Source organism: Sapajus apella, unplaced genomic scaffold (genome assembly GCF_009761245.1).
Source record: "Sapajus apella isolate SASKATOON/1434 unplaced genomic scaffold, GSC_monkey_1.0 scaffold12, whole genome shotgun sequence".
In the NCBI taxonomy this organism is placed as follows: domain Eukaryota; kingdom Metazoa; phylum Chordata; class Mammalia; order Primates; family Cebidae; genus Sapajus; species Sapajus apella.
This window is the reverse complement of record NW_022436952.1, coordinates 10881205-10953293: the sequence shown is the minus strand read 5'-3', so window position 1 is coordinate 10953293 and position 72089 is coordinate 10881205.

The window sequence follows — 72089 nt, the reverse complement described above, 5'->3', positions numbered from 1 at the left end:
TTAGATATCTATTTTAATTTTTGTATAGTTTTTTGTATGCATCTATAATCACCCAATGGATTCACCTTGCCTGCTGCCTACACAGAGCCTATTTATTTATTTTTGAGATGGAGTCTCATTCTGTTGCCCAGGCTGGAGCACAATGGTGTGATCTCAACTCACTGTAACCTCTGCCTCCTGGGTTCATGCAATTCTTTTGCCTCAGCCTCTGGAGTAGCTGGGATTACAGGCACTCACCACCATGCCCAGCTAATTTTTGTATTTTTAGTAGAGAGAGGGTTTCACCATGTTGGTCAGGCTGGTCTTGAACTCCTGACCTCAGGTAATCCACCCACCTCAGCCTTCCAAAGTGCTTGGATTACAGGCTTGAGCCACTGCTCCGGGCCAATGGAAGCAATTTATAAAGACAGAGGAATTGCAATGCAAAAGAGTAATTCATGCAAAGCTGGATGTGTGGGAGGCTGGAGTTCGATTATTACTCAAATTAGGCACCCCTAGGGGAATTGCAATGCAAAAAGAGTAATTAATGCAAAGCTAGATGTGCGGGAGACCAGAGTTTGATTATTATTCAAATAGTACACCCTAAGCATCTGGGGATCAGACTTTTTAAAGATAATTTGGCATGTAGGGGCTTGGGACATAGGAAGTACTGATCATAGGGTGTAGAAGGGAGTTTTTCTTGCTGTCTTCTGTTCCTACATGGGATGGCAGAACTGGTTAAACCAGGTTAGCAGTCTGAGTGGTGTCAGCTAATTCATCAAGTGCAGAGTCTGCATAATATCTCAAGCACTGATCTTAAGTTTTACAATATTGATGTTATCCCAAGGAGCAATTTGGGAAAGTTTAGACTCTTGGAGCCAGGGGCTGCTTGACCCTCAAACCATAATTTCTAATCTTGTCGGTAATTTGTTAGTCCTTCAAAGGTAGAATAGTCCTCAGGCACAAAGGGGATCTTTTTTGGAAAGGACTATAGCAGTTTTTTTTTTTTTTCAGAGTCAAATCATGAACTAAATTCCTTCCCAGGTAGTTTGGCCTATGCTCAAGATTGAACAAGGACAGCTTAAAGGTTAGACACAAGATGGAGTTAATTAGGTCTGATCTCTTTCACTGTCATAATTTCCTCAGTTATAATTTCTGCAAAGGTGGTTTCATGTCTTTTTGCATAACTTGTTTAGTAGTTGTTCTACATATTATGTTTACAATTTATTACTGTTTGTTAAATATTGTCATTTCACAGGTTCTAATAAATTGTGGAAACAATCCATCCTTTACATTCTTTTATACTCTCCATTTTAAAATGTCAATGTTAAAAATATATATAAAATATGTTAATAACTACCTTAAACCATTTATTATTCAAACAACAATAAAAATTTAGAAAGCTAAAAAGAAAAAGAAAATCCTACCTCACTTAAACATACTTTTGTTTACCATGTTTTTCTTCTACTGTGATATTCTTTTCCTTTTTTTTTTTTAAGCTTGAAAGAACTTTCAGTCATTCTTTTAGAATAGGTCTGATGACAAATAAAATATTCCTGGTTTTTCTTTATCTAAGAATGTTTTCATTTTTCCTTCATTTCTGAAAAATTATCTTGCCAGATTTAGAATTTGGGGTTGAGTATTTTTCTTTTTCAGCATTTTTTTTTAGCTCTGTGCCATTTCCTTTGTCCTGCATGGTTTCTGCTGAGAACTTTGCTTTTATTCAAATGGTTTCTCCAAATTAGGTAGTGTGTTGTATCTCCCTCACTGCCTTCATTTTTGTTTGTTTTAATTTGCAGAAGTTTAAATATAATGTGTTTATTGAATGAGCTAATTTTGGTTTACCTTCTTTAAGGTTTGTTGAGCTTCTTGAATCTGTAAATTTTTATTTTCTCCAAATTTGGAACATTTTAAGGCACTATTTATTTGGATGATTTTTTAAACCCATTTTCTTTCTCTACCCCTTCTCAGACTTTGATGCCATGAGTGTACAATCTTTTGTTATAGTCCCACAGGCCCTTATACTCAGTTCTTTTTTACCTCATCATTCTATTTTTTTCTGTGTTGTACATACATATTGGGTAATTTCTATTATTTTAACATTCATTTCACTTATTCTTTCCTTTGTTTCTTTCCTTCTACTATAGAGTCAATCCACTGTTTCTCTCTCTGTCTCTCTCTATGTGCTTTTAAGCTCCAGTTTTTATATTTTCTATTGATAAATAGTTTTAGTTTTTAAAATCTCTTCCATTTATTTGCTGAGGCTTTTTAATTTTGCATTTGTTTTAAGCATTTTTTGAGGTGTTTATTGAAATATTTTATGGCTTCTTTAAAATCTTTGTCAAATAACTCTAAAATGTCTGTCATTCCAGCGTTGGGATCTGTACAGTGCCTTTTTTCACTCAATATGAGACCTTCCTTGCTCTTTGTATAACAAATGATTTTCATTGATACCTAGACATTTTTCTACCATAATATGAGACTAGATTTTATTTCAATCTTCTGTTTTAGCTGCTTTCTCTGACACTACTGTCATAGGAGAAGGAGGGCACCGTCTTATTATGCCAGGTAGAAGTAGCAGTCTGTGTTCCCTATGGGCCACCACTGATACCCAAGACATTTGGGCTCATCACTACTGCTAGGAAGGGGTAGGGGTTTCAGCTCCTCATGTGGTCTCCACTGACAACATGAAGGGGTAGCCTTGTAACTGCTGGCTATCACAAAACTCCTAACTATTCTCATACCACCCCAGGGAGGAAACAGAGGTAGGAGTCCTTGTTATTTTCAAGCAAGGGTGGAAATCTAGACTTCTCATGTGGTCTTCACTGACACTGCTCACAGATCTCATGGGTTGGGGAGGTCTTATTTATTATCAGCTGGCACAGGGAACATAGAGTAATACATTTACTTAATCTTACAGTAAGTAAAATCCTAATTTTATTAAATTGTGCTTTTTAAATCACCCATCTTTTTATTTCATTATGTTTGTTTTTATGGTTAAGGTGTATGTTAGCATGTAGTACAGTTTTATTTTACTGTAGTTGTATAATGTTTTCATAAGAACAATATAAATGTGCCACTCTGATCTCTTAATATGGGAAAGTATAATTAGAGGCATAATTAACACACAAGCCTACCTATCTCTGCTTGACCTACCACTGAGTTGAAACCCAAGTCACATTTCCAGTGAGCCACTCACAATGACTGAGTGTGCTGAGGTATTAATGTGTGCTTATTTTTGCAAACTGCAGGGTCTTCCAAAATAGTGATGTTGGCTTGGCAACACTTGATTGACCAGGTCAAACCTCTCTTGGAACTATGTTATACTATGGCACTCTTCCTGTTAACTTCTCCTTTCTTCCCCTTTCACAGGTGACAGACCTGCATCACAGTCTGAAGGCTCCCTTGGCTTTCTTTGTTTCTCTCCACTTTAACCTTGAAAAAATTTCCACGCATGTCTTTTGTACAACTAATTATGTTCTGGTGTCTGCTTTTCAAAGGAAGTAAGCTAGCACAAATCCCTATTAAAATAATTGTGTCCATGTAAAACTAAATGTTGACTATAAAACATTAAATAGTAAGAATGCAAGTAGTTAGAAATTTAGAAAACCATTATGAATATTGAGAATGGTGAATTAACTTTGAGGAATATTTCTCTAGAGGGTCCAAAAAATACTGGAATAATGTACCTTGCTATATTTGCTTCAGTTATATTAATATCAATGATAAAATATTCAGATATTTATGTGGACTTAAGTATGCCTCAAATTGTCTTAACACCTCTCATCAAAAGGTAAAGTTTAATTGTTTTATGTCTATTGAATATGGGAGGGTACAGAGACTTTTTTTTTTAATCAAGAGGATGAGACAGAAGTGCTAATGGGTGACTTTTAAAGTTAGGCAATAAAGAGCAATATCATTTCTTCTTGGTTCTCTCTCTCTTGAGATATGGGCCTTGGAAGCCCTGGGACTACATGTAAGAAGTCCAGCAATCCTGAAGCCACCATCCTGGAGAAATCATATGGGAGATAACATAGAGATATATAGAGAAAGATGTCATGACTCTCTTATACCCAGATGTTTCAGTTATTCTAGTCCAGGCATCAGGTATTTGAGTAAGTGACCTTTCAGATGATTCCAACTTCTAGCTTTCAGTGATCCCAGTCAATGCCAAGTATCTGAAACAAGCAGCTTCCACCAAGACTGCCCAGATTCTTAAAGTAAATGTTGTTGCTTTAAGCCTCTAAGATTTAGGGTGGTTTGTTATTCAACAATATATTTCTGGACATATTAGACTTCGGGATCTTATTCTTTGGTACTATGGTGTTAAAATCTGACTCTGTAACTGGTTTGAGTATGGTTTGTTCCATCTAAAACTCATGGTGGCATTTGGTTGCCATTGTAGTGCACTTGGAAAGTGAGGCCTAATGGAATGTGCTGGGTCATGGGGATGGATCCCTCCTGAATAAATAAATGTCTTCTTTTGGAAGTGAGTGAGTTTGTGCTCTTGTGGGAGTGTGTTAGTTCCCAAAAGAGCATGTTGTGATAAAGGATCCCAGCCTGTCCTACATGTCTCTTTGCATACTCTTGACTTTCTGCTGCTTCTTCAAGTCTTGACACAGCACATGGCTATCACCAGAAGTCACACAGATGCCAATGCCATGCTCTTAAACTTTCCAGCCACCAAAACTGCGAGGTAAATGAACTTCTTTTATTTACAAATTAGTCAGTCTCAGGTATTCTGTTATAGCAATATCAAACAGACTAAAAGAAAAGCCCCCCTCTCAGCTTCCAGTAGATACTTTATTTATCTTTGGAACTATTTTAATGTAAAGGTAATGGGATGACTTTATTGAAACTTTGGGAGCAAATGCTTGTGATCAAATTCCCAGATCCTCAGAATAGAATTTTATAAGTGTATTTCTTCATGTCAAATTCAAGCACTATAAATGAAAATAGTAAGAGAGATAATAAATGTAGCATGGAAAATAGACTTAACAAATTTACCAATTTGCAGAAATGTGTAACCCAGTACCCAGTTAAATTTCATATAATATTCAAAAAGCAGGATCCGGAACTATAGTGAGCTCTTTAAATATATGGCAATCAATAATACTTGAAGGACTGCATTATCTCAGCAGGAGACTGTAGATTCTAACATAAAAAAAAATGCCACAATGTATCAACCACACAATTATCAACCCTTTACAAACCTGTCATCAGAACATTTGTTTTTTCCAGCTTTTTGAGCAAAACAATGTTTAAAAGCAAACAAAGGTGAAAAATGTTAATGATGCCACTCTCTAGGCAGTTTCAAATATATTCAATGTTCATTTCTCCTTTTGTGAAACTGACAGCTATGATGTTTAATCAGACCCCAAGAACTTAACAAATGTCAGCTTAACTAATTTAATTTTTATCCAACACATTTGAAACATTCCTTTACCTCCTCAAATAAAAAACTGGTTATACATCTCTTCTAATATAATTATTGATTATTGAAAATAATATAACACTAAAAAAGTACAACTAAAATGTAATTTGCTGACCTGCAATATTCTCATAAAATGAGATGAATATAGGTACAATAAACTTAAATTTTAAAAAGTGCTTCATTTTCTAAGAGGTCTTTAGTGACAGATGCTAAATTAACTAAAAATATTAATGTTCTCAACCCAGAAAAACAGGATCATAAATTTCATTGCATAGCCTATCCATGTATTACAAGTGATGTCCTGAAAGCCAGCCTACTTAAACAAGACAGCAAGAATTAATCTATGGAATGATATGTACATTGGAAACATGCAATAGTGAAAATGCCAAATTAATTTGGAAATTAAAATCCAAATTAATTGGAACATGTCTTAATGCACATTTAACTCAGGCTTTGTCTAGGAATCACTTACCATCATTTTCACTTTTTCTTATATATAAGTTTGAGGTGACATACGAACAATGAGACTCAGATATTATTGATGAAAGGGCTATTTTAATTTCTATAATCTCCAAAAATTATCTTTTATGTTGTACTCCTTTTTCTCTTTTCTTTCTTATTCTTCTTCCTTGTTTAATTGCTTACTATATTTGTGTACCTTCTTTTCTCCTCTTACAGGTTGAAAAGCTATGAGATATAGCCTACTCTCAAGAAAATACCAAGATACAGATATAGTTGATAAGCAAATACACATATTAATCAGAGAAAATAAATCAAGTGAGGGTAGAATCAAGAGAATATTGCGTGGAGGAAGTAGACAGTAGTTCAGCCTCTGTAGCCTAATTAGAGTATACAAAAGAACCAGAGGAGAAAATATATCAGTTGGATTCTGAAACACTGGAGAGGGAGAATTACAGAGAATGCCACCCACCAAAGCAAACTTAATGGAAGACATGAGACTTGAGTGGGGCCTTAAATGACAGATAGGTAATTAATTAGCAAAGAGAAAGTCATATTCAAATGTTACTGAGTGTACATTCAAAATCATAAGTATTGCATTGAAATTGGATTGGATTAGGGAAAAAAGATTTTGTAAGGATGAAAATATGAGCAACATTCCTAAAGACAATGGGGTAAGAGGACTGAGAAACTGAGTCAGTTAGCCTTGGAAAGAATATAAGAAACTTCAGAGTCACACCAAAATATGTGCAGTTGAGGTAGCTGATAATGAGGACATATTATTGACATGCACAGGTATCAATATGATTTCTGTGTGATGGATATTTCTTAATGTCAAAGACAGAAAAATGACAGAAAAAAATGGTGATTCCTTAAATAGAGCTTCTCCCCAGAGCCACCTCACCCATTTGTATCATCACATCGAAACGTGTGTGAGATATCAAGGAGCTGGAGTCATATCCTACAAGACATGGTACAAGTATGCTCATTAGCAATGCTATTTCTCTTATCATAAAGTACAGAGAAAGTGTCAGCTAGAAATTACATAATGTATTCCCAAAGGGAAACGTTTTTTAAGAGCTATGTTGTTCATGGGTTAAATGCTAATGTCCTCTGAGATCTGGCTGGTAATTAAAATGAAAGCTTTGTTACAATATGTCAACCTCTTAGCTATGCAAGAGTAGGAATCTTACAAGGAAGTTACCCAAGCTATTTTATTTGACAGTATCCCAAGTATGCCACACTTTGAAATATCAACTGTCCTGTATTACTCAAAGTAGACATATTTCTTAACTTTCATATAGTAAGTAAATGCTTTCTCAGCACTGTTCTAGTTTGTAGGTGAAACATAAAGCTGTGACATACTATTTTAGCTTTGTCAGAACAGATCAAGTGGCTCTTAGCTGACACCTATTGGAACAGTCATGAAATTACTTATGCCGCTATGGCCTAAAAAGCAATTTGCTAAAGATTTGGCACCAATTTTGTTCCATTTGTTTTCCCTAGCAGTACTTACGTGCGTGTGCGTGTGTGTGTGTGTGTGTGTGTGTGTGTGTATCACAGTCCTGTGTCTCTAAGCATTATGATGGTCCATGGATTTGTACTGGATGGCCTGTAATCAATAGGTTAACCTACGCTGAATTGCACAAAGTGACCAGGTAAGTCTTAGAAAAAAACATGTTTATGTAAGAGATAAGCTTACTCTGGCAGGTAAATTTACTTCCTTTGCACCTGCTGAGATTTTTAGTTACACTTTGAAAGTTCACCCTAAGGTAAGAATAGTTCAAGAGGGTTTGGTCAGCACTTCTGTGGAGATAAGCAATCAAGGCTACCAAAAAAAAAAAAAAAAAAAAAAAAAAATTCATTCATCTATTCATTCAGTCGATCATCTGCTTAATAAGCATGCATATCAGAGTTCAGAAACTAGTGGCCACTGAAATACATTCAGATTCCAAACAGTATTGCTTACCTATGTGAACCCTGACTATCTGAGACAGGCCACAGTCAATTTAGGAAGTTCATTTTTCCAAAGTTAAGGATGTGTGCCCATGACACCACCTCAGCAGATTCTGATATGTGCCCAAGGTGGTCCACGCACAGCCTGGTTTTATACTTTTTTTTTTTTTTTTGAGACAGAGTCTCACACTGTCACCCAGGCTGTAGTGCAGTGGCACAATCTCAACTCACTGCAACCTCTGCCTCCCAGGTTCATGCAATTCTTCTGCCTCAGCCTCCCAAGCAGCTGGGTCTATAGGTGCATGCCACCATGCCCAGCTAATTTTTGTATTTTTAGTAGAGCCAGGGTTTGCCATGTTGGCCAGGCTGGTCTCGAACTCTGACCTCAGGTTTTCCACCTGCCTTGCCCTCCCAAAGTGCTGGGATTACAGGAGTGAGCCACTGCACCTGACCTAGTTTTATATATTTTAGGGAGACAAGATATATCAATCAATATACATATGATAACAATTGGCTTGTTTCAGAAGGCAGCTTCCAGGTCATAGGTAGATAAGAGACAATGGGTTGCATTCTTTTTTTTTCCCCATTTATTTATTTTATTGCATTTTAGGTTTGGGGGTACATGTGAAGAACATGCAAAATTGTTTCATAGGTACACACGTGGCAGTGTGATTTGCTGCCTTCCTCCCCATCACCTACACCTGGCATTTCTCCCCTTGCTATCTCTCCCCAGCTCTCCACCCCCCACCGTCCCTCCCCTATTTCCCCCCAACTGACCCCAGTGTGTAGTGCTCCCCTCCCTGTGTCCATGTGTATTCTTTTGTGTTTCTGATTAACCTTTCCAAAAGAGGGAATCAGGTATGCATTTATCTCAGTGAGCAGAGGGACGACTTTGAATAGAATAGGAGGCAGGTTTGCCCTAAGCAGGTCCCAGCTTGACTTTCCTTTTAGCTTGGTGATTTGGGGGCTCCAATATTTACTTTCCTTTCATATCTAATAACATTTAGTTGAATGATTCCCTAACATTTTTAAATAGAAAAAATTAATGTAAGAATCTGATTCCAGGAATCTCCAGAAAAATTAGAAGATCAGGTGACATAGTTTCCATTCCTGGAGCACAATAATTGACTAGAGCTCAGGACAGGCTGGTCTCCTACCTGCAGGCCCCTTTAAGCTCCCATGCTTACCCCATCCTCCCTCTCCTCTTAATTGCCCATATGATTTATAGTAGGCATTCTTCAACTAGGTCCTTAATTACATTATGTGTCTGACCTTTGGGTGTGTAGGCTTTAGAGCTTTGCTGAAAAAGGATATATCTTTTAATACAGGAAAATCACTCTGTTGTAGAAGGAGTAGCATTTTACTCTATATGCCGAGGATGTGGGTGGTAGTTACTACCCTACGTTTCTGCCAACGGTTCCATTTTATTTTTGATTGGAGGAGGGAAGAGTTTGCTCAATCTCTGTTAAACCCTTTTAAGGGATTTCTAATCCACAGGGCTAGCTCCGGGGAGCCAGAATTATACTTTGTCACTCAGTTTTCATTGAATATCCAAGGAAACAGATACAGACTCAAGATAAGCCAATAAGATTCTCTCTTCCAGATATTTGTACATGGATTTTATAGCTTCTCAGTGGAGAAATACAGTGTAGAAAAGGGTGGTTCCTTGGAAAAGGCACCACCCTGAAGCCTGAAAACCCATGGCCCAAAGTGGGAAGAGGTATTCCTGTTTTTGTGTCCAAAAGTTGTCTTTTGGCCCTTATGTCCCCCTATCATGTACACATATAAACCCCAGACCCCAGGCTTTAGAAGCAGATGAGGAAATGATGATCAGAAAAGCAGAAGAATAGCAGAATGGCATGGCAAAGAAGGAGAGAAGAGAAGGAGTGGTTGAACACCAAGAGGAGTTTGGCTGTGCAATCAGAGAGGAGATTGGCGGCTCAATGGCCAAGCTCCAGGTGAAGATCATCTTTCCACTCCATCCCGCTTCCAGCTCCCCATCCATCCCAGTGAGAGCCACCTCCACTACTGAATAAAACTCCCACATTCATCCTTTTAGTTCATGTGTAAACCAATTCTTCTCACACACCAGACAAGGACCTGTGTATCAAGAAGGCACTGAGCTGTTTAACACTTTAGCTGTCCGCAGAAAGCAAGGCTAAAAGAGCACCCTATAACACAGCCCATTTGGGCTTTGGGAGTCACAGGCTCCCACCTCTGGATACTGCCACAGGGCTGGAGCACAGGGACACTTGCCTCTGCTCCAGCACCTTGCCCATCTCTGTGCACCCCCTCTTGTAAAGAATTTGAGTGGTGTGCCACTCAACCCCAAGGGCTGCAGGTGTGCATGGGGTGTACTGGCAAATAGAGGCCAAACAAGCAACCATGTTCTGCAAGAGAGGTGGTCAGAAAAACGTCTCATCTCAATATGACAAGAAGTATATGAGAGAGCCATATTTTTACAAAATAAATCAAATAGCAAGAGAGTCAGTCTTCAGAAAACAGTGACGACAATGACAGTGACAAATGAAACAAATTTCCAGAGAAATATATAATTGAAGAATGAAATTCTGAAGACTTTTCAGTTGCTGTTTTCTTGTCTTCCTTATCGTTGGGGTTAATAGGATATTATATTCATGTATATTTAATATAAATGCTCTCCTTTACCTTACTTAGTTTAATCTCCATTACTTAAAATGAATGTGATCTAAACCAGCAGCTCCCAGACTTTTTAGCATCAGGGACCAGTTTCGTGGAAGACAATTTTTCCACAGACTGGGCACAGTGGGGGAATGTTTTGAGATAATTAAAGTGCATTACATTTATTGTGCACTTTATTTCTACCACCTTACATAGCAATATATAATGAAATAATCATACAACTCACCATACTGTAGAATCAGTGGGATCCCTGAGCTTGTTTTCCTGCAACTGCACAGTTCCATCTGGGGATGATGGGAGACAGTGACAGATAATTAGGCATTACATTCTCAAAAGAAGCATACAACCTAGATCCCTTGCAAGTGCAGTTGACAACAGGGTTCACATTCCTATGAGAATCTGATGCAGCTGATGTGACAGAAGATGGAGCTCAGGCGGTTATGAGAGCAATGGGTAGTGGCTGTAAATACAGATGAAGCTTCCCTCTCTTGCCTGCCACTCACCTCCCGCTGTGCAGCCCAGTTTCTAACAGGCCACAAATCAGTACTGATCCATGGCTCAGGGTTGTGGGGCCCTGATCTAAGCTGTTATAATGGGAAAAGGAAAAAAATCCCTTAAGCTGAGACTCTAACAGATAACAGACAATAATGATATTCTTCACCACCCATCATACTTAAGGAGTAAGAAGAATAATACAAATTCATCATCTCAGTTAAATTCTGTTGTCTAAAATCTCCTTGGTTTTCTAAAATCATGCCACATCCTGTACTAAGCATTATTTCCAATTTTAAGCATGCAGAATTGTAAATCGTTATATTTTTTATCACTATGTTATTCTGTTTTATTGTTTGTTTTTCCTAGTTTGAATGCTATCTCTTCTAAATTTAAATGCAGCAAGTTGGATCCATAAATTAATATTTATTTTATTAGAATTCTAGTAGTAAATACAATGACATTGAATATTTCCAAGTTGTTTTTTAAAACCTCCTTCTGAGCAAGTAGCTTGAGATGGTCTCTTTTCATAGTAAAGAAGAAAAATAAAACATCTCATTAATGAATTACTTTGCATATGAAATCCATGCAGTCCTGGTATGGGAACCATAAAGATTACTGAGATAGGAATAAGGCAGTAAGCTGAAGTGATATTCAGCTCCAGTGACTATTTAAACCAACCTTCAAATGCTTTAGTATAATGTAACAAGTGGGGCCGTGCCTTAAACTTCATGCTGTCATTTTTTTCTTTTTAAATCTCAGACATATATTACCTTTAAGCAACTCATTGTATAAATGGAAAGAGAAGAGGATCAACTTAATTACTAGAACAGCAAATTAACATGTGTTTAGAAAATGCAATATATATACATTGCAAAAGTATTTTATTTCACAGTGTTTTACTGAAAGATGTTTTTATATCAGGCCAGTACTAACTGCCTAGAGATAGGTAAACTACCTACTTTGACTACAGGCTGCTATGTCATACTAAAATGAGAATAACATTTGAGTCATTGTTCTTTTTACATAGGAACCACTAATGTTTTCAAGCTGCTTTTTTTCATAGTGGGGAAAGGCATTATCTTTATCTCTGTTCAATCACTATCCCTAAGGATCGTAATAATTGCAACTAATAATTAGTAAGTCCTTTTATGGCACTATATACTTCACATTTGTTGTTCCCTATTCCTTGCAAGAACCTTATTAGCTATATTTCACAGAAAGGGAAAGTATATCCTAGGGAAGTTAGGTAATTTGTTTAAAGTCACACAGCTAAGAAGTGATAGAGCAAAAATTCAGACTACTCTCTAGAATGCGGAGGTAGATGAATCTACCTCTGTTGTGTCTGTAGATGAATCACTACACTACACTTTATACATGTTATGGTTTAAAATGGTAAACTCCTTTGACCATCAGAAAAACAAGATGATAAAAGACAGATGCTATTAGTAGCACAACTTCATAGGTGAGGCTCTCAAGGAAGTTTACCTTAAAGAAGCAATCATTGTCCCAGTCATAACCTGAATCAGATATTCCAGTTCTGTGCTCATTGGACTGGCAATATCTAAGTGAGAATTCTTGGCAGAAGAAATCCATTTCAAACTAGCTTAAGCATATAAAGGACATTTATTTAAATTATTCATGTGTTTTCATTGAACATAAGGGCAGATGTGTTTTCAGACTAATGAGCAAATGGAACCATGTTCTCAGTACTTGAGTAGCTTTTTCTTCATACTGTATGCACATCAGTTTCATTCTTCTTGCTCTCTCCATAGCCAAGTTGTCTGATTTTCCTCGCCTCTTTTTTAAACTGTATCTTTCTGCCTTCTTCTCTCAGTCTAGTCCAGAGATTGGCAAAATGTTTCTGAGAGACAGATGGTGATTATTCAGGGGTTTTCCTAGCCAAGGGGTCTCTGTAGCAGCTACTCAACTCTGCCCTGCAATGTGAAAAAAGTCACAGACAATATCTAAATAAATAAATTCAAAAATGTTCCAATTAAGCTTGATTTATAAAAACAGGCAGTGAGTTAAATTTTGCCCATGAGGAGAGCTATAGTGTGCAGACCCCTAATCTAGTCCATAAAAATTGATGACAAATTCTAAAATCAGGCCAGGCACAGTGGCTCAAGCCTGTAATCCCAGAACTTTGGGAGGCTGAGGTGGGTGGATCACTTGAGTTGAGTCGAAACAAGCCAGACCAACCTGGTGAAACCTGTCTCTACTAAAAATAGACGGTGGGCGCCTGTAATCCCAGCTACTTGGGAGGCCAAGGCAGTAGAACCACTCGAACATGAAAGTGGAGGTTACAGTGAGCCAAAATTGTGCCGTTGCCTTCCAGCCTGGGTGACAGAGACTCCATCTCAAAAAAAAAAAAAAAAAAAGAAAAGAAAAGAAAGCAATTCTAAAATCATGACAGTCTACCACTGTGACTCTGAATGTTCTATAGCTGGTACCTATATAGCTGAAACACCCAGAGTAAATAGTAGTTTAACCAATCTCACTATTAGCAACCCTCACTGCTCAGCATTGGGATCAAAGATCAAGCAGGTTTGCTTTTCCATACTGGCGCCCAGAGGTGGGGCTTGAAGGGTGGGTAACATGCAAACCAAAAAATCTTTTTTTTTTCCTTATGCTTCTAAGCCTTTTCCTTTTTGGATTTCTTCGGAGAGTAGAGGAAACTGTGCACCATCCCACCGCAAGGGCTGCAGGTGTGCGTGGGATGTACCCGCAAATGGCAGCTCCCTGGATCCTGGCTCCTGGCCAGGGCTGGGGTTGTCTGAGGGTGCCCAAGGGCAGGCTGACGAGGCTCCCTGCCATGCATCCCTGGAGGATTCCCCTCTAAGGCCAGTGGATCCCAATCTTGGGACAGCAATTAAGTTTTTCTCCTGGTGGAGGAACCTATTAGCATAAGAATAAGATGTTCTTCTCAAGGCATCTTTTCTTTTCTCTACCTTGTCAGCAGTTGACTTTTAAGCAAGATTTTCTTTTCTTTTTTTTGTTTTTTTTCCTATTGGAAGACATTTTGCTGGGCTGGGAATGATGCGGACCACTGTTTGTATTCTCTGTAATGTTTTAATTATGAAAAAGGATTTGTGATGTTTATTTTAAGCTATAGCCAAACTAGTGTGCTTTGCATGACTTTCTGTATGGTCAGTTGCAAATTTTGCTTCGGCCTCCATCTTGTTTCATGTCCTTGGGAGCAAGACCTGTAACCATGAGGCAAAGTTTTGTTCTAGCCTCTGCTATTTTACAATGGCAGCCCAGCGCTCAATCCTGGCTTAGGGAATGAGTCCTTTCTGGTTTGTATCTGCAAGACCTTTTTTTGTCTATTAACTCTCTTCCCCTCCAAAAACTGCCTTGGATTTTTGTTTCTCTTAGTGTTTACTAAAGTTTGAAAGCCAGAAACATCGGCCACTTGGTAATAAGTTGGGAAATAAGGGAGTTAAAAGGGCTTTTTTAAGGAGTGCCAAACTTAATTAAAAATAGATATCCAAGTAATAGGTATATTTAAAAGGCTTTCATGTTTTTCTTTTCTTGGATCTTGTTTTGCCAGAGAAAGGGATTTTGTTTTAGGTTGACTGAATTTTCATTTTTACCTTGCCAATCTCAATGCACGCATGAGAGGGGAGACACCTGTTTTCCTCATGGAACTCCAGGAATTTAATGCAAATAGATCCCTTTCAAGATCTGTTTTTGCCCTATCTATGCCTGTATATCAGGCCTTAGAAGCTGCATGTTTTCCTTGCCCTGTCTGCTAAAGGGCTCCACGCAGAGGCAGATAATCAAAATAGGAGATTGGCAAACTAAAGATCTTATGGTGACTGGGTTTTCTTCTTCCTGTCTGTGTATATGTATATATGTATTGTGTGTGATGTCTATCAAAAGAACTCTAATTAATTGGCCTAAAGGAAGATAAGTGCTTGGATCAAATATCTTTTAAAGGGAAGATAAATGCTATGGTACCTTTCAGTTCATGTGACTTTAATCTTTAAGAAATAAAAGCAGCCTTAAAAATTATTGGTAAAAAGCAGATGTTGTCAAGAAATAAATAAGTGGACTAAATTATGCAGGTCAAGTCCTAGGTTTGCTAAATGTTTTAAGGTTATATATTGCTTTCTGCATTTTAAGAACTGTTTGGCTTGCCTGCTCCACAACTGGTAAGGCCTGGGGACATATAGAACTAACCATGACCCAATTTTGCTGAAAGGGGTCAAATCTTGGCTGCACCTAGCACATAATTAAAACAACTTACCAGGTTTTACATTAAAGTTAAAAATTGCTAGGTATGCCAGGCGCTGTGGCTCACGCCTGTAATCCCAGCAGTTTAGGAGGCTGAGGTAGGCAGATCGCCTGAGGTCAGGAGTTCGAGACCAGCATGACCAATATGGTGAAACCCCATCTTAAAAAAAAATTGCTAGATATTAACATTATAACATGTAATTGAAACTTGAAACTACTAGAAATAGATTTACATGCAAGTTGCAGATGAACAATAAAATGTGTTTTTAGTAAAATATTACAAAAAAGCATAAAAATGTAAATTCTCACCTAGGTTAAATGATTGTTTTATATTATATAAGATAAAGCTAAAACATCAAACAAGATGTGGAAGGATTGTAAAATAAGTCTTGCAAAAATTCTGTGTAAACATATTGACTACATTCAAAAGGGTATTATATGTTTTTTTTGTAAAGTGATTAATAAATAAAAGCACGAGTTACTCTTAAGGCACTAATATGCTCAGGGTTATAAAGGTTTTGTTGCATTTTAAATATCTGAGTCATCATTTTGGAAAAATAAATAACTTATGGTAATCTGGAATTCAAGCGTTTTAAACCTCTAACATATTTAATGGGCTTCCAAAAATCAAGCTGCCATTTCAAAATTGTCTTTCCTGATATTGGCTTTTGGATGCTTCACAGGGTCCCCGGAGTATCCAAAAGAAAAGTAAATGGGATTAATAGACGTGTTTAATTACATGAGATTGCCAAAATCGTGTTCAATATTCTTTAGGTGATATTTTAGTCAATAATATTTTGGTCAACTAATATATGTTTCAAAATTGTATGGAATTTCTAAAATTCGAAAGTCTGAGTATATGCTATCAGTCATAATTAAGGATGTTATGTTATATTATTGTAAACTATGGAGATAACGAAACTTCTTTATCAATTGTGTTTCTAACTGTAATTATCCTGGACATTTTGTTATTCACAGAAAAGTGGTGTTATTTTAATCATTTTCAAAAGATGGTTTACGATAAACTATAAAACTTTGATATAAGATATACTTTTCTTTCCCTTGCTGGAGGAGGACTCAATTCTATAGCTTCATCATAGCATTTGGCTTATGTTAAGGAGTCCATGCAACCCTGCTAACATTCTTTTTCCCAAACTCAACTCCAAGCTTTGGGTCAGAGCCCTAGGAAAGAAAACTGTATCCAAGGGATCCATAGGTAGATAATAATAGAAGTTACAAGGCACAGCAGAGGTGAGCATGTCTTATCCCTGCCAATTAGGCCAGGTTACTCGTTTCATGGATAAAGATCACGCTAGTTTCCATGGTACAAATGAGATCTAGAGAATTCAGTGGTACTGACAGTAGGGGAGACAGGGTATAAGTTGGTAATACTACCACCCTTTAAGCCCCTCTGTTAACGTGGGTGAAAGCCATTTTAACACCCATGGGCAGCGCCCTGTCATGGTTGCTGGAACCCAAGGATATAAGGACAGAGGAAAGAAAGAGAAATGCCTCACTTTCCTTCTGTCGTGTACCCTGAGTATTTGCTAGGAAGAGAAAGGAAACAGGGATGCCTGCTTCCCTCTTTCTAGATGAACATCCATTCATCTTCAGTCTGCACCCCTTCCGAATGCATCCTGAACCCCTAGGATTCCTTTGCAAAAATGCCTTTCTTTTTTCCTTTTTCTTCCCCTGTCCTTTCTTCATGGGCAGGTAATTGTGTCTCTGTAATATGGGACACTCCCGTCACACACATCCTCTAAACTGTGAAGAGTTAATTTTCCAAATCTTAAACTGTTTGGCTTAGGACTGGGCTCAGGGGAAGGGAACCCAGAAACCTAACATGCAAGCAAAAGGGTAAATATTTTTTTTTTACCAGTCGGGCTTTTGGTCTCCCTGTCTCTATATAGACTGGTAAAAGTTTTCAAGATTATTGAGCTGTCCTCCTCCCCACTTGTGTAGTTTTCATTTATGTTTTCTAATAACCTTGTTTGTCTCTTCTCACCTTTGGGCCATCAAACTCCAAACAATCATACAACTGGAGCCTCATAATGGCCCCTTCTGCCGGGAACCCTTAATCCTCTGAAGGAGTTCTGTCATTTTCCCAAAACAACACACCTTGTCAGCAGTAAGCGGCAGTTAACATTAGTCTTTATCCTTAAGCTTATCCTTATTCTAATAGCAGTAGATGTACTTCTTTAGAGGGGTGAATGATAAAGACAGGAGGCAGCCAAGGATGCCCCAGCAAAACCCCACTATCAATCATAAAACAGCCTGGAAGCTGAAAAACCAGAGTGCTAGTCCTGCATGAAGTCCACTCTCTTTCTCAACTGATTCTTTCTAAATAATGCCCACCTCTGCACTGGGAGGATGGGGTGAGGCCTTGGGAAGATTCTGCCATTCGCAGAGGGTAGAAGCCTGGCCTCACTTGATCCTGGGTGGTGACTTGTGATTCAATTTGTGAGACGGGGGCTGTTAATAGGAACCTCTCTTGCTTTACAGAGACTTTTTTTTTTTCCTTTTTTCCCAATAAATATCATTCCCCCTCACCCTTCAAAGTGTCTGTGTGCCTAACTTTTCCAGGTTGTGTGACAAGAACCTGTTTTGTTCTACAACAGTATCATATCTCGAATTGACCGAATTTAGGTTTTTGGTCTGTTATTCATAGCACTCTACTCTTGGTTACAATGTCCATGATAATTATGCTGTTTTGGATCAGAAGAGCCAAAAAGCTTAAACTAAAATTATATAGACACAGGAAGACATTGTAAAAAGAGTAGTATGTTTTCTGAAATCTAAATGTACAGAAGCATTTAGGTGAAAGATACAACTGGAAACTGGCATTCCTATATGTGAGGGCTTCCCCTTTTTCCTTTTTTCATTTGCTTCATAGGCCTCTTTACAAAGACGCATCCCCCAAGTTCCCTTAGCATCAAATTCAGTCTTTAACTGTCTTAGCACTTTACATCCAGTCATACAAAGAGAACTGGGATTTTCTTTCTCCATTCCAACTCTAAAGTACCTTAAAAGAAACTTGACTGGGCTACCTTGGAATTGAGGTTCATGCTCAAGTCACTCAGGTGTACTCAGAGGATTGGGTTGGATTGAAAAATGACTGCTTTGGCTATACGATGTTGATGAGGAAGCAGAGGGTAACTTCTAGAGATCCAAGCTGAGGTAAAAAAAAAATTTAGGGATGTCTACAATGGGTACACTCATGATTTAAAAAATAAAACATAACAAATACCTTATATTTGACATGTCATAAATGCTAGAATGTTCTTACACATTTTTAAATGCCCATACATATTTCTAATTTCATCTAAAAAGGAAGATGAAATTTACTGAGCTCTTAAAAAGCACTGGGTGAACCGTAGAAATGAATCCTAGAAAAATTACACTAGAATATTTTATAATTTAAGGAATAAGGACATATATGAATGCAACTGACCCTTGAACAGCACAGGTTTAAATTGCATGGGCCCGCTTATATGCTGATTTTCTTCTGCCTCTGCTCCCCTTGAAACAGAAAAACAAACACCTTCTCTTTCTTCTCCTTAGCCTACTCAATGTAAAGATGATGAAGATGAAGACCTTTATGATGATTCATTTCTATTTAAATATATTTATATACTTTAAATGTGGTGTCTCATCATTTTCTTAATAGCATTGTCTTTTCTCTGGTTTACTTTATTGCAAAAATATGATGCATATAAAAAATATGTGTTCGTGGACTGTTTTAGGTTATTGGTAAGGTTTCCAGTCAATAGCAGGCTACTCACAATTACATTTTAAGGAAGTCAAAAGTACTGTGCTGTGGGTTTGCACCCCTCACTCTTGTGTTGCTCAAGGGTCAACTATAAAAGTTATACTCCATTGTAAAAAAAAACAAAGATAACCCCTTCCCTCCAAGAACATCCCACAGTATCTTAAAAATAGAAGAGAATAAATTTAATTTAATTTATTTATTTATATAAAAATTACCAAAGGTAAGCTGTTAGGAAATCCAGGACAATTCCACTATATCAAGTGGGACCTAGGGTCCTCCTGTTTTACCTCTCAGTCATTCTTACTTAACATGTGCTTATCACCTCCTGGTCACAAGTGAGATGACTCACATGAAGCACTGAATTGGTACTTCAGGAAGAAACAGAATGAAAAGTTGACACCAGCTGATACTACACTTGATCTTACCTAAAGCCCAAGAAGCAATTTACAAGCTGAAACAATTCACTTCTTAGGGTATATTCTTAAAAGTCCCACCCAAAGCCCAGGCACGGTAGCTCATGCCTGTAATCCCAGCTCATGCCCTTGGGAGACCGAGATGGTGGATCACGAGGTCAGGAGTTCAACAGCAGCCTGGCCAAGATAGTGAAACCCCATCTCTACTAAAAATACAAAAAAATTAGCTGGGCATGGTGGCACGCACTTATAGTCCCAACTACTCGGGAGGCTGAGGCAGAAGAATCACCTGAACCCAGGAGGCGGAGGTTGCAGTGAGCTGAGATAGCACCACTGCACTCCAGCCTGGGCAACAGAGTGAGAGTCCGTCTCAGAAAAAAAAAAAAAGTCCCACCCAATAACTTCTGCATAAATCTTATATGTCAGAAATTAGTCATATGGAAACAATAACATTTTATGGAAGCATATTAAAGGTCTTAATAAGAAAGAAAGAGAAGAATGTAAATTAATCAAGCAATTAGCCATTTCTGCATTCTTAGATATTTATGTAAATAGATATAATTTTAGATAAGCTTACAGATATTTGGAAGGTACAGAGAATATTTCTGTAGTGGATGATTATGGAACATTTCATTATATCAGAATGGGATTTTAAACTGTTAAAGGTATAATAGGAACATATATTAATAAAGTGGGGGTGAAAAGAGAATTGATGTTATTGACTAGAAATAGAAAGAAAACTGCAGGGCAGGTACTGAGAAAACTAGTTGTGTGGATAGGGCAAAAAGACTGTGAAAGGAGGAATGGGATGTAATATTAGACAATCTTGGCTGGGCATGGTGGCTCACACCTCAGATCCCCGCACTTTGGCAGGCCGAGGAGAGTGGTTCACCTGAAGTTGGGAGTTCGAGACCAGCCTCACCAACATGGAGAAATCTTGTCTCTACTAAAAATAAAAAATTAGCCAGGTGTGGTGATGCATGCCTGTAATCCCAGCTACTCAGGAGGCTGAGGCAGGAGAATTGTTTGAAACTTGGGAGGCAGAGGTTGCGGTGAGTCGAGGTTGTGCCGTTGCACTCCAGCCTGGGCAACAAGAGTGAAACTCCATCTCAAAAAAACAAAAACAAAAACAAAAACAAAAAACCTCTTGAATGCTAGTTTGATGAAAGATTTAGAAAGGCCATTTGAAAGCTAAGGATATGCTAAATCATCTCTCTCAAGTTCAAGGTTCTACAAATCTCTAGGGCAGGGGCAAAATGCCACCATTCTCTTAGCTAAAACATAACAAGAGTCACCTTTGCTCCAGTTTCCAACAAGTTCCTCATCTCCATCTGAGACCCTCAGCCTGGATTTCCTTGTCCATATTTTTATCGACATTTTGGTCAAAGCCATTCAACAAGTCTCTAGGGAGTTCAAAACTTTCTCATATTTTTCTTTCTTCTTCTGAGCTCTCCAAACTGTCAAACCTCTGACTGTTACCCATTTCCAAATTCACTTCCACATTTTTAGGTATCTTACTAACAGTGTCCCATTCTATTCGTACCAATTTACAGTATTAGTCCATTTTCATGTTGCTGATAAAGACATACCAGAGACTGGGAACAAAAAAAAAAAAAAAACCAGGTTTAATGGATTTACCCTTACACTTGCCTGGGGTGATCTCACAATCATAGCAGAAAGCAAGGAAGAGCAAGTTGCATCTTACATGGATGGTGGCTGGCAAAGAGAGAGAGCTTATGCAGGAAAACTCCTCCTTTTAAAATCACCAGACCTCATGAGACTTATTTGCCATCATGAAAACAGCATAAGAAAGACTTGCCCCATGACTCAATTACCCCCACTGTGTCTCTCCCACAACATGTGGGAATTCAAGATGAGATTTGGGTGGCAACACAGACAAATCATATCAATATTATACCACAAACTCTACCTCACGTCTTCTTCATATCACTTATTGGCAACTCCATTGTTCATTTTTTTCATTGCTCAAGCAAAAATCTTGGTGTCATCTTTGACTATTCTCTCACACTTATTTGTAGTTATTAAGTAATCCTATTATATCTACATTGAAAACACAGTCAGAAGACGACCACTTTGCTAATATCTTCTCTAGTTTGGATTATGTCACTAACTTGTTAATTATTCTTGTTCCTTTCCGCTTGACCCCTGTAATGTATTCTTAAAACAGCAGAGTGAACATTTTAAAGTAGAAACAAGATCCTGATACTCCTATGCAGAAGATGCTCCAATACCTATCTATCAAAGTCAAAGTAAAATTACTTAGTGTGACAGAAGATTCTGCATGATCAGACCCCTGTCATCCTCTCACTTTATCTCCTACTGTTTTATTTCTCATCATCTCTTATCTAGTCATTCAAGGATCTTCCTTGTTTCTTGAATGTTATCAGCCATACCGCTGCCTCAGAGCCCTTGCACTTGCTATTTCCTTTGCCTAGAGGGCACCTGCTCCTAGATATCTGCATAGCTAACACCCTCATTTTATTCAAAACATTCTCTTCTCTGGGAGTATTTCCATAATCAATCTCCAACCTGCATAAAATTATAACCCTACTTCTTCATATCCTGATTCCTGTTTAAGGTTTATTTTTAGCTCCTAGAGAACAGGAATTGGGTCTTTCTTTTTTATTAATAAAACCCTAGTGGCTGGGGTCTGTTGGGGGAAAATAGGGGAGGGAAGGTGGGGGGTGGGGAGTCGGGGAGAGATAGCAAGAGGAAAGATGCCAGATGTAGGTGATGGGGAGGAAGGCAGCAAATCACACTACCACGTGTGTACCTATGCAACAATCTTGCATGTTCTTCACATGTACCCCAAAACCTAAAATGTAATAAAAAAACAAAAAACAAACAAACAAAAAACCTAGTGGCTAAAACGCAGTGGCCTACCACAAAATAGGTCTAAGTAAATGTTTATTAATTAATATATAAGTGGTTTGCCCATTCACTTTTCCTCTCTTACTGAGAAATTTGATTTACTAATGAACTCTCTGGCATCACTAGATGTGTTTGTTTTTCTATCATATTTTCTCTCAATTATGTCAGGAAACTAAGTCTGATAAAGCAGTTTAACCAAAATCATTTAATATTTGTATTTAATATGACCTTCAAATGTTTTATTTTAATTTAGATTGGGGGACTTTATGAATAATCAATTTGTGAATTTCTGAGATATGGCAGATTCACCTGAAGAAAACAATATGGTAGAGAACACAGGACTTCTCAAAACATAGTGCACTGACAGTTACCTACGTAACTGAAAAAAATGTCTCTGATGCGTTCTTCAATTTATCGAGCATAACAACCAGAAAATAGAATTGCTTCTTTCGAACTGTATATGATATGAGACAACTACAAATATCTGATTTCTCAAGTGTACTAAATTCTAACAACTACCTACTTCTCAGTAGAAATGTATTGAATATGTGACTATTCTAATATTGGATCTGTTGTGTTCGATGGAGCTACATTTTATTTGGAAGACAATATTTCACTCATTTTTAACATAGTGGCAAAATACAAAGACCCTAATAGACATTTAAAACATTATATTGCAGATGAAAAGACCCTTTTCTGGTTTGTTTATTTATTTATTTGAAGGATGCTAAAAGGAGATTTCAATCATGTGTTTTTTTCTATGGAAAGTAACTGTGTAACCACCCAACGTACTGTCTCACATGCTGCCCAGATAGAGCTGATTTATCAAATCAGAGCAATTGTGACAGAGAAAGAGTTTAATTCACACAGAGCTGGCTGAACAGGAGACTGGAGTTTTATTACTCACATAAGTCTCCCAGAAAATTAGACTGGGGGTTTTTAGGGATAATTGGTAGATAGTGGGCAGGGAGTGGGAAGTGCTGACTGGTCGGGTCAGAGATGAAATCATACAGGGTTGAAGTGAGTTCTTCTTGCTGTCTTCTGTTCCTGAGTGGGTTCACAGAACTGGTTGAACCAGATTACCCAGCTGGTTGGTGTCAGCTAGTACATCAGAATACAGAATCTGAACGATGTCTTGAGCACCAATCATGGTTTCAAAATAGTGATGTTATTCCCAGGAGCAATATGGAGGTTAGGGATCTTGTGGTCTCTGGCAGCATGGCTCCTAAATCATACATTTTAATCTTGTGGCTAATTTGTTAGTCTTACAAAGTTAGTTTGATCCCCAGGCAGAGAAGGGGTTTGTAACAGGAAAGGTCTGTCATCATCTTTGTTTCAAATTTAAACTTTAAACTAAGTTTCTCCCAAAGTTAATAGGACCTATCCTCAGGAATTAAGGGCAGCTTGGAGGTTAGAAACAAAATGGAACCAGTAGGTTAGATCTCTGTCATTTTCATAATTATCTCATTGTTATAATTTTTGCAAAGGCAGCTTCAAGTGACTGTGCAAAATGTGTATGCGTGCATGTATATATAGCAGGAGTTCACAGCAAGGTTTCATTTGCCTCAATTTACATACCAAAATAATTAAACAAAATAAGCTCTCAATAGAAGTTGGTTGAATTAAATAAATTGTAATTCTGTATAGGCATTTATGTCTTCACATGTGTACATATATTCACATGAATATACACAATTCTGAAAGTAAGCTATATATAAATAAAGGATAATTGCCTCTATAAACCCAAATTAGGAGTGCATTTGGCCTCATCAGGCTATGGAGTATAGATAAGATGAGAATAACTATTCTTAAAGAAGAATATCTCAATAAATTTAATAATCAAACTCCCAAAGATCCAGGATAAAAAGAGAATACTAAAAGCAGCAAGAGACAAGAAAAAAAGATAAAAAGAAAAAAAAAAAAAACATAAAATATATCTCCAATATATCTGGCAGCAGACATTTCAATGGCAACCTTATAGCCAGGGAGACAGTGGGATGACATATTTAAAGTGCTGAAGGAACAACAACAAAAAAAGCTTTTATCCTAGGACAGTATATCCAAAAAATACGCTTCAAATATAAAGGAGAAATAAATATTTTCCAAGACAAACAAAAGTTGAGAGATTTCATTAATACCAGGGCTGTCCTATAAGAAATGCTGAAGGAAGTACTTCAATCAGAAAGAAAAGAACACTAATGAGCAATAAATAATCATCTGAAGGTATAAAACTTTCTGGTAGTAGTAAGTGCACAGAAAAACACAGAATATTATAACACTGAAACTCCAGTGTGTAAACTACTTTTATCCTAAGTAGAGAGACAACAAAAAATCTTCTGCATTATAGATCACATGGACCTAATTGATATTTACAGAACATTTCATCAAGAACATTTTCCTCAGTATGTGGATCATTCTAAAGGCTAGAACATACGTTACGTCACAAAACAAGTCTTATAACATTCACAAAAAATGAAAAAAAAATCAAGGATCTTCAACAACAATGGAATAAAACTAGAAATCATTAATAAGAGAAATTTTGGAAACTATACAAACTCATGGAAGTAAAACAATATGCTAATTAATGACCAATGAGTCAATGAAGAAATTAAGAAGAACACTGAACAATTTCTTGAAACAAATGAATATTAATACCAAAACCTATGGAATATAGCAAAAGTAGTAGTAAGAAGAATGTTTATACCTATAAATGCCTATGTCAAAAAGAACAAAAACTTCAAATAAATAACATAACAATGCATCTTAAAGTGCTAGAAAAGCAAGAGCAAACTAGTCAAAGTTAGCTGAAGAAAAGAAATTATAAAATCAGAGCAGTAACAATTGAAATGAAAATGAAGAATATAAAATATCAATAAAATGAAAAGTTGCTTGTTTGAGAACACAAAATTGATAAACCTTTTAGCCTGACTAACTTAAAAAAAAAAAATAGAGAAGAGTAAAATAAATGAAATCAGAGATGAAAAAGGAAACATTGGAACTGATAGCACAGAAAGTCAAAGTATCTTTAGTTGCTACTATGAGCAACTGTATGCCAATAAGTTGGTAACTATAGAACAAATAGATTAATTCCCAGACATGTAAAACCTGCCATAATCAAACCATGAAGAAATCCAAAACCTGAACGGACCATTAACAAGTAATAAGATTGAAGTCACAAAAAAACTTTTCTCAGCAAAGGAAAGCCTGGGACTTGACGGCTTCACTGCTGATTTTTGCCAAACATTTAAAGAGAAACTAATACCAATCTACTTAACCTGTTCCTAAAAATAGTGGTGACTCATTCTAAAACAGATGAGATTCATAACTTATTTTTATGAAGCTAGTATTATCCTAATACCAAACCAAAGACACATTAAAAAAAGAAACAAAAAAACCTATAGGCCAATACCTCTGATGAATATTGATGAAAAAAGTTCTCAACGAAATACTAGTAAACCAAATACAATAGCACATTGATAGAAACATTCATCATGACAGAGTGGGGTTTATCTTAGGGATTCATGGATGATTCAACATATGCAAATCAATCAATGTGATACATCATATCAACAGAATGGGGGTAAAATCCATATAATAATTTCAATTTGTGCTGAAAAAGCATTTGATAAAATTCAACACTATTTATGATAAAAATCCTCAAAAACTGCATATAGAAGGAACATACCACAACATAATGAAAACCACATATGACAGATCCACAGCTAGTATCCTACTGAATGACAAAAAACTGAAAGCCTTTTTTTCTAAGATCTGGAACAAGACCAGGATGCCCACTTTTACCACTGCTATTCAACACAGTACTGGAAGTCCTAGATTAAAAAAACAGACAAAATAAATATATAAAGGGCTTACAAACAGGAAAGGAATTCATACTTCTTTGCGGAAAATATAATCTTAAATTTGGAAAAACCTAAAGACACCACCAGAAAAACTATTAGAACTACTAAATAAATTTAATAAAGTAGCAGAATATACAATCAGCATATAAAAGTAAGTGGAATTTTCTATATGCCAACAGTGAGCAATCAGAAAGATAAACCAATAAAGTAATTTCATTTACAATAGCTACAAGTAAAATAAATGTCTAGGAATAAGCTTAATTAAAGGAGTTATAAATCTCTATAATGAAAACTACAAAATATTGATGCAAGAAATTGAAGAGGATACAAAATAATGGAAAGATATTACATGCTCAAGGATGGGAATGGAAGGATATATATGGTTTAAATGTTCATCCTATCCAAAGAAATCTACAGATTCAATGCCACCCCTATCAAATTATCAATATAATTTTTCACAGAAATAGAAAATGCAATTTAAAGAAGTATATTGAACAACAAAAGACCCAAACTAGCTCAAGCTCTCCTGAGAAAAAAAGAACAAACTGGAGAAATCACATTATCTGACTTCAAATTACACTACAGAGTTATAGTAACCAAAATAGAAGTGTACTGAATAAAAACAGATGCGTAGGCCAATGAAACAGAGCACAGAACCCTAAACAGTTCCATATGTCTACAGTTAACTCATTTTGGAAAAAGTTTCCACAAACATGTATTGAAGAAAGGACAGTCTTTTCAACAAATGATGCTCAGATCTATATGTAGAAGAATGAAATTAGACTCCTGTATCTTGCCATACACAAAAAATCAATTAAAAATTGAACAAAGACTTAAATCTAAGAATTCAAACTATGAAACCACTAAAAGAAAACACTAGTGTAACTCTCCAAGACATTGGTCTGGGCAAAGATTTCTTGAGTAATACACTACATGCACAGGCAGCCAAAGAAAAAACAGATAAATAGAATCATATTAAGTTAAAAAGCTTCTGCACAGAAAAGGAAACCATCAATCAAGTGATGAGACAATCTACAAGATGGGATAAAATATTTGATCAGTAATCAAAATAGCTAGAAGCTTAAATTACTTTATAGGAAAAATTTAATAATTTGATGAAAACATAGGTAAACTATGTCAATAGTCATTTCTTGAAAGAAGACATAACAATTTCAAACAGATATATGAAAAGGTAATCAACATCTTTGATTATTAGAGAAATACCAATCAAAAGTATAGTAAAATTTTCCCTTACTCCACTTAAAATTCCTTTTTTTTTTTTTTAAAGACAGGGTTTCACCATGTTGGCCACGCTGGTCTCGAAATCTTGACCTCAGGTGATCCACTTAAAATTCCTTTTATTCAAAGACAGGCAATAACAAATGCTGGTGACAATATGCGAAAAAGGGAATTCTGTTACTCTGATGGTGGGAATGTAAATTAGTGCAACCCATATGGAGAACAAATTGGAGGTTTCTTAAAAAACTAAAAATGGAGCTAACCTACAATCCAGCATTCCCAGTTTGGTGTATATCCCAAGTAAGGAAATCTGTATATTTGAAGTTATATTTGCATTAATATGTTTACTGCAGCACTATTCCCAATAGCCAAGATTTTGAAGCAACCTAAGTGTCCATCAACAGAGGAATGAAAAAACAAAATGTGGAAATATGCTACATATACTGAATGGAGTACTGATTAGCCATTAAAAAGAATGTGACTCTGACATTTGCAACAATATGGATGGAACTGGTGGTCATTATGTTAAGTGAACTATGCCAGGCAAAGAAAAACAAACCTTACATGTTTTCCCTTATTTATGGGCACTAAAAATTAAAACAATTTAAGCCATGGAAATAGAGAATAGAAGGATGGTTACCAAAGGCTTGGAAGGTTAGTGGGCAGGTGGGTGGAAGTGGGTACAGTTAATGGATACTAAAAAAATAGAAAGAATAAATAAGACCTAGTATTTGACACCATAACAGGATGACTACAGTCACTATTAATTTATTATACATATTAAAATAACCAAAAGAGTCTAACTGAATTGTGCGTAAAGCAAAGGATAAATATTTGGGTTGATGGATACCCCATTTACCTTGATATGATTATTATACACTACATTCCTGTTTCAAAATCTCTCATGTACACCATAAATATATGCACCTCTTATGTATCCAAATTACAAAAACTAAAAAGGAAGGTCAATATTTGCTATGACTAAAACACTCACAAACAGAACCCTAACAATTCTTATAAAACAATCACACAAATAAGGAAGAGAAAGGAATCAAATGTCAACACAAAATAATTTCATAAAACCACAAAGAAAATAGAGAAAAGAATATCTAAAACTGGAAAGCAATGACATGACAGTAAAAAAACCACACATGTCAATATTAACACTCAATGTCAATAGATTAAATGTTCCACCTACAAGACTGATTGAAGAATAGATAAAAAGGCATTGTCTAACTTTATGCTACCTACAATAAATTCATCTTTTCTGCAGACACATACAGACTGTAAGAGGTAGAAAAAATATTCCATGTAAATGGAAACAAAAAATGTGCAGGAGTAACTACACTTATATCAGATAAAACAGTATTTAAATCAAATAAAGTAGAAAACACAAAAGGGTCATTATATGATGATAAAAGAATCAAGAAGAGGATTATAGCAATCTTAAATGTGTTTGTACCCAACATCAACACACTCACGTTCACAAAGCAAATTTTACTAGACATAAAGAAGGAGATAAATAGTAACAAAATAATAGTGTGGGACAATCTTAAAATTTCAGAATTAAAAAATAATCTTAAAAACCTTATGGAGACAAAAATAGCCTGAATAGACAAAGCGATCCTGCAAAACGAATGAAGTGGCAGGCCACGTTATCTGACTTCAAATTATACTACATGGCTATAGCCATCAAACAGCATTGCACTGTTACAAAAATAGGCATGTAGATCAATGGAACAGGATAGAGAACCCAGAAGTAAATCCACATACCAAAAAACAATTGATCTTTTGTTGACAAAGTCAACAAAAATATATGCCAGAGAAGAGACACCATTTTCAATACACAGTACTGGGAATATTGGAGAGTCATATGCAGAAGAGTGAGACTGGACCCATACCACTCACAATATACAAAAATTAACTCAAAAAGGATTAAAGATCTATATATGTAAGACATGAACCTATATACATTCAACAAGAAAACCAAGGAATAATTATTCTGGACATTGTCTAGGTAAAGAATTTACAACCAAGTCCTCAAAAGCTAATGCAACAAAACCAAAAATAGACAGATGGACTTAAATAAAACTAAAAAGCTTCTGCACAGCCAAAGGAATAATAAAAAGAGGGAACAGACAACTTACAGACTGGGAGAAAATATTGCACACTACATATCTGACAAAGGGCGTATATCCAGAATCTACAAGAAACTCAACAGGAGGAAAAGCAAACCCATTAAAAAGGGGCAAATGACATAAATAGACATTTTTCAAAAGAAGATATACAAACAGCCAACGAACATATGAAAAACATGCTAAATGTCACTTATCATCAGCAAAGTGTGAATGGAAACCACAGAGAGATACCGCCTTACAGCAGTCAGAATGACTATTATTAAAAAGTCAACAACAGATTTTGGCAAGGAGGCAGAGAAAAGGGAATGCTGTTCCCTTTTTGGGTTGTTTCCCAACCCTGTTATTGGGAATGTGAATTAGTATAACTACTATGCAAAAAAAAATAGAGATTTCTTAAAGAACTAAAAATGGAATACCATGCAATCTGACAATCGTACTACTTCTACCCAAAGGGAAAGAAATAATTTTTATCAAAAAGATGCCAGCACTCGTATGTTTACTGCTGTGCTAGTCATAATAACAAAGACATGGAATCAACTTAAGTGTCCATCATGGAGCACTGGGTAAAAAAAAAAAAAATAGGACACACACACACACACACACACACACACACACACCTACCTTGGAGTACTATTCAGCTATAAAAATTATTTATGTATTTTATAGCAACATGGATGGAACTTGAGGCCATTATGCTAAATGAAATAAGTCAGAAACAGAAAGTAAACTATAGCACACTTGCCATCATAAGAGGGAGCTAAAAAGCTGGTACATAGGGACATACAGAATGAAATAGTAGGCACTGATGACTACAAAAGGCGGGACAGTGGTAAGCACTGGAAAATTACCTATTGGGTACAATGTTCACTGTTCAGATGATGCCCATACTTCATACCTGTGCAGTGTATGCATGTAAGAAACATGCACTTATACCCCCTAAATATATAAAAACTACAAAATAATTAAGAAACTCTTTCTTTCTATATTTTTGTATATTTTATATGCAGTGTAGAGTAACTACGTACAAGATTTTAGTAGGACATTATCTTGTTCACTTTATAAATGTTTATATTATATTTATAAAATATAATTGCCTAATATGTACAAGGTTCTGTGTTAGATTGTGGTGAAAAGGTGATTTAAAAGTTGGAAACTGACACTTCCCTCATTGAGATATAATCTAATGAAGAAGGCAGACATTGAATATGGCATCACAAGTGGAAGGGTAACTAATCCTAATAGGAAGAAGGCAAGCATTGAATAGGTGATCACAAGTGGAACAGCAACTAACCCTAATAGGGAGGCTTAAGGCCTTTCATTATATAGCCTAAATTCTTCATAGATACAAATTTCTTTCTACATGTTATCTAAATTCATATGAGCCATAGTAGATGATTTACATTTTCCTGAAAATGTCTAGTTATTTCTTTGCTTATACTTTTACCATCATCAGAAATGCTGCTCCTCTATTTCACTCATTTCAGATCCCACTTATCTTTCAAGACCGAATTCGAAAGTCTTCATTTATCCACTAAGTCAGAATTGATTGCTCCATCTCTTATACTCCTACAGCATATCGAATTTCAATTTGTATAGTGACTTACTTATCAGTCACTCCCACTACATGCATCCTATAGGAGAGCAGAAGCTGTGCCTGCCATTACCAGCACAGCATCTCATGTGAAGCATAAATTTAAATTACGTTTGTTGAGTAGATGAAAAATATAATTTAAAGTTATTTGTTTTTGCCTTGCAGACAAAGTAGCGGTTGGCAATTTTTGTTTGTTTGTTTTCTTGTTTTTTAACCCATTGCTATCATGGCTTATGAACAAAAGTAAATCTTCCCATATCAAATTAAAATGAAGAAGTAAAGTCTCAAAATATATTTTTCTACTTTACACATTAATCAAAATTAATCAGAGTCAAAAGTGATAGTTACTTCTGATTTTGGGGTAATTGTAGGTATGATACTTCTTTAATGAACTTGAATTAAATTTAAATTTATCTACTAATGGATCATATTTACAACTGAGCTGGGTTTTGCTACTCTGTAACACTTCAGTCACATAGGCTCAGACTTTTAGGATCTTAACTAATGACTCAACATTTTATCATTTTACAAGAAACCCAAAAGCTTTGTCAATCAAACTTCTGTAGTAAAAATCAATGGAAGGGAATTGCAAATTATGAAGAAGAATGCTAACAGAAAAAACCTTATGCGTTTACAATATGACAATTAATTAGCTAAATCAGCAGCTTAATCTGTTTTATTAAAGGAAATAGTGCAATTTGAAAATCTATTAGTGTAAAAAACATGATAATTCTAGTTTCTGCCATGACCACAGTGGTTTCTAGGTAAAATGATCTTCACAGCCCTTCATTAGGAAGCAGTGATGGACATTTATTTTATGTGCCTTTAATCCCATTTAACTGCAGCTGATTGGGACAGAAAACCTATCTATACACTATTGCGAAGCAAAATCCTCTAAACAAATAGGAAATAACATTTATTTATTTATTTATTTATTTATTTATTTATTTATTTATTTTTGAGACGGAGTTTTGCTATTGTTACCCAGGCTGGAGTGCAATGGCGCGATCTCAGCTCACCACAACCTCCGCCTCCTGGGTTCAAGCAATTCTTCTGCCTGAGCCTCCCGAGTAGCTGGGACTACAGGTGCGCACCACCATGCCCAGCTAATTTTTGTATTTTTAGTAGAGATAGGGTTTCACCTTGTTGACCAGGGTGGTCTCGATCTCTTGACCTCGTGATCCACCCGCCTCGGCCTCCCTAAGTGCTGGGATTATAGGCATGAGCCACCGCACCCGGGTGGAAATAACATTTATTAACTGTTAATAAATAACATTTAAATGTTAATAAATAACATTTATTATCAGGAGTCTGAAGTATCAAATGTTAACATGAAACCTACCTTCAAGACATAGAAAATGGTTGACAAAAAGGAAATCCTTGAGGCACATTAATAGTAAAACAGAAGAATAAAAATCAAAAAACTCATGCTGCTGGGTTTTTAAAGCTGTTTTTTTCTTCATTAAAAACTGTCAAGTCTAATATGCATTTAGTTTTCATTTTCTATTTTTAAACTTTTTTTGTCTCGGCATTTTTTTAACTTTTATTTTAGGTTTGGGAGTACACGTGAAAGTTTATTATATAGGTAAACACATGTCACAGGGGTTTGTTGAGCATATTATTTAATCACCCAGATATTAAGTCTAGTATCCAGTAGTACTTTTCTTCTCTTCCTCCTCCCACACTCCCCACTCAAGTAGACACCAGTGTCTGTCATTTCCTTCTTTGTGTTCACAAGTTCTTATCATTTAGCTCCCACTTACAAGTGAGAACATGCAGTATTTGGCTGTTTTTAAAGACAGTCCTGTTGGTATAACTTATATGTGGTAAAATTCATTCTTCTTGTGCATACAGCTCTATGAGTTTTGATACATGTATCCCATAGCATATCCACCATCACAATCAGGGCACAGAATATTTCCATCACCACCAGAAATTTTCTTGTTCAATTCCTAGCTCTATTAATCTTCCTGAGAATCCTTGATTCCTATGAAGTCTGGACAAAATGAGTCAAACTCAGACCCAAAAGAGTACTGATATGGTTTGGCTTTGTGTCCACACCCAAATCTCACCTTGAATCGTAATAATCTCCATGTGTCAAGGGCTGGACCAGGGTGAGATAATTGAATCATAAAGTGGTTTCCTCCATACTTTTCTCGTAATAGTAGAGTGACCACTCAAGAGATCTGATAGTTTTATAAGGGATTTTCCTCTATGCTTGGCTCTCATTCTTTCTTGCCTGCCTCCAGGTAAGACATGCCTTTGCTCCTCTTTGTCTTCCACCATGATTGTGAGGCTGCCCCAGCCATGTGAAACTGTGAGTTCATTAAGCTTGTTTTTCTTTATAAATTACCCAGTCTCAGGTAAGTCTTTATTAACAGCATGAAAATGAACCAATACAAGTACACAGTGTATAATTTAATTTATCAATATTTAATCTACCATTTATTACATTTATCTTTATTCAACAATTCATCTATGGTATTAGAAAACAAGATAGTTTTTACTCCTCGAGGCATGGTATATGGTTAATCAATGGAAGTAAACTTGAGTGGAGCTTATGGGATGTTGATAATATTCTGTTTCTATATGGGTATGAGTTACACAGGAATATTTAGCATATGAGTATTTATTAATGTCTATGATTATGATTTTCTGTATGTGTTATACATTAATGAAAACAATTACCTCTTTCCCAGAAAAAGTTAAAAACGTTACAATGGCCCTGAGTAAAAAACAAAATCCTTTCAACAATTTAAAAGATTGTACATAATTTTTCCTCCTTTTCTTTCTTTACCCATTTTTTCCAGCCATATTGCTGCTCCAAGCACACAATAAATATGCTTCTCCTTCAGGCCTTTGCACTAGCTGTGGTGGTGTCTGTAACACTTTTCTGCAGGTAAGTATAGTGAAGTCCCTCACATTCTTCAAATCTTTGCTCAAATGTAATATCAATAAAATCTATCCTGACCACCTTGTTTTATACATAAAGTGCTCATCACTGCACTACTGAAATGAAGGGAGCCACAGGTTGAGCAGAATCATGGGAACTCAGACTTTGTATTTTTAACATAATTTCATTTTTTGTTAGTCATCAAGTGGAGACCTTGAGTAAGCAGTTGTGTTTGCAAATCTAAAGTTCAAGGAACAACAGTCAGAATGCACAAATTTGGGAGTTGTAGGCCTAGAGAAATATTTAAAATACTGGGGTTCATGAAGTTACTAAAGAGTAGTGTATACATAGGAAAAGAAACACTGAGACAAACCAACTTCAAGAGGCTAAGGAGAAAGGGGAAAACTCAATAAAGGAGAATGAAAAGAACAAATAAGTGAAGTGGGATAATATATGGAGAAGGGAGTTTTAAGCTATGCCAGGTCCAAATTAATGTTAGCAGACTATATAATTTGTTACCTAAACACTTTTGAAAGTTAAAACAGTCCCCATATTAGACAATAGTTTTAAAACAGAACTGTCTTGGGAAACCATGATCTATATAAATTAAGTTAGGTGAGGACTTAAAATTGACCATTAGATTTAGCAATGCGAAAGTTATTGTGCAAATGCAAACAAGTGCAACTAGGACAGTTGGGGAAGTCTAGAGGGTTGGAGAGTGTCCACCTCCAAGTTCATGTCTACTTCATTTAGAAATGGGTCTTTCAAAATATGATCAGCCAAGAATCAAGATAAAATTACACTGGGTTAGAGTGAGATTTAAATTCTAAGAGAGCATCATTATAGGAAGAGGAGAGGACATAGACATAAACAAACAAACAAAAAGCCATGTGTATTAATCTGTTCTCAAGCTGCTAATAAAGACATGCCTAAGACTGGGTAATTTATAAATAAAGGTGGTTTAATTGACTCACAGTTTCACATAGGTAGGGATGTCTCACAGTCACGGTGGAAGGAGGAGGAGGAGGAAAGTAATTTCTTACATGGTGGCAGGCAAGAGAGAGAGCATGTGCAGGGGAACTTCCCTTTATAAAACCATCAGATCTCATTAGACATATTCACTACCATGAGAATAGCATAGGAAAAAAACCTGCTCCCATGATTCAATTACCTCCTACCAGGTCCCTCCTACAACACATGGGTATTATTACAATTCAAGGTTAAATTTGGGTAGAGACTCAGAGCCAAACCATATCATTCTGCCCCTGGCCCCTCCCAAATCTCAGGTCCTCACATTTTAAAATCAATCATGCCTTCCCAACATTCCCACAAAGTCTTAACTCATTTCAGCATTAACTCAAAAGTCCACAGTCCAAGGTCTCATTTGAGACAATGCAAGTCCCTTCCACCTATGAACCAATAAAATCAAAAGCAAGGTGGTTACTTTTTAGATACAATAAAGATAGAGGTGTTGGGCAAATATACCCATTCCAAATGGGAGAAAGTGGCCAAAACAAAGGGGATACAGGCCCCATGCAAGTCCAAAATCCAGTGGGGCAGTTAAATCTTAATGCTCCAAAAGGATTTTGTTTGACTCCATGTCTTACATCCAGGTCACACTGCAAGAGGTGGGCTTCAATGGCTTCAGGCAGCTCTGCCCCTGCGGCTTTGCTGTGCACAGCCCGGCTCCCAGCTGCTTTCATGGGCTAGCATTAAGTTTTTGCAGCTTTTCTAGGTGCATGATGCAAGTTGTCAGTGGATCTACCATTCTGAAGTCTGGAGGATGGTGGCTCTCTTCTCAGCTCTACTAGGTAGTACCCCAGTGGGGACTCTGTGTAGGCGCTCCAACCCCACATTTTCCTTCCACACTGCCCTCCAGAGGTTCTCTATGAGGGTCCCGCCCTTACAGAAAATGTCTGCCTGGACATCCAGGAATTTCTATACATCCTCTGAAATCTAGGTGGAGGTTCCCAAACCTCAATTTTTTACTTCTGTGCACCAACAAGCTCAACACCATGTAGAAGTTGCCCATGTTTGGGACTTGCACCCACTGAAGCCACGGCCCAAGTTGTACCTTGACCGCTTTTAGCCACAACTGGGACGCAGGGCACCAAGACCTGAGACTGCACAAAGCAGTAAGGCCTCAGGTCCAGTCCAGGAAACCTTATTTTCCTCCTGGACTTCTGAGCCTGTGATGGGAAGGGCTGCTCCCAAAACCTCTGACATGCCCTAGAGACATTTTCTCCATTGTCTTTGATGATTAACATTTCCTTACTCATTACTTGTGCAAACTTTTGCAGCTGGCTTGAAAATGAATTTAAATTTTCTACGGCATTGTCAGGCTGCAAATTTTCTGAACTTTAGTGCTCTGCTTCGCTTTTAAACATAAGTTCCAATTCCAAACCATATCTTTGTGAATGAATAAAACTGAATGCATTTAACAGTACCCAAGTTATATCTTGAATGCTTTGCTGCTTAGAAATTTCTTCCACCAGAAATTTCTAAATCATATCTCTCAAGTTCAAAGTCCAACAGATCTCTAGGGCAGGGGCACAATGCCATCAGTCTCTTTGCTAAAACATAGCAGGAGTCAATTTTACTCTAGTTTCCAAGTTCCTTATCTCCATCTGAGATGAGTAGCATTTGGCCAAAGCCATTTAAGTTCTGAGGAAGTTCCAAACTTTTCCACATTTTCCAGTGTTTTCTGAGCCCTCCAAACTGTTTCAAACTCTGCCTGTTACCCAGTTCCAAAGCTGCTTCTACATTTTTGGGTATCTTTACAGCAGTGCCCCACTACCAGTGCCAATTTACTGTATTAGTCCATTCTCACACTGCTCATACAGACATACCAGAGACTGAGTAATTTATAAAGTATAGACGTTCAATTGACTCACAGTTCCACATGGCTGGCAAGGCCTCACAATCATGGTAGAAGGTGAAGAAGAAGCAAAGTCATGTCATACTTAGTGGTGGTAGGCAAGAGAGACAGCATATGCAGGAGAACTGCCCTTTATGAAACCATCAGATTTCATGAGACTTATTCATTATCACAAGAACAGCACAGGAAAAACCCGCCTTCACGATTCCATTACCTCCCACTGGGTCTCTCCCCTGATATATAAGTATTATTACAATTCAAAGTAAGAATTGGGTGGTGACCCAGAGACAAAGCCTATCACCATATAATGATGAAGGCAGAGACTGGAGTTATGCTGCCACAAATCAAGTTAAAGCTGCGGTCACCAAAAACCTGGAAGAAGTAAGGAAGGATTCTTTCCTAGAGCCTTCAAAGGAAGCATGGCCCTGCTGATGCTTTAATTTCAGACTTCCAGACTCAAGAACTGTGAAAGAATACATTTCTATTGTTTTAAGCTACTCAGCATTTTAATACTTTGTTATGGTAGTCCTAGGAAGCTAATACAAAAAGCACACTGGAAAAAGGCTTAATAGAGAATAAGAGGAGACAAATTAAAGTCGGGTAGTATAAAAGAATGCTACTCAAATTGCATTGTAAAAAAAGCTGGAGGACAAGCTTTTTAATTTTCTGATCTGTTGCAGAACAATGTTTCTGTAAACTACAATAAAAAATGAATTACTAGGAAATAAATGAAATTAAAAACAAATGTATAGAAAATAAAAGCCCCATTTTTACTTGATTCAACTGAAGTATAAAATTATCCCACAAATAGTTGTAATAATTATTTTAAATGCTTACTCTCAATTGTTCTCTTCATAGAATGGTGCTCACATTTTAAGAACTGGAACCAGTTTACAGGCCACACATTGAATATATCACTGCTCCAGACAATGCTTTTAAGGGGATCTTAGAGAAAATCAAGTTCAATTCTTCAATTTAATAGCTGGAAATTACATTATTGGAATTTTTCATTTATATATGTTCCTAGAAATTTTGGAGATAATTACATATGACCTTAATATGTATGACTGGGGTGGGAAGAGGTGGTCTTTGACCAAAATAGGGTCACATGCAGCAAATGTGCAGTGGGTAATTTTGGTCTTCTGCTCAGTTGCTCTTAGATATCTCTAGCTATTTCTTAGCTATTTCTTTGAGCCTTGCCTTCAGCTTCAATATAAATTTGTTTCTAAAGACCTTTAATACAACCCTTCTTTATATGATACTGTCCTTTGATTATAGGAACCATTTTTTTTTTTCCAAAAAGGACTTGGAAATTTACTTTGTTTTAATTCACAGGCTCAAAAGTATGAAAGCTTAGCTCAGTTGCTTCCAGTAGGACTATAATCTGTGGCACAATTTATACTCCAGGTCGTTCCCTGGGAAGAGACTGAGACTGGGAGTTAGAAACCTGACACTGATTTGGCATTTTTGCCCTTCTTGCAGTGCTTTATCTATTTACTTTGTGGTTTGTCATGGAAGTGTTTTGACAATAAGCACATGAATCTTTGTGTCTGTGTCTGATTTCGAGGAATCTGATTTAAGGCAAAATATAGCCACTTGTACTAACTAAGAAAATGATTCACAAAGTGGTTTTCTATTACTAATGTATTGTGGTATTTATTTATTAGAATAAAAAAGCTACTATGACCTGATTGCAGGGCTAATAGAGAAAAAGTTTCACCAAACCTTGAATCTTTTCTATAAAATTTGAAATGCATAGTTTTCTTAAATAAATACAGCAAACACTAATCTTAAAGGAAAGATGGATAAGCTGTACTTCATTAAATTTGAAATTCATTACAATTTTTTTAAAAAAAAGAATGCAAGAGAAGTTTTATTTATTAATATACTTCAGGAGTGTTATATAAGGTAAAATTTCTCTCAGGAGTAAAAGTCTTAATTTTAGAAGTATAATATGGTCTATAATGAATATATTTTCATTTTTTTGCTGTGCTGTAGATATTTTAATTGGCATTTCACTGTTTTATAGTCTAGCTAGCAGTGTTATATACAAATACTTGCATTTCATAATAGGCATATATAAATCATTTACATACCATAAATTTAATAATGTGTATGTATTACAGAAATACAATCAAATATAGCTTAAATATGTGTTGGGGTGAGGGAGGAATAATAAAGTACTCTTGCCCTTGGATTTTTACAAAGTAGATTCCAGTAAAGTATTGAGAAAAACTGAGTGAAATTTACTTGATCTGTAACAGTTTACCTTCTATGTAATATGCTCAAGGTGAATTGTCTTATTCTTTTCACTTAATGTAGCCTTAATAACATGAATTATTTCGTCTCCTTCTTAAATATGCTTATTTAGAAGCAAAAAGGTTTTACACTGCTGTACTGATGGCTAATCTATGGCTCTAGACTATTGTAAAAGATTCAGATGAGAACTCAAATTATCAGAACCTGCCATGTTGATGTTGTATTTCATTATAAATTAAAGCTTTGTCCAAATGTACCAGACATTAAAGATGTTCTTAGATGCATCTCTTTAAGAAAAAATTCAGTTATTGAAAGAGATATTTAAGGTTATAATACATTATTAAATCTATCTCCACTACCTCCTCATGAATGTCTGTCAGTCTCCCCTATTTTGGCACCTGTCACATGCCTTTTGAAGAAACCCCTATCACCTAGGCCCTAAGGTCAGATGCAGACTGTTTCTTGCATACTGTGGTAGCTTTTAAGTGAAAATATTTACTGAATATTTTCATCTTTATCTACTTCAAAAGTGAGTTTGAATGACATAAAGTGATGTGTACTGAAAAAAGACAAAAAAAAATTTGATAAAAAATGTTATAACATATGTAAAACCATTTTTCACTGCTTTGTGGAATTTTTATGGGAAATTCTCATGACTGTGCTTAGTTGATGATGTTAGGGCTGGAAGGAACCTCTAAAAAGCAATTTAAACAGATCCCTTTGCTTTAGGTCATACAGATTCTAAGAGAGATCACAGCCATATTCTTTGCAGGCTATGGAAAGACAATTGAACAGGGGGAAAAAAAGCAATTGTGTGATAAGTTAGTACAAAATGCATTGGCATAATGTTAGTAAAGATTACCTTGAAAGAATAAAAATATTTTGTATGAACTGAATTTGATTCTGCCAGTTAGGTTATAAAATGTGCAAGCATTTCATCAATAATATTATAGCCAAGACATGGAAGGAAAAAAAAAAATCCCAATTTTTATGAACTCACCATCATTTGCTTCCCAACCTTTACTTGACACAAGAGAAATGAACAGTTAATGGGAATATCAAAGTTAAAAATCTAGAAATTTGGCATGTAGATATTCTGAAATAATCAGGTTGATTTTCATATGCATAGATTGTGTAGAGAGTTAGAAATACTGTTAAGTAAAACTTAACCCTACAATTTGTGTAAACACCTTGACAAAAAGGTCATAAGTGGATCTGAGCTCTCAAAAATGGCAAAGATTGTCAAATGTCACAGTTACATTGAAGAACATGAGTGACAGTTCTGTTGTTACTGCTGGCATTATTTGCCCCTGCCTTTGTTTTATACTGAAATAATCAAACAAATGAAAAGACTCAAACTGTTAGTATTCATCTCAGCTCCCTCATCTCTGCAGACCCTCATCATTGTAAAGAAAAGGAATGGCATTCTGCCAAGCCTGAGGAGCATTTCTTTGGCCATTTTCATTGAGTTGCCATAGCCTTTTGGTTTACTCTAACTGTTTTTGCAACTCTTGTAACTTGTTTGTTTGACATCAGTTGCAGGTGTACATTCTGAGAAATCACTGCTAAGCTAGATAAGTTGATGCCCAGACATTCCCAGGTATTTTATCAAAATTAGCCTTGAGGCAGCTTTGGGCCTCTGTGTATGCCTTTATCAATGGGACTTTGATAATAAATTTGGTCTAAGGACCAAAATTACAATTTTCTTTTTTCTTTCCCAGAATTGTAAAATCACACCTATTTATTGAGAAACTAACACTAGGTGAGGAAGACATCTTTCTATCTGAACCAGGAAGCGTAGTGTCTGTCTGACATGTCCTAAGGTAAGTGTGGTAATTTTTCCACTTCCTGAAAGAAAGCAAAACTCTTTTAAAGTTGAGAAAATTTATCAAGCAATTTTTTAAAAACCAAGTCTTATGTGTACAAATAACTCAAAAGAAAAATGCCAAAACTAAGCACAACTACCTTGATAATAAGTCTCTTTTTATTTTATTTTATTTTATTTTATTATTATTTTGAGATGGAGTCTTGCTCTGTCACCCAAGCTGGAATGCAGCAGCACTATCCCAGCTCCCTGCAACCTCCGCCTCCCAGGTTCAAGCAATTCTCAGCTTCCCAAAGTGCTAGGATTACAGGCATAAGCCACTGTGCCAAGCCTAAATCTCTTTATAAAAATGGTGGTAGTGATGGAGAGGAATGATTTATGAAGGAATCTTCCACACAGCAACAGGGCAAGTCATATGATGAAAGATATTAATCTACATTACTACAAAGATACTAATCTGCCTCAATGCCACAGAACAGTGAGTCACTCAGAAGTCTGCATGTTCTTGAGAAAAATGAGATTAGCTCTGGCTACTTGTGTTGAGAGACCCTTCCAAAGTTGGTTTAGTTTTCCAAGCAAGTGTATGCCTTTCCCTTCTAGATTTAACCTACTGCCTTTGATGTTTTTATTTTTATGTTAATAGAAAAGAGGTACAGCCCATTAACAGATCCAACGTGTGTTTTAAGGTGTGGGATGAAAACATAAGGTAAAAAGACCCTAATTCAGTGTCTCAGTTGCACTAGTTTTGGATTTGAATGTAGATTTCTATATCAATTATACTGTTAATCTTTGATATGTGCTGCATTCATTTTTCGTAATTTGTTCCTATATGCTCATTGTATTAGTCAGGGTTCTCTAGAGGGAGAGAACTAATGGAATATATATATGTAAAGGGGAGCTTATTAAGTGTTAAGTCACACAATCACAAGGTCCCACCATAGGCCATCTGCAGGCTGACGAGCAAAGAGAGCCAGTACAAGTTCCAAAACTGACGAACTTGGAGTCTGATGTTCAAGGGCAGGAAGCAACCAGCATGGGAGAAGATGTAGGCTGGGAGGCTAGGCCAGTCTCTCATTTCACATTTTTCTGCCTGCTTATATTCTAGATGCTCTGGTTGCTGATTTGATTGTGGCCACCCAGATTAAGGGTGAGTCTGGCTTTCTCAGCCTATTTATTCAAATGTGAATCTCCTTTGGCAACACCCTCACAGACACACCCAGGATCAATACTTTGCATCCTTCAGTCCAATCAAGTTGTCACTAAGTATTAACCATCACACTCATTTTCTCTCTTTTTCTAGGCTTTGTGGTTTCAACTTGGTGAAATATAGAAACTGCAATACTGTAATATTAAAACTATTTTTAACATATGCTTCTTATGGAAGCAAGGTATGGGCCAGTGCTGTGGTTAGTGAGAGCTTACCTTTTTCCCTAAGAATATTTTACTGTGACTTTTACTTAAATCCATGTAATGAAAGATTTTGGTGTATGCAACACTCTGTGGTATTTCAAACAAAGCTATTTTAACATTCATAAGGCTTTAAGATGAACACTTAGAAGGTCATATCAAAATAAACCAAAAGATATGCGATACTTTTAGTGGGACTGACTAGTAAGGAAATGGGAAAGATCCAGAACTGAGACTAAAGAAAATTAGCTATACTGGCCTTGGTGCTGAAGAAAAAACATTCAGTAACACAAATTAAGATGAGATCGTCCACGTTCAGGGTGGTATGGCCACAGACCAAAAACACAAATTAAGATATTCAGAGGGCAAATTTATGTTTCATTTGAAGCAATATTGGTGTTTAATATTATTGGCTGGATGAATTTGTAGTGTCCAGGCAGATGGAATTTGAAGTAAAAACAGTGGCAATGTCTTTGTTCACTTGTTTCCTCCTCTTTCACTCTGGTTAGTAGCCTAGTAAACACGTTACTATTGAGATGAGGCTTGTTACAAGTTACACAGGATTGACAAGACCTAGGCAGCTTTTAATTTTCAAATTTTATTTGAGTTTCGTGCACCAGTAATTGTGTTTTTTGTCATTAAAAGTAATGGCAAAACCGCAATTAGTTTTGCACCAATCTAATAGGTTAAGAATCAAGTCAGAGATTCTTATGTCTCTATTGCACTGTTGTCTGAAAGACAAACAGTGAGAGAGTGGCACTTAAGTTCTTTGGCAGAGACAGCTGTCTCAGGCTCAGGTGGACTATTTACATAAAGCTGTTAGTAGTAATTATAAGATAAGGGATACATTTGAGTAAATTGATAGGCAAAGCTAATAGAAGAAATGGGAGAAAAGTATCACTGGATAAAATCAAGGTACAAACTTATGGTAAAGTGACAGACAGATCAAGTGGTAAGAATATTTTGAGCAGATTGAAAAACCAGGTGTAGAGGGGACTAAAAATAGCTCATGATATATAGCATCACAAAATGGGAAACATAGTTTGAGGTAGACTGGTGTAAAGACTCATTCCTGGACTGAAGATGAACCTGGGTGGTAATGAAGAAAAAATTTGACTGCTATTCTATGAGTAAAATATGAAATCTAGTACTACAGTCTACAAAGTACTACTACTGGTATTCTATGAGTGGAAATGAAATCTAGTACTACAATCTACTGTTAGAAGTCAAGGGAAAATGATTTTTGGTGAACAGGTAGAAGTCAGAATTTACACAAGGAATAATGAATGGAATCTTTTCCAAGGTTATTTCCAGCCCTCTCCAGCTTGGATGTGCATGGAGATCAAAACAGGGCTAAAGTCAGAGGCTTGAGGGGTGTATGTCATCAGCAGATAAGACTGAGAATTACATAAATAACCAAATATTAGCCAGGTACTTTCCCACACAGATCTTGCAGTTTAAAATAATCCACTAAGCTATGTTTTACTGAAACCATCTCCCGCTTCACCCATATCAAATTCACAAGCTGTTCCAATCAATTTCTCTCCTGAAACATGACAGAATGCTGCCCACTGTCTTCAGCTATACTCCTACCATACTACAATATTCTGACCTTGACTTTGATAGTTGTTTCCTAAACAGTTTATTGCTTTCATTCTTGTTAAGAACCTCATCCACACCAAACCATTTTCCTCACAAGAGTCAGAAATATTTACTGTATATCAATCCAGCTATATCACTTCTTATATAAAATTTTCCTATTGGTTTGTTCTGCATGCAGCAAAAAAACCAAGGGTCTTATTCTGGTACATTATATGCTACCTGTCCTAGCATCTGCCTCCCTCCCCAATCCTATTACCACCATTCTCTTTCTGGATTACCATGCTTTAGCCAAATGACACTTCCTATTTCTACAAAAGGCCAAAGGTCCATCCACATGGAGTTTTCTTCCTCCAGCTCTTAGCATGGCTCACCCATTTACCTTTAGGTTTCAGCTCAAATGAAAACTCCCATGGACCCCTCAACCTTCTTCCAGTTTAGTTATTCTCTATCACATCAAGCTAGTATTTCATGCATGTATCACAATCAAATGCATTTATTTATCCGTTTGTTTGTTTTTTATCACTACACTATAATGCCAGTATTATCTCTCATCTTACTACTCTCCATTTTCCAGAGTAAAAAAAGGAATGAATAAAATGAATGAATCAAAAGATTACCAATCTCACTTTGCTTAAATGAGGTGATTTATCTTGACATTTGTTCATTCTTAAGTTTCCACTATTTTATGCAAGCAGCTAATCTAGTTTGACATCTTCATCTTGGATCCAAATGTGGTATGAATTAATGCCTACCAAATGGTAATAATAGATACCACATTTATAGTAAATGCTATATGTCAGGCATTGCCTATTCACTTTATACATACTAATTATTTAATTATCATTGCAACCTTTTAAGGTGGGTGCCACTATTATCTCAATATTGTAGATGAGATATTTGAAACATACCTAGGTTAATGTAGGTGGTGTCACAATTAGTGTTCAAATCTAGGAAATTTTGCTTCATAGTATATATAATTTTTGGATTGAATGTCTCTTTTTAAACAGAAAATTCAAAGAAATTACATTTACTAAACCATTCACATATAAATTATTTAAGAAAATCCAGATTTCATGGAAGGAGTAGCAAATAGATTCTGGGTATGTATATGAGATGCAATGAATTTTTTTTTTTTTTTTTAGTATTTGTGAAAGGTACACTCAGGTTTCACTTTTGTGATACTTAGAGTCACTTGACAGTTTTAATAAAAATATGGTTTTGTGTCAAGCAATGGGATGTAGTTTATTTTCCTCTTCCGAAATTACAGTACTATAGATAGAGTAAAATAAAAAGAGGTGGGAAAAGGCAAGGTTCTGCAGAGGACCATAAATTCAAATATATGTCATGTTTGTAGAAGGCACCAAACCTCTTTTAATGTCCAGTGATATTACAGATTCTCATGGGATCACTAATATCAAGGTTATTTGCAGGAGTTTGAGGTCATCAGTTCAGCAATAATTCACATCATTATAATGAAAAGCTGAGAAGAACAAAAGGATAGATAGGAGCACACAGGCCCATTTTTGGTCTTTACTATGTTTAGACTTTTAAGTCTGTAACATTATAAAAAGCAGTTTGAGATGAAGCCTCAGATTCAACCATGAACTACACAGTTGTTGAAGCCTGAGAAATAAAGGAGCTAAAAAATGACACAGAATCTGTTGATTATTTTTTTAAACCCTGAAAGTGTAATTGACTCACATATACTTCCTTTTCCTCCAAGGAAGGGAAAATGAGGTTGATATGGTAGGGTATCAGTTAAATTGCCAGGATGGGTAGTGGGTTCAGAGTGGCAAGAAATCTAATCTAAGAGCTGAAGGAAGAATCCAAGTTGATCTGTGTAGAAGAAGAATGAGGTCTATATATCAGGGAGATGATGTACACATAAGGTTTGAGTAATATAGTAGGGGTATCTACAATCAATACTACAAGGAGGTTTACCAGCTATCCAGCTTTACAAGCAGGAGTAAAAAGTTACCAAATGTTTCTAACAGGTCTGGTGTACAGTATCCTTTCCCCTCAGCCTTTTTAGGTGCTTAATAATTTCTGTTTTCTTAGCCAGGAATAGAACCATTTAATTACAAAGTACAGTGTGATTTTCTTAGAAGACTTTTAATAATAAATAGATTAGATAGATAGATAGATAGATAGATAATAGATAGTAGGTAGATGATAGATAGATAGATAGATAGATAGATAGATAGATAGACAGACAGATAGATAGATGATAGATTATTCAACTATCTTCTGTTAAGTACAAAGCTGTTCATCTTTGACACTGGTAAGGTACTATGGACCCAAGTAGTATCTGTGATATTAAGCTGCAGGGAATCTCAGAATGGTTTCCAGTGGGTATTGACAAATGTCCTAGACCACTTCAGGTTTCCAAAAGAAGAAAATATATAGAATTATTAAGTTTACCCTCATAACAAAAGAAAAAAATGAAGTGGGAGCAAAGTTCCCATTTCCATTTTCCATTTCTGATAATGCCACTATAAAAGACTTCAGGGTATGAGTTGTTGCAGTAATGGTCAATGGCAATAGAATAAAGAAGACATTGGGGGAATGCTGCAATGAAGAAATTGTATCTCATGTAATTCATCACTGAAACATACTCCTTCACTGCCTCACTATCCTGGCTCCAGCTTCATTACTCTATCCTACTGCTGACCTAGTGAGCTGGTAGCACACACTGTGCTAGGAAGTGGCAGAGGTGAGAACTGCAATTTTGATAATAAAATCATGAGTTTTCAGATTAATACCACTGGGTTTAAAATGAAAGGAGTCAACCACCCAGATGTTGTTTAAATTTTTTAAACACCAAGAAATTTTCAAATATCTGGATAGCAGAGCAGATATTTTTTAATGTCAAGAAATAATTGATTTTTAATAGGGCTAATGGAAGAGAGACATGTAATAAGAAAAAGGATGTCTTGGCCTCTGAAAGTTCTGCCTGGTGAACTGGAATAATGGGAATGCCTGATACTCTATGGATGTGATAAAATAATTTAATTGACTTAATTAACCAGAGCCACTCAAGTTTCTTTATTGACTTTGGTAGGTTCCATTTGCAATGATTTAACAAGAGGACTAGGACCTTCAGGAGGAGGCCCTGACCTATTTTCAAAAACAACATTGGTTCACCCTAACAATATGGTAAATGAAGACGACAGCAGTGTCATGGACAGTGAGGATACTAACAGTGAAAACTCCATTAGGTTGTTAGGTAGACTAAATTTGTTACTGCATATAAAACATTTAGAACAGATCATAATTGTATGTATTAACTATCAGAATTATTTTATTCTCACAACTCAAATATTTGTACAAAATTAGGCCTAAAATCCTTATTAGCAATTTATTACATTTTTGTGAAGACTGTGAGTGTCTGGACAAGGGGAAAGGCAAGTCATTCAAGAAACTTAGTTATTTACATAATGGCAACACATAACACAAATAAAAATAGGTGATTGAAAATATTGCATAGTATACAACTTATGAGACGTATCAAGATTTATTTATTTCCATAAATTTCTGAAAGCAAGACAATGGATAAATATGCAAAGGAAGCATGAAAAACTCAGAACATTTTAATTTATAGCATCTTTCTCAAGGAGATTTCTCAATTTGTCCCCTGTTGCAAACTAGTCTTGATATCTGTTCAGGGAAAAATAAGTTCATAATATTTTGAATTGATTGATCAAAGACATGCAGAAGCTAGCTAGAGACTCTGGAGTTTTATATTCCAAATGTTTTAGAACTGAAGAACAATGTTTTATCCTCCAAATGTCTCTTTCTAAGCCCAGGAGCACTGAGAACATAGTAGTAAGATGCAGGCCAATGCCGCCAACATTCACACGCCAAGTCACTTTACCAATATCTTGAAAATAGTTTTAAGAACAATGAGATTTGGACTAAAAAGTTATGACCTCAAATTTTACCTCTGGAACTTTAATAAAACATGTAAAGATTATGTCCTGTCCATACATTGAATTACAATAAAGAGAGGCACCAGCTCATCCAGTACTTGTCACAATGTGATCCTTGAATTGCCATTGATCGACAAACTGTTATAGAGCTGGGACTGGATAATTACAGAAATTAAGACAGCACAAAGAAACCTGTATAGCTATCTAACACTACCATGACATCTAAGTGTGTGATCATCTTCCTTGTAATCTCCTTTTATTTCATTTTGTCATCGTATTGGCTAATAATTGATTTGAAAATTTAAAAAAAGTTTCAGTAGTGGAAATATAATAAAAGAAGACTGGAAATTATAGGTGAAGAGCATGGAAGGGGCTCAGGTAAGTCTCTGAGTGCTAGCTAGGATCCATAATTCATTTTAGGAGAAGGTATGGGATGACCATGAGAAGGTGGGGTTCCTTAATATCCAGACATGGTGTACTCACAGTTCTTCCTTGCTGTAACATTTATGCTGAATTATGGAAATATTGGCACTATTATGGACCCTTTAAATGCTCCTTCCATCCTAAGCATTAATAGTTTTATATTTGACACTGACTGGTGCTGGAGATTTAAAGAACACTAGCTTCCTTTGCTAATGACAACAGAACCCTTGTTTTCCTGGTTTCCTGTCATCCCTTTGTTGGTTTAGTCTGTGAACTCAAGTGGCTGTCAAAGTAATTCAGCAAAATGACATATAGCATTGACTATGTAGATTGACCACTCAGTCAATGTCTTGCATTTGCTTTTTTTGTTTTTTTGCTTTTCTTCAATTTATTTATTTTTTTGAGAGCTCTAGATCTATTTTCCACATTTTTCTTTTTTTTCAATTATTTTCTTTTTTTTTATTATTGTACTTTAAGTTCTGGGGTACATGGGCAGAACGTGCAAGTTTGTTACATAGGTATACATGTGCCATATTGGTTTGCTGAAATATAACATTGAATGAATATATATGCTTCCTAAATGTATGATTGAATAACACTTCAGCAATGAATAGTAATAGTTGAGACAGAGAAGGTGAAGTTTGTTCATGAAGGCAAAGTTCAGAGATAAATGTTTATTCTTGAGGACACTTAGGAATAACATATTTACAAGACAAAATGGTCCCAAGGAAAGTAAAAGTGACAACAAAGATTTTATTTCTGGTTGATTACCAAGTGCCCTCAAGAAGGACACTGTTAGTAGGATACCTTTCTCAACAATCTATTCCCTTGCTACTATTAACTTTAATTTGTAAACTGCATCATGATTTTACACCAGAATTCATAAAACCCTCTCTAAATCTCCATCATAAAACACTGCACAAAATCCCTTATCTTGTCAACATGATTACTGAGGTAGAATCCTGTGATTTTTACTCTTGGGTCTTTCACAGGGTAAGTTAAGTGAACTGATAAAGTAAAATAGCATTTGTAGTAAAGTCTCCTATTTCCAATGTTCGCTTGTATGAAACAACTAGTTAAAATGTATCACATTATATTTACAAGAAAGATTAGTGGATCTATCCAAACATTTGTATTGAAAACACACTTTTGTGCCAATTGTTTCTTGGTTAAAAATGACTAGGTGGTATAAAATAAGCATATGCACTTTTTGACAGTTCCAACTATAACTTTTTTTGTGAAATGCATGACTACACATTATTAACTGTCCCTATATTTTATTGTCTTGAGCCACAATAGTAGATAATCAGTTTTCCCTGTAATGAGCAAAGGTACTAATCAATAATTAGCTACCTGCATACAAAGTGAGCAATCTTCAAAATTATTTCCATGTACTTGAACACTGAGACCCAGAGGCAAATATTGCATTGTGTCTATTGTTGAAAGATGCTCATAAAAACAGAAAGGTAAGATATATTTTCATTTTATTGTTCTTTAGTTATTATATTTAACATCTGTTTACCAGTTTCGAAGTTCATTGAATTGTTTTAGAGTATGTACAGTGTATAAATTGGGAGATGGAAAATCTATTTTAGTAAAATCTATTTTCTTGTAAATAACTACCCTTGGTGATGACACTCTTCGTTTACGTGTTAGGATAACTCAAACAAAAATAGTTTTCATAAAGTTGATCAAACGTCTTCTCCCTTAGACTAAATGGGAGAACTTTTACAATTCAAGTACATCTGTAAAATTTAAAGAAAGACCAAAGTAGAGTTGTTAATTTAATAAGAGTCACACACAGCTTTTTACAAACTTTGTTTCTACCTTGTCATTTTAAGCATTTTGATGTCAGTAAACAGATGTGTAAATACAGAATTTGAAGAATAAATTTCAGGCCAAAATAAAACAGTTACTTCATATTATGAATATTTTCTTAATTTCCTCACAAATTTTAGCTTACAGATGTTCAAACCTACTGAAAAGTTAAAAGAATTATAAAATGAAGACTTGTAACATGGCATTTCACCTATATTCACTAATAATTAATGTTTTATAATATTCGTGTTCTATCTCTCCCTACACACACACACACACACACACACACACACACACACACCAATTTAGATATAAACAGATATAAATATATGATTTATAAATAGTTTACACAGTTTGCTTTTGCTGAGTCATTTGAAAGTAACTTTTAGATAATATGACAATTTCATCCTTGGATAATTCAGAATCATATTCTAAAGATATAGTCATTCTCCTGTACAACCAGAATACAGTAAGAAAATGAATTTAACATATCACCATGTAACACAGAGTACATATTAAATATCCTAGATTGTCCCAAAAATGTCTTTTAAAAATGGTGTGTGTGTGTGTGTGTGTGTGTGTGTGTGAATTTGTTTGCTTGCTTTGTTATGTTTTATAATTAGGATTCAATCAATATTTCCCTGTGAGCAGGAGAGTCCCTGGTTCAGCATTGCACATAATGCAATATCCTCTATACGTTTGATAACTTGTGTTTTCAAACACAGTATCATATTTATGACCAAAACAAATGACTAAGTAAAGAATAACACAAAGTTAATTCACTTTTCTATTTGGCAAATATTTACTGAGGGCTTATTATGTGCCATATACTGTTCTAGGTTTGAGGATACGGTGATGAACAATATAGAAAATCCCTTGTCCTCATGGACCTTGGGTTTGGGTGAAGATAGATATGTAGAGAAATAGTCACCTAAATACATAAAAATACATTTAGATAATAAGGACTGTAAGTGAATAAAGCTGGATAATATAACAAAACATAGTTTTGCTCTCTGATTCTAGTTAACAGGTTGAGAAAGAGTTACTTTGAGAAAGTATTACTGATGGGAGACAGTCAGCCATTTAAAGTGCTGGGAGAAGAGTCTTTTAAACAGAGAGAACAGTTAGTGCCAAGCCCTAAGGCATAAATGTTCTTAACAAATGTGTTAACAAAGGTATTATGTTTATATGACATAATCTTTTGGACAGTCCTGTTAGAGATGTTTCATTATCCGAAGTTTACATCATGATGTGGCTTCCTCCAGAGTTCCAAAATTTTTTCTCAACAAGTTTATTACTTCAAGGCTTACTAACCAATACCGTTGAGTTTTACTTTTGTCTGTACTGCTTATTAACTTTTTTTTTTTTGCCAAGTTTTGCCAAGTGGCATGACTGCATAGACTTAATTCCTTATACATAATTATGAACCTAGGTAATTATTATAAGAACTGTTAAAATAACAAAAGAGACATGAATAGGTCTCTTAAGAGAATAAAACCTAACAGTGCTTATAAAGTCCTTACCAGTGTGCCTGGTTGGGGTTGTGAAACTCATACTTACCTGTATATTGTATTTCCCCTTCTTAAACAAATGTTCAATTCAATGCAGGCATTTTTTAAATTTTATTTTACTTTAAGTTCTGGGATACATGTGCAGAACGTGCAGGTTTGTTACATAGGTATACATGTGCCCATGGTGATTTGCAGCACCTATCAACCAGTCATCTAGGTTTTAAGCTCTCAATACATTAGGTATTTGTCCTAATGCTCTCATTTTAGAGAGTTGCAATGTTATGACAATATTGAAAGAATAATCCTCATTATTTCACTTGAAACTACCTTTTAAACAGAACAAAACTGATGATTTATTTTGTATGAATACATGGAATTTCTAAATGCATAAAGAAAGATGTTGATATGAAAGTCATAAATTCTTGTAAAATTTTTATGTGGAAATTCTATGCTAAAACAATCAAATCTGGAAAAATTAGTGGTTATTTCTAGAATATTTCTTTACACTAATATTAGAAAGAAACATCTTCCACTTAAAGAGTCTTTGGAGTGATCTGTGATGGAATTACCTAAATGAAATCATTCAAATCCAAAAGTATAATGGTAATAGTGTGTAGGAGTAAAAAGAGGCCTGGCTTCCTGGCTTTTAGTCCTGATTCTACTATATTCCTCACTGTCTGACCCTGGGGTTCAACTGATGTCCATTGTGAAAATGAAAAGTCATCTATCTCTCTTAATGCGTTTTGTCATTGGTCAAACATCAAGGTTAATCTAAGCAAAGATCAGAGGTGAATGGCCCAAGCACCAAATCGGGTTGGGATATGTGTTTGTTATGTCTATGTGTTTTTAAAGTTTTAAAAGCAAGCAACTTAAAATTGGCATATTTCACAAGAATATCTGCCTGGTCTTGAAAAATGGAATTAACTAACAGATTCAGGTCTGCATTTCTATTCACCAACAATCTGCTGGAACTAAGTAGCTGCTCCCTTTTCTAAGATAGGGATTCTGTACTCCAGTTTCCATCACTCACAAAATATATGCAATGCACTTTCTACTCCCACCCCACTTGAGTCAATTATGTTACCTGCCAGACCCTACCAGAATTTGAAACTGTGGACCTTAACCTAAAGTATTTCTCAGTTTTTTTTCAATTATGATACACAGATTTTGGGAATGTGAATGAAAAAAATGCTAACCTTTGTGTAATTGAAAGATCAAACTATCAAGGCATACGAAAGATGATTTTCATTTTGAATCTATGATTTTAATAACATGTATTGAGTATTTATGTATGTATTTAATAGCATGCATTGAGTATATTATCTACAGCTAGAAACTTTGTTAAGCCTTTTACATGCAACATCTTATCTGGTTTACAAATGAACATCCTTTACTTCGGACCTGAAGAATCAGGCTTTAAGAGGTAAATAACTTGTCAAGGTCATACCAGCTAGTAAGAGTACAATTAGCACTAGGATTCTGGTGTCTCTCAGTCTACTATAGAAATTGGGTTCATTTTCACTATGATATAGTGTTGCCCATTTGCTACACATGAAATTTTGAAAAACTTTATTATACTCTCTGTAATTCTGTTTCCTCACTTTTAGTTGGGATTAATATTATTTACCTTACAGGTTCTTTATGATAATTAAATGAAAATACATGGAAATATCTAAATACAGAAATTGGCATATAATAGGAACTCAACAAGTATCTGTACCTATTTCTAGCCTAAGCACTTACATAGTATTCATGTTATATAGAACTGCTTTGGATTGCAAAGCAGCTAATTACTGCATAAAATTTGTTTTACATTTCCACTGCCATTAGACCAAAGAATTATTTACAGACATTAGAAAGATAATATCAGGGGATCTGTCTAGAATAGAATGAATATACACATTGCTATCAAGTGTCCCCTGTGAGGAAGCAGTTGTTTTGAATAGGCACCAGGTGGACAAACAGCATGTTTAAATCTGTCATTGAACCTCAGACTTTATCAAACTGGAAACCAGAGTCTGGAAAGAGGGATTATACTGTATGATTCAGCCAGTGTATGATAAGGCATAAACACTGTGGCACCAGCCAAAGCAAACAAACAAGTCTGTGAATATTGCAAATGAAATGGTTGTCTCATTATACTGAGATTCTCATTATACTGTGTTCAGCTCATGCAAATGGTTAAAGTCAGTTTATTCCCAACTCTTTTGCAAAAAACAATATATACAGAAATATCTGCTGCTTAAGCATGCTCTATAAACCAAATGTGAGATGCAGGTGCTTAAAGGGACATTTTCTAAGCTAATACAAATGTTTTATTAAACCTTTATATTAATGTAAATATATAAACCTTATGTATTAATAAATATATATAATTTTTAAAAGACTTTTTTTCCCTTTACAAATAGTACATAATGATAATTTAATACACTTTGGTTTTGTTTTGTCTTAAGACAAAAAAATCATATTTCTACTTTAAGAATAAGTAATATTGGCCAGGCGTGGTGGCTCACGCCTGTAATCCCAGCACTTTGGGAGGCCGAGGCGGGTGGATCACGAGGTCAAGAGATCAAGACCATCCTGGTCAACATGGTGAAACCCCGTCTCTACTAAAAATACAAAAAATCAGCTGGGCATGGTGGCGCGTGCCTGTAATCCCAGCTACTCGGGAGGCTGAGGCAGGAGAATTGCCTGAACCCAGGAGGCGGAGGTTGCGGTGAGCCGAGATTGCGCCATTGCACTCCAGCCTGGGTAACAAGAGCGAAACTCCGTCACAAAAAAAAAAAAAAAAAGAATAAGTAATATTAATTACTCAATAGGCACAATTAATATAAGATAGACTTTAGTTCAGGGGTTGGCAAATTATGCCCTGCTGGTCAAATCCTTCCTATTGCCTTATTTTGTAAATATATTGGGACACAGACAGCTCATTTTTTTCACATTGTGTACAGCTTCTTTCATGCTGTAATGCAGTTGAGTAGTTGCAACAGAGACCATATGCCTATCAAGCCTAAAATATTTCTTCTCTGACCCTTTACGTGAAATGTTTATATAGCCTTTCATTTGGTTCAATAATACAGTCTTTTCTTTTTAATATCGCTTCTTCACCTTCTTATTAGAAAGACAGAATTCTAGAAGTTACTTGAAGAAAAAACCTTCATGATCAATAGAGAAAGGAGAAACATTCAAGGACTAAGAGGGAGGTAAATAAATGATCTAGACATTAGCTTCTTCCCAGAATTGTATGGCCTTTAAAATCATTTGCAGGAAACCTACTGTTTGCAATCAACCTGGAGATGAATGTAGTCTTAGAAACCTACTGTTTCTAAAAAACCTTAGAAACCAAGGGTTTACAATCTATCTGAAGATAAATTTAGTAGAAACAATGAAAAGAGGACATCTCTGAACAGGATATCAGTTCTGAGGTCATTCTGTTTAACTTAACAAACATGGTTCAATTTGTTCGGCTGACCAAGAAGCAGAGATATAGGCTAAAAAATCACAGTGTTATAATGTTAGCATAGATGGGACAAAATTAAGGCAAAGGTTTATCCAGGTTTCCAAGATCAAACATACCAGCCTCAACTCTAGCATTATTCATGATTTTAACAAGGATAGGTTGTGTGCTTATTTTTAATGCAAGCAATACTGAGAGTTATTTCAAACTTCTCACAAAAAGATGACTTTATTGAACCTCATTAGTTTCTTTCCATGAAGGGAATTGCTAAATCTGAAGACTGAAAATAATCTAGAGAGTAAGCCACACGGCCTTCAGCCAAGAGATGATTATTACATGTTATTGCATTGTGCTATAACATTTTGCTTTGTTCAGAGTATTTGACAACAGTCCTTCTTGTTTTCTTTCTTTTTTCTTTTCATTCTTTTTTTTTTTTTTGACGGAGTTTTGCTCTTGTTGCCCAGGCTGGAGTGCAATGGCGCAATCTCGGCTAACTGTAACCTCCGCCTCTCAGGTTCAAGCGACTCTCCTGCCTCAGCCTTTTCATTAGCTGAGATTACAGATGCCCATCACCACACCCAGGTAATTTTTTGTATTTTTAGTAGAGACAGAGTTTCACATGTTAGCTAGGCTGGTCTCAAACTCCTGACCTCAGGTGATCCACCCACCTTGGCCTCCCAAAGTGCTGGGATTACGGGCATGAGCCACCAAGCCCACCCTCCTTCTTGTTTTCAATATTAAATATCTAAACTGCACCTACACTATTTTTGTTTACAAAAATTTTAAAGTTTTATAACAAGAAACTCAGGTTTTGTCTTAATGCAAGAGTACTTGAAAAAGAAGTAGAAGAAAAGCTTAGATCAAGGGTCAGTAGATGGGAACCCACCGGCCAAATTTTACCCACTTTCTGGTTCTAAAAGTCTTACAAACCATAAACGACTTTTAAATAATTGCAAAAAAATTAAGAAACACACTAATATTTCATGGCACATTAACATTTTATATATTCCAATGTCAGAATCCATAAACAAAATTTTACTGAAACACAGCTATGCCCATTTATTTAGGTATCTATGGCTGTTTTTGAGCTACCATACCAGAGTTGAGTAGATGTGGCAGAACTGTATGGACCACAAATCTGAAAACATTTACTATCTGGTCTTTTATAGAAAACTTTTGCTAGCCTTTGGCATACTGTTTTATCTTATTTATGGTAAATCTTTCAGGTCTAGCATCTAAAACAACTTCACCAGTTATTTTACGTTTTTATTTTTGATCAATAAGTGTCATTTACTTCTAAGGGAGTATGCACTAGAGGGAGGGAAATAAATGATCTAGACATCAGACACATAATTTTTTCAGGAACTAGATTTAAAAATCTATTTTCAATTATTTAGCAAACATGCATCCATTTACTCAGAAAATTTTTGTGGAATACTTAAACTAAACTACTTATACTAGTAATAAAATACAGTGACCCTGAGTGACCCTGAAATATGCACACAATTAGGTACGTTTGTATATATTTTTCTTTACCTCTGTTGCCAAACATAGTGTCGGGCAAGTGTTAAGTGCTTAATAAATGTTTATGTGACTAAACAACCGTGTAGTTTCCTTCCCAGAAAAAAACATAGTCCAGTAAAAGAAACAAGTGAAAAACAGATTTGCCCTATGGACTATGAAAAAGATGTAAATAACTCCTCTGTGATAATAGAGGAGGGAGGTTTCACAAATATGGCATTTAAGAGGAATCTTACAGAGCAATTTATATATGTATAGACCCTCTACTCAATTCTTAACACTGTATGGAAGATGATACAATAACTGGTTTGCCATTAGTCAAAGTGCTGGGATGTAGAAACTAGAAAGACACATCAGGAAAGAGGACTGGCAACCAGCCAAGAAATTAGCTATCAGTAATTGGTTATTTATGTTGATGAGAATATTGTGGCAAGCAGAGAATCATGAGGCGTAACTGGACTTAAGACATTCCAAGTAACCAAGAAATCTAGCAGCAGCAAAGCGAGGGACAGAGTCTCAGCAAAGGAGCCTGAATTCCTGAGACGGGTCTCTCCGATCCAGCCAATGAACCAGAATTTGACATCTGGTGATGCTGATGATAAGTGAGAGATGGCAGTGTAAGCAGGCAGGAGATATCTGGGAAGGTAAGGGAGCATAAACTGCAAGTGCAGGGAGCATGGTAATGAGGAGTTCTGGGATAGGTAAGTCTGGAATCAGGGAGACAGGCAGCTGGAAGATAGAAAGGGTCAGAAAAGTTAATCCATAGGAAATGAAGTTCTTGTCATGGGGTTATGACTCAGGCAGTATTTTAGCCTCCAAAAGACACAGGAGAGTAAGACATCATATCCAGCTAAGAGGAACATGTCATTTATTGTAAGTAGATTAATACTCACTCTCTCTCTCTCTCTCTCTCTCTCTCTCTCTCTCTCACACACACACACACACACACACACACACAGCTTAGCTATTAAAACTAAAGTGGTTGGCAGGTGTTTGTCCAAAGAATTAAGGCAAGTGCATGATTAGAGGCATATTATAAACCATTATTATATATCTGAGGGGCAAAAAAAGTCAGAGTGCCACAAGGGGAAAAATCTGATGTGACACTAACTCATAAGTTATTGCCCAGTCTTTGAATGTGCTTGATCATGAATAGTGTATATTCCTATCATTGGACTTAGATCACATTTAAAACGCAAGCGCTTTGATTGAGAAGACTGGCAGAAAATTGGCACAAAAAGTCAAGGCAGATTTCAGAACATACAAACCAAAAGAAGAAAACAACATTCAGTAAATATTGACACTGAAGCACAGCAAAAGCCCATATAAGATTGCAGTGTGATGCAGTTATCAACCAACACCACCATGAGCTGATATACCCAATGAAGCTTCGCCATATTTACTTATTTCTCTTTCAATTTATTTAGTAAATTGACAAATACTAGTAAAAGAGACATAATATCTTTGAAATTTGAAATGAAATTTTTGTAATAAATAATGAAAGGGTGGTTAATGGTTCAGTCAGGTGCCTTTTTGCCCAGTGGAAAATAATTTACTGAAAGTTAAAAGGCAAAAGGAAATGGATATTCAAAACTGTTTCAGACGTTTTCCCTTGATCCTCTCAAATTCCAACAAGTTTACCAATAACCTGGATAAAGAATTAGAACATGTATATATTTAAGATTTTAATATACTCAAAAGCTGATTGAGAAAGTTGTCACGAATAAGGAAAGGGTTAAAATAAAAATAATAATATATGGTATTGAATAATGGGCTATAATGACACTTAACATTAGTGTATGTGAAAAAGATTTGGGACTTTTAGGCAACCATAAGTTGAATACAAGTTGACAATATGATGTGGCAGCTCAAATATTTAAGGCAATTTTAGCCTGTAGAAATAAGAATGTGGGGTCCTTATTATTGGAGACTATAAGCTCACTATAGTGTTAGGCACCTTAGTCCAAGAAGAAAACAGTCAAAACTAGAGCTCTGTATAACAGAGCTATAAGAGGACTGAACAGTTTTAAAACATGCATATGAAATATAAGTTGTTTATATACCTGGTGTTCTGCTCTTCCTGGAAGATCTCATTTCTGATTCCATGCGTTAATGGGGCTATCAAGCATACAGTCTCATACCCATGCTCACAAGGTCTTCCTTATTTATTAATTTATTCATTTCTATTCTTGGATGCTAAAAGAGATAAGACTATTTGTTTCTCCATTGAATTTCACTAAAGGTATTGTTGGCTGAGTGTTTGACGCAGGCTTCTCCTCTTTGGTAGTAAATTTGCTTCAGAATGTAGACAGAAGTGTTTAAGCAACACACTGATATTTGTTTCATTAAGTCAGATCTACTTTGGACTTCCTAACCCAATTATTTGGCTAAATTATGTGAGTCAGTGTGTTTTAAATTGTTTTGCAGTCACCTGTTTTGAAAGCTTTGCCAAAATACACTATCCTTTTATGATGAATTTTTAGAAAAGAAAGTAGGAATAAGAAGAGGTATAGAAAAGAAGCTTACTTGTCTTGAACTAGTGTGAGCTGGCACAAGTTCGGCATTATCTTTTTTTTTTTTTCCTTAATTGAAAGGATTTACTTAGTATTGATGGTTCTATCACAGGAGAGGTATTTATCTTTGCATAGTAGACACAAATCTTGATTTTTTTTTTTTTTTGAGATGAAGTCTCGTTCTGTCATCAGGCTGGAGGGCAGTGGTGTGATCTCAGCTCACTGCAACCTCCACCTCCTGGGTTCAAGCGATTTTCCTGCCTGAGCCTCCTGAGCATCTTGGACCACAGGTGCCAACATGCCCAGCTAATTTTTGTATTTTTAGAACAGATAGGGTTTCATCATGTTGGTCAGGCTAGTCTCAATCTCTTGACCTCATGATCCGCCCACTTTGGCCTCCCAAAATGCTAGGATTACAGGCATGAGCCACCGTACCTGGCCTCCAATTTCTCTTAAAGAGGATTTCAACAAAACATATAAAACTCCCAACAAGTAAACCTAAACTTGAGTTATTCATAATAATTATAATTATAGAAGTTTGGATACATGCTATAAAATAAATTGTTTATCTGCTAAATGGTTCTAAGCTTCTAAAGTCTTTAAGAAAATAGAAAGTTGAAACAGGCAGGTGAAATGTCATTAGAAATTAGGAAGCATATACTTAAGCACTTAAACCAAAACAGTTGTATCATTGTGCTCTAAGAAACTTACACAAAAGGGAACTTTGGTTCTGGGTGTGTGTGTGTGTGTGTGTGTGTGTCTCAGACTAGTCTCCACTCACTGCAACCTGTGTGTGTATGTGTGTGTGTGTGTCTCAGACTAGTCTCCACTCACTGCAACCTGTGTGTGTGTGTGTGTGTGTGTGTGCGCGCGCGCGTGCGTGCATGTGTGTCTCAGACTAGTCTCCACTCACTGCAACCTCTGCCTCTCGAGTTAAAGCCATTCTCCTGCCTCAGTCTCCCGCGTAGCTGGGACTACAGGTGCGTGACACATGCCCAGCTAATTTTTGTATTTTTAGTAGAGACGGGATTTCACCACTTTGGCCAGGCTGCTCTGCAACTCCTGACCCCATGATCTGCCCACCTAGGCCACCCAAAGTGCTGGGATTACAGGTACGAGCCATCACATCTGGACAGTTCTGGTTTTATTTCTTCCATTCCTTCAATGTGTGACTTTGAACAAGACGCTGAACACATATAAGGCTTATATGTCTCATATTTAATGTCTATCTAAATTTTAATTTTAACTTTGTAACTATTCCTCTATGCTTATTAACAATGAACAGAATTTGAACAACATGAATGAACAACAGGAAAGATGATCCAGAGTTAGGAGTGGCTGTGCAGTATGAGGAAGCAAACTACAACTAGATTTCTGGCTGGAGAGAAAATATTGCAGGAAGTTGAACAATATCATGTGGCTAGAATTCTGAAGATACATCAAGTCAAGCAGATAAATTGAGATTCTCAAGGTGGCTGGTAATAGGAATCTAGTAACTATTTCTGAAAAAATGAGCGACAATATGAAAGTTAAGTTTAAACAAAAGGCAGGTTCAGAGAGCCCAAATAGGAGACTGTGCCAGCAGGTTCACTAAGGTAATAAGACATTTTCCCACAGTAGTGAAAATATAAAAGATGAGTGGGATTTTTTTTTAAGTTAATAGAATGTGGTGGCTAGATATCTAGATAATAATAATCAATTACCATGTTACCTGGGAAAAACTGTAACATTAACAGAGATAGAAAAGTTGGAAGGGGTGGCTACTTTCACTCTGTAAATTTTAAGCACGGATATTAAAATGTAGAATATGATATAATTAAAAAACATCCAAATAGAAATGTCCAGGAGTGAGTTAGAGGTGAAATACTAGATGCAGCACACACTTAACAGAGAAAGGGGAGTCTCGAGAATAAAAATAGAAGAAATGTTTGCACTCTGAGGAAGTGAAGAGTAGAATAGAGGGAAAGAAGCAATCCAGGCATCTCTGTTAGATTCTTGAAATTAACTTTTCTCAAAATAGGGGAGAAGAAGCAAGAAAAAATGTAGGAGGGAGAGGAGTGTTTGCTCAGCCATTTTTCCTGTCTATTTCCTAACAATATGCTAGTCAAATAGCTTAATCAAAAACCATTACCGTGAAAGCTGTAAGATCCTAAAACAACTTGAGAATCTCTAAACTGCCCGAGGAAGGCAAGCTATGATTCTCATAAGAGAAAGTATAGTTTCAGAGGCAGAAATAGAGAAAGCTGTCAAACTTAAAGAACATAAAGCAAAATTGAGAATGGGTTTCTTCCATTACTTTCTGATTTAAGAAAATAATTTAGTAAAAGTTAGAATGATCCAGCCCTGCTGTCTTTTAAATGTGCCGAATGTAGAGCACTGGTGCTGGCTGTAACTGAGAACCTCCTCTAAGATGCAAAGATTTCCCTTTCATTCAGCTCCTTAAAAAGATAATGTAGCCCCACTACTACCAGCCTGAATAATGCTCACAACATTGCTATCAAAATTCACCTACATTAGAGACATGCAAATGAGACGACAGGCAAGTGAAAATTTTATCTGAGCCTGGAAAACATTTATGGAAGACACAATAACCAACATTTATCTTCCATCTTTTGGATAATAGCCAATCTAACAAGTGTAAGGTGATATCTCATTGTGATTTTAATTTGCATTTATCTAATTATTAGAGATGTTAAGCATTTTCTTCATATATCTATTGTTCATTTGTCTGTGTTTTCCTGAGAAATGTCTGTTCAAGTCCTTTGTTCATTTTTAAATAGGATTACTTGGGGGTTTTTTTTGTTTTGTTTTTGGGTAGTTTTTGCCTTTTGTATAATTTACATATTAGTCCCTTTTCTGATGTATGAATTGTGAATATTCTCTCCAATCTATATGTTACCTCTTCACGCTATTGTTTCCCTTACCGTACAAAAGCTTTCTAGTTTGATATAATCCCTTGTCTAATTTTGCTTTTGTTGACTGTGCTTTTGGAGTCATAACACAACCAGTTTCTGATATATAGCAAGCCCTTTTCTTGTTGGCAATTATTCTAAGCCCATTTGCTTCCAAATGACAAAGTGCTGAATCCATAAGGGAAAAGAAACCACGGCTATTATTTCAAAAAAGTGAAACATTTTTAGAAAGTATAAAAAAATCCTAAATATTCCAAGTGTTATAAGCACTTGTGTTTAAACAAGTCATATAAACTAACCTACATAATATTGAGTGGGAACTAACAGAAGGGTGATATAAACTCATGACTGGAAAAAAGTGGTGTTTCTAAATTGTAGGGAGTAACTCAACTATTAGTCAATAGTCTATATTTTATAGTTTTATTGTTAGGAGTATTGAGGTAAATTCATTTTTAAACCTTAAACCAAAACACCTCCTTATAGTTCTGATGAAAATTAGTGACATTCTACTAAAATGTAAGATGCATAAAGTCAGACATTTCTATTTTTTTTACTAGCTTCACAAATAGATAATACAATTTACTATTTTTTTTTTAAATTTTTTGTTTACTTTGTGTTCCTTAGAACAGTACCTGACACCTGGTAAAAATAAAATATCTATAGAATAAATGAATGCATGAATTAAAAAGTGAATAATAAGAAGTAGGAAATTCTGTGGTAGGTATAACTGGCCTCCAATTTAAGAATGTCATATACTACATTTGCTAATTAATTAGCTAGCTAAGGTAGGCTATAAAGGTTCTGATTACCAACTTTACACTTTATTTCAAACTATTGAAAAACAATATCAACAAATAAAGTGTCTGCACATTTATTCTGGAGAATTAGCTGAGCAAATTTCAATATTAGTTCTGTGAAACTCATTTACCAGAAGAATAAAAACTTGAAAATAAAACCTTTGCTTTCTTTTATTTTCATACTATTAAGAAACTTGAATATCTGTTAGTAATATTTTTTCTTCTTTTAACTAGGGAACAAAATTAAACATATAGTCAAGTACATCGTTAGCTGTCACATACATGATACTGGGGAGGGATAACATGGGGAGAAATGCCAGATGTAAGTAACAGGGGGATGGAGGCAGCAAACCACATTGCCATGTGTGTACCTATGCAACAATCCTGCATGATCTGCACATGTACCCCAGAACCTAAAGTACAATTAAAAGAAAGTAGCTCTATCTCTCTAAATAAAGCCTCTATGAACGTTGTTATTCAAATCCATGTATATACATATGCTTTCATGTCTCTTGAATAAATACTTAGGATTGAAAATTCTGGGGTATATGATAACGATAATAATAATTATCTTTAACTCTTTTTTTTTTTTTTTTTTTTTTTGAGATGAGGTCTCTCTCTGTCACCCAGGCTGGAGAGCAGTGGCGCAAACTCCGCTCACTGCAAGCTCCACCTCTGGGGTTCAAGCAATTCTTCTGCCTCAACCTCCCCAGGAGCTGGGATCACGGGAGCCCGCCACCATGCCCAGTTAATTTTTGTATATTTTTAGTAGAGGCAGGATTTTACCATGTTGGCCAGACTGGTCTTAAACTCCTGACCTCAGATGATACGCCTGCCTCAGCCTCCCAAAGTGCTGGGATTACAGCGGTGAGCCACTACGCCCCATCCTCTTTAACTCTTTTTATAAGAAAATGCTAAACTGTTTTTCCAATGTAGTTGTGTCATTTTACTTTACCAGTAGAAACATCTAAGACTTCTACTTGTTCCACATCTTAAGTAACGCTTAGCACTGGTGGTCATTTTAATTTTAGCCATCTCAATGGCTGTGCAGCCATACTGTGTTATAAAAATTTTTTTTAATGAAGGTAATATTTACATACAGTAGAGTCCACTCTTTTAGTGTTCACTTCTGTGAGTTTTGATAAACACATATATTTCTTTGACCAGGACCATAATCAAGATACAGAGTAGTTTTATCTCTCTAAATTAGAATTAAATGTTTATTTATTTTATATATTTTATTTTATTCCCCACCAAAATTCACCTGTGGCCTTTTTAAAGATCATACTCTTGCTACCACCTCCAACGCCTGCAACAGCTGGTCTATTTTCTGTCTCTATAGTTTTGTCTTTTCCAAAGCATGATATAAATAGGGTCATATATTAGGTAGCATTTGAGTTTGGCTTCTTTTTTGTAGCATAATAGAATGGAGATTTAGCAATGGTATTGCACTTGTGTTGTATGTATGTGTTTTTGGTAATTATGAATGAATTACATACTTATTTATTATCCATCGAATTCTCAGGCTCACCAAGTCACTCATGTTAAAGTTACACCATTGATCAGGAAGGAGTGAGACCCTGAAACTTGAAATTGAGACATCTGGTTGGACATAGGCAAAGCTGAGATTCTCAACCCAGTGAGCCTGCCTTGCCAATGGAAACAGCTTTCTCCGCTATGCCTGAGGGGACTTAAAAATCTAGTCATTATGGAAGACAGTGTGATGATTCCTCAAGGATCTATAAATAGAAATACCGTTTGACCCAGAAATCCCATTGCTGGGTATATATCCAAAGAATTATAAATCATTCTTTTATAAAAACACACATGTGCACATATGTTTACTGTGGAACTGTTTACAACAGCAAAGACTTGGAACCAAACCAATGCCCATCAAGGATAGACTGGATAAAGAAAATGTGGCACATATACACCATGAAATACTATGAAGTCATAAAAAAGGATGAGTTCATGTCCTTTGCAGGGACATGGATGAAGCTGTAAACCATCATTCTCAGTAAACTGACACAAGAACAGAAAACAAACACTGCATGTTCTCACTCGTAAGTGGGTGTTGAACAATGAGAACACATAGACACAGGGAGAGGAACATCACACACTGGACTCTATTGGGGGCTGAGGGCCTAGGAGAGGGATAGCACAGGGTTGGGAGGTTGGGGAGGGATAACATCAGGAGAAATACCTAATGTAGGTGACAGGGGGATGGATGCAGCAAACCACCATGGCATGTGTATACCTATATAACAATCCTGCAAGATCTGAACATGTACCCCAGAACTTAAAATATAATAAAACAAAACTGTTCCTAAATATCACATTAGCAACATCTTTAAATTACATTATATAGATATTGTTTTTCAAATTAGCAAAACAAGAGGATATATAAAAGTTCTTCATGGTTGGCCATGGTCGCTTGTCAAACCCTAATTCTAGATTTGAAAATCCAAAATAGAAAGGTGTTAAGACCACTGTATAATTGGAAATACTCTCAAATGTGTCACATCTGAGGAGTTTAAGCATTATTCTAGATCTTAGTTTTTTATAGATTACTGGCATAGCATTTGGGGAAAGAATAATAGCTTTTAGGTAGTAAAAGGGTCATGACAGCTAAAATTCTTCTTATTACTGTCTCATCACATACTCCAACCACATAATATTATTGACTAGTTGTTCTGTTTTGTGCTAAATCACTAAATCTAGGGCACTGTTGTCTCAGGTGTGCTGTTGCAGTTCATTTATCTGGGTCTGCTGTAGGAGAATACATAATAATATTCCTTTTTGTTCTCTTCTTGCCCCTTCTTCAATGAAGACCCTAAAGAGAACCTCTAGATTTTAGAAACAAAGTTTCTTTTTATTTAATATTCTCTAGATAACTGGGAAAAATACAAAAAGAATAGGAATCGGGCTCAAGAGATCAATAATTAAAATTTAGCTTTACCCCCACTTTGGGCAACAAACAAAGTTTCAAGAAAGTTTTAAAAGAAATATAGTATCTGTCACACACTGTTATTTTATATAGTGAATTAGATACCATATATACCAATATCTAGCCTAAACTCTGACACATAGTAAATGCTGATGGATGACTTATTATTAAAACTATTCTCGCTGAGAAAAAATGAGATATAAATCTGGGTTTCCCTATGTATATTTTATTCCTTTGACACAATCATTTATATTTGAAGCTGTCATTTATTTTTATGATAAAAAATTAACACTTATTGTTTATCAGACTGTGTATTGGTTTACCATTGTGGACAAAATGCTTTGACTATCCCTGAGATGTCCATTCTAAAATAAACTAGTGGAAAATCTATCGAGTAGTATGTTCTTAATACTGTAGTGTAGCTTGTAATCAATTAATATTTGTTAAGTGAACTTTCTTGCCTGTCATCCTTAATTTGAAGAAAAGTATATGAATAGGAGCAGAAGTATGTTAGCAGAGGTGATTATGACCTGTGATTTCAAGCATCTTACAATCCTTCATCATTAGTGTGGGTGTGCCTTTTCATTTCAGATATAGGTTTTGGCAAAGAATGTAAAGCAACTAAACCATGTGTAAATACATATTAGGATTTCAAAATATATTCTACCAAAGAATTAATGACTTGGAGAAATGAAATATATTTTCTTTAGTTTACTCAGCTCAGAAAAAACCTACCTTTTATCAAAATACAATAGAGGGGAGAAGGTAGAGCAAACTTTGAAATTATATAGAGGGTGGTTGTTTAAGGGGATCTAGTGCATTAGCAGGAAAGTTAAGCATTCTTAAGTGGAAGAAGGTAAAGGCCTAATACACTAAGAAATGAGGTGAAAGGACCAACCTCACAGTATTCAAGTTAAAATGGCCAAGAACTACTGGGAACCTAAGAACCATGCCTTCCATAATCTACCAGTCAAAATGCATCTGTGTTTATTCAATGCTGGAAGAGAAATTAGTTAAGAATGAATTAAAGGTTAATATATGCAATTCTACCTTTATGGAAATATTAAATGAATTTGATATTTGGGAAAGCCTACATAGCAGCAGTAGATATTAATATCAAATTTATAAATTAATAGAATTTTAGCAAATATTGTTAAGATATCATATTCTAGAAAAGAGTTTTTTTTAACTGTATGATATTACTATGCCAGTAAAATCCTGATGTTCCTCTAAAACAATGTTTATGCTTATTGTTCCAAGTGGTCAGTACTCTAGGAAAGCTAAGAAAAAAATTTAATTTTGAGGAATTTCATGCAGATATCTTTTCCAGCATTTTATTCCTCTCCTTACCAGTGACTCCATGTTGGAGCAAATATTTCTTCACATCTTCCTGTAGTTACATATTTTTCTATAGGTGTATTGGAAAAATAAAATTCTTTTTCTGAATCTGGAAAACTATATGTAAGGTCACTAAACAGGAGGAATTTAAGAATCATAATTGTCTGTGGTGGACTTTCTTGAAAATTTATACTTCTTGAAATATAAGAAAATTAATTACAATTAAATATATTTCTTGGAAATGCATTTCTAGATTTCTTGGGAAAAGAAGTGATTAATAAAATGTCGATAAAATGGTAGGCAAGGGACTAAGGTTAGAATGGATCAGCTCAATTTATAAACTTATTAGTGGTTTAAACATGGGGAAGTTGCTTCAGTGCTCTGGGTCTCACTTTTCTCATTTGTAAAATGAGAGTGATAACAGTACAGATACTATAGAATTGTTATCATAAATAAATGAGTTAATAACAATAAAGCACTTAAAAGATTACTTCACACATAGTGAACTTTGCATTTATATGTGTTAAATAAAAACATAAAGATTCCAATATTAGAAAATTAAAAATAGGATGGAGATAATCTCAGTATGTTTAGAGATTATTATACCATAGAGCACTGGCTCAACAATACATGATCTATTATGAAATGTCATTATGGAATCTCTCAATAGCCAGATGAGCCTTCTAATTACACTCTGCTGATTAAACTGATGAGAGAAAATAAGAAAAAGAAATTACTGAACAAAGTGAGATACAAGGACTAAATTGCCCAAGACTGATCCCTATAGTTTGGACTCCCAGAAAGCAAATTTGTATCCTGCAGAGCAGAATATTTTAGGAAATGAGACCTGCTTGATGGAAAGTAGATACATCAAAGTGCATAAGGCAGTCAACCCTGGTAGAATGCTGAGGTTGTGGGGCTAGACGCCACATCATGAAACCATATCATGGAGCTACCTTTGTATGTCCTAGACTTTTGATGGTGCCAGGGAAGGGATTGGTGCTCCTACTGGTGTTACAGCAGTGGGATGTAGCACAACTGTAAGTAACACGAGACTTGTGGTCAAGCTACCCATTATGCTGAATAGGGTGGGGCTTACATTTTCCTAATCTAGCATACTGAATGCTCCAAAGTTCAAGAGCCAATGTTCCTGTCCAAAACTGACATTGCGTCTTGCTAAATTCCTCTGTGGTGTCTTAGAACGAAAGAGACTGTGGAGGAAGTGTGTGTCAACTACACTCTAGTGACTGAGGTTTTGTCTTCTGTGGTTGCTGTCTGATGATTTGCCCTCCTTTGCTTGACAGAGGCTTTAAGCAAAACTTAAGCTTGGTCCACCATCTTCCCTCACAGTTTCAAAGGTATTGATGAAACGTGTAGGATACATCTTTCTCACAGTGGTGAGGTAGCAGCATTTTAGGCTACAACCCGTGTTCATGCTACACTAAGAGCTCAGAGTGCCACTGTGCTATATACAGAGGAACAACATTCCTGAGAAGGTGGAAGAATATTCCTGAGAGTGAGATAGATCACAGAATCCTGAGAGTTCTAAAGCCTATAGTGAATGATTAGAATTGAAAAAAAGGATGAAAAGTACAACAGAAGGAAGACAAGAAGGAAGAAGGAAAATAAGAATGAAAAAAATGAAGGAATTTTATTGGGCCCTAAGCATTGGAGGGATGTTTGATTAAAACAGGACTGTTAGGCCAGGCATAGTGGTCCAAGCCTATAATCCCAGCACTTTGAAGCCCAAAGCAGGTGGGCCACTTGAGCTCAGGAGTTCAAGACCAGTGTGGGACACATGATGAACCCCAGCTCTCAGTATGGGATACATGATGAAACCCCATCTTTATAAAAAAATACAAAAATTAGCCAGGCATGGTGCCATATGCCTGTAGTCCCAGCTACTCAGGAGGCAGAGGTGAGATGATCACCTGAGCCTGGGGAGGTTGAAGCTGCAGTGAGCCATGATTGTACCATTGCACTGCAGCCTAGGTGACAGAGAGAGACCCTGTCTCACATAAATAAATAAATAAGATAGAACTGTTAATGAAATCATATCCCTGGTATACTCGCAACTTTGGTCTTTCCCATACGTAGTATAAATGTAAGGCACTGCAGTACAAACAACTGCAAAAATTTCTTGAGAATGAAGTTCTGATCCATATTCTCTGTAAGAGTTTACCTAGTTACTTATTTATTAATTGAAGAAAAAAGTTTTTAAACGCTTATAATGTTCTTGATGTTCTTCTAGGTACTGGGGAACAAAACAAAACAAAAAAGTTCTGCCTTATATAACCTTCCTTTTAGTAAGAATATGCAAATAATGTTTATGTTTATATGTATATGTGGTATACTCATTTATCAACTGTACAATATCAGATTATGATAAAGAGAATCAAAAGAAAGCTGGATAAGGAATAGAGAGTGTCATGATATTTTAACTTCAGATAACGTTATCTGAGGAGTCCCCTCTGAACAATGTGAATGTTGAGCAAAGATCTGTAAGAAGAGTGAGAATCAATTATTTGATACAAGGGAGAAAGTGACCTAGGTAGGGAAAACAGGTACAAAGACCCTGACTCAAAAGAGTTAAAGCTGCACTGAATGCAAAGCAAGAAAGCCAAGTGAGGGCCAGACAAGGTTGGGAGGTAGGAATTTAGCCAGGGGGAGCTCAGTAATGGAAGACCCTATGTGCCATGAAGAGGGATTTGAAGCAGAGAATTCATGTCACTGTAATCTTTTTTCTAAAAAAAAAAAAAAAACAATTCAACTTTTATTTTAGATTCAGGGGTTCATGTGTCGGCTACATGGCATATTACCTGATGCTGAGGTTTGGGGTACCTACCCATGATCCATCACCCAGGTAGTGAGCATAGTACCCAATAAGTAGTTTTTGTTTGTTTGTTTGTTTGTTTTTAGTTTATTTTTTTGAGACAGAGTCTTACTCTGTAGCCAGGCGCCTGGCTGGAGTACAGTGGTGATCTCAGCTTACTGTAACCTCCGCCTCCCAGGTTCAAGCAATTCTCCTGTCTCAGCCTCCTAAGTAGCTGGGACTACGGGCTCACACCACCATGCCCAGCTAATTTTTGTATTTTTTTTTTTTTTTTTTTTTAGTGGAGATGGGGGTTTCACCATTTTGGCCAGGATGGTCTAAATCTCTTGACCTCGTGATCCACCCGCCTTGGCCTCCCAAAGTGCTGGGATTATAGGCATGAGCCACCACGCCCAGCCCCCCAAATAGGTAGTTTTTAGTCCATGCCTTCCTCTCTTCTTTTGCCCTCTAGTAATCCCCAGTGCCTGTTGTTTTCATCTTTATGTCCATGTGTACTCAATGTTTACCTCCCACTTATAGGTAGAAACATGTGGTATTTGGTTTTCTTTTCCTAACCATGATTTTAATAAACTGCATTTTCTTTGTGAGATGGAATTTCACTCTTGTTGCTCAGGCTGGAGTGCAGTGGTGGGATCTCAGCTCACTATAACCTCTGCCTCCCTGGTTCAAGCAATTCTCCTGCCTCAGCCTCCCAAGTAGCTGAGATAACAGCTGCCCGACACAACATCTGGGTATTTTTTTTTTTTTTTTTTGTATTTTTAGTAGAGATGGAGTTTCACCATGTTGGCCAGGCTTGGTCTCAAACTCCCAACCTCAGGTGATCCACCCGCCCCAGTCTCCCAAACTGCTGGGATAACAGGTGAGAGTCACCACGCCCAGCCTGTGAACTGCTTTTTTAAAGGAGCACTGTTTGTGGAAAGAACAGACAGAATGAAACTTGAAATAGTCCTGATGTTGGTGGCCTCAACCACAAGGAAGAGTACTGAAGACTGTGAGTAGTAGTTGATTCTGATTATGTTTCTAAGGCCACAGCTAACAGGATTTGTTGCTAGATTGAGAAGTCATGCAAAAACATTCGTAAATACTGAGAGTTTAGGATACTTTCCTGTTGTATTTTCATAAATGAGATTAGGATACTTTCCTGTTGTATTAAATGAGACTGACATTTAATCTTCGATGTGAAGATACAAATTAATTATTATTTATGTTTAATATGATATTACATATGAAATCATCTGTGGCAAGAAGGTTTAGTCCAAGTTTTAGAAATTCTCTAGAATATTAAAATAGTACAATGTAAAAATGCACATAATTTGAAAGGAGGAATAAGAAAAGGAAAAACGTGATGTATCCCTTCTCACATCTAGACATGCTAAAATCTCATTTTTTAAAAGAAATGTATAAAAGGAAATAGATTTTAAAATAGTAAGTCTTAGTAAAAATTGGATTTTTAATAACTATTGTTTTGATGATAAATAAGTAAGCCAATTCAAGGAGGATGGATCCTTACAACTTGGAATGAGCAACCATCTTAGAAAAACCTTTTGAAGTGTGGATTTTTACAGTGAATAGCTGTGCCTAGAAAATTGAAGAAAATGGCTCTCCTATCCTTTGATAACAGACAGACTACTGGAAGAGGCTGGGCTGATTTATCACTTTCCTGCAAATGTCTGGCAGGTACATAAAAGTGAATAGGTACTGAGATCCCCCTTCTTTTGTGCAAAGACTGAACTAAATGTGGTCTGCTCTGAAAATGTATAGATTGATAACCTTACAGTCAATCAAGCAGGAAATGGTCAAACAATGACCCAATAATGAAATGCTAATGTTCACCCACAGATATTACTTTCTGAAGGACTCATCTAAAAGTAGATGGGGACCTGTTATCTGAGTGAGGATGTCTTCTCTTATCTGGGCAAAACATATTCTTTTGAATGTGTCTATATGATGTGGCAGACATACAGAGCTGACAAGACAAAATGTCTGCACAGGAGGAGTAAATAATTCATTACAGTACAACGTGAGAAATGTACGGACTGTAGTAGCATTTCGGGCTGTTTACACATTTCACACAAAGCTGTTCTCACTATTTAGTCATCTTGTA